The sequence below is a fragment of the Amblyomma maculatum genome, chromosome 5 (assembly GCF_055883805.1).
Source record: "Amblyomma maculatum isolate TAMU_Amacu chromosome 5, ASM5588380v1, whole genome shotgun sequence".
NCBI lineage: Eukaryota > Metazoa > Arthropoda > Arachnida > Ixodida > Ixodidae > Amblyomma > Amblyomma maculatum.
Window position 1 is genome coordinate 131,568,588 of NC_139348.1, and position 66,746 is coordinate 131,635,333.

Sequence of the window (66,746 nt, forward strand, 5' to 3'; positions counted from 1 at the left end):
ACTGACAGCGTCCACACTGCGAGTTTGGTTTCTTATCAAATAACGGCACTACAATAATCCCCACAAAAAAATCTTGCGCTTTTTATTGAGGCTTGGTGCATGAATGCTCGGCTCTGTCACACGGCAGCCCATTGCGCCATGAAGGAAATCTCGGCCAGAAAATTCTTGTTTGAATGCTATACCAAACTAGACTACGCTTTAGTTTCTTTCCCCATTTGTTTGTAAGAAATTATCACAAATAAAACGAGCGCTCGTATATTCATTTGAAATGAAAACATTTTGACGGAACTGCCAGTCTGGTTGGGTTTGGTAAATAATTGGGAATTGAAAGATATTCAGCAAAAACTTCAGCTTAATTCAAAGTCGATTTGGCTTCTTCTGGCTCTGGCTTCACAGTGTCAGCTTTCTAGGCTCAGCTAAGCTCGACATAATTATAAACTCAATTCAGCAAGTACAGCGACCTTTGAGCGTCAAGCCATGCATTTTATCAAGCTACTCTTTCAGGCTGTCTCGTCATGTTTGACGTGGTGCCCGTCTCTACAAAAGTTAAGCTTGTAGCGGGCAGAGAAGCTCTGAAATACGTCGACATGCTAAGTGCACGACTTAAACTCAGTGTAGCCGAAGTGTGGCGCTGTCATTGATTATGCCTGACAAACGCATGTTTCTCGTCCACCTGCAAAACTAGTCTATTAATCGGACTGAAAACAAAAATAAAATGAAGAACCTGGGAACTATTTATTTTATATACAGGTGAACAAAACCTAGCCCCCTTGCACAAACAGATAGGTAAAGATCATGATGCGGCATCGGGTCAAAATTGTTCAAAAGGGTAAATGTTCAAATACTTGAAAGCGCGTGATGTAATGTCAGGTACCTACACTCAAGATTAAATTCTTTTTGTTCATGCAAGTGTTGCGGGCCTGAGCTCGGCCAAATATTGAGAACCGACGCAGGACAAAGTACTGTGTATAGAGCTCAAAGGCTGGAATATGCACTGTCTAGAGTATTAAGAACTAGACATACATTCATGTAGTAGGACGGCTCCTTATCGCCGAGAACTTTAAAACGTATGCTCTGCCATTCCATTCCCTCATAAAGGAACGGTGTTGTTTCCCATAAAGAAACCCATCTGAGCTCCGAATAAGATGCCACGCTGATCTATAGGACAACACATCTTTGTGATGGCTGGCTTTGTCGATTAAGATAGAAGCAAAATCGTGAGCTTATAAAAGCAGTTTGTGTGCATTGCCGAAAAACCGGGAAGCCGTGGTACCGTCAGTTAAACATTTCAACAAAATGGCTACTAGTAAATAAGATTGGCACAGGGTTTAGGAGTATTCCATTGCAAATTAAGCGGGCCAGACCGTCGATGTAGCAAGCTATACCACCTTACGTATAGCCGATAGCATGCTCACGAACAATCGAGTACGTGACCTCGAAGAATTTAGGCGCTGCTCAGCGTCCCACAGCCTGCTAAGCTGTCTAAAGAGCATCATCGATCTCCACAGGCCTGAAATATATTGGGCAGCAAGATTTCAGGCCCAGCGGATAGCGCTGGGCGGTGCAAATATTCGTCGAGGTTACGAGGTCGGTCATTCGCGGTAAGCGTGCTTAGGGGTGCATACAGTAGACCCAAACTTTCCTGGCTCTTAAAGAAAAAAAAAAGCGAAATAAATGTTGGGCGCTGTCTAATGTCTTCGCGAGCTTATCATGAGCGCAGGCGCAAAATTCAAGAACTGTAAGTGTATGTAACATTCAATGGAGCGGCATCTCAAACCTCGCGTCTGTAGACGGCCATTGATAGCCGATAGTGTGAATTACAGGTAATTTAAGAAACTTTCAAAAGATCTTTATTAAAACACGTCGCTAACGTGATGCCCGGTATATAGACCTCTGACAATCGCTATTTTGCATCAGTACTCTTTGGTATTGATAGTCTATTTATTGTAACAACCTGATGAAGGGCTACTATAACAAACCGACCACAAAAACCTGCAGCTGTATAGTTGCGCGACTAGATTCTAATCCCTGGCGAAATTCGTGCGAAATCACTCCAGGACAAGATGTTTTGAAGAGAGCTGCTTAACTGATAGGTCTGGGCGGGTGTCCTCTCGCTTTTAGAGACTGGTAGCATAGCAGTCATTTCCTGGTAATGGCTACACCAGAGATGAAAAATGCGTGAAGATGCCGGGCTCTCTATATTAAAAGTCGCACTAGCCGACACCATGTAATAGTCCACAAATACGGTCAACACTTGATATGGGCTATCTACTGGGGTACCATATTGGACGGCACCCTGGAATCCTCTTTCCAGTCATACAACGACGCCCATCGAGCCAGGCTTTCCTTGTCGGGCCCTTAGTACATCTCGAACTTAGACACCTTTGCATCTTTTCGCATCCTGTCACTTTAATTATTTGGCTTACGCCAGCAAACTTTTGCTATGTAAATCAGTCGATTCACATTTAAAGTCATAGAGATTCTGGGAGCTTTTGCTAAGTCTGCTCTTTGAGGTCATCTAGCAATACATTGCACCGCGGAAACAACGGTGTTGATCAATGCTGTTGTCTCCTTTAATGCTGTCATAAATAGTTTACTTCTATCGAGGCGGCGCGACTGATCTCCTGCACCGAGCCCTCGACTGTTCAGAAATAATTGAGTAAAATTTGTCGGGCTAGTTGGCAGAAATACTCCCGTGAGTTAGCGTTTCTACCATTTAAACTTAAGATTTTTTTACAGTACCTACAATGGTACCAGTACATTCTAGGCAGTATAGCTTCCTTCGATAGAGTGAATAGATTTGAATAAAACGATATCACAGCATGGCTTTTTTTTTTTTTTTTTCAGCTGACACTTTCATTTTGCTATAAAAATTATGTTGCGGAAGACGGTCTATACATTATGGAGGGTATCCTTTTTTTAAACGACACCAAAATTATTCATATTTTTAATGGCGCGAGTCGAGTAATGGGTGGAACCTGATCACCGAAGCTAAGCTGATTCAGCTATTTGTGAATTACATCAGCATTGAACCTTGTTGATAATCAGGCGAGGTACTTACTATATTGCTGGTTTGATATTAAAAGGAGTTTGGAGTAGCGATCATGTTGGCTTTCTGAAACTCGGGACTAAGCAGTATATCAAATACTTCTTACCGATGAAAATGATCGTCCTGCGGAGGTAGATGTGATGAAAATTCTTGCTCCCAATGGCACAGACTAAACCACGCTAAATTATTTCTAGCAATTTTCCGTACTATCAAGCTTTTATATGCGCACGCGTTGAATGGACTTTCCCACAGGCAGCCCTGGCGAAGCAACCGCGCGATCCCGCAAGTGTTGGAATTGTTCCATGCTTCCGTAGCATGTAGCCTCACCTTTTGGGCTTGACGCGTCCAAGGTCGGTATGACCAGCGATGGTCATTCGACGCGCATCGTTTTGTGATGCGAACAGGGTGTAGCTTAAGAAACAGGTAGCGTCGCTCGAAGAAACATCCTTTGCAGTTGTTTGCAGCGAAGCAAGAGTTTTCGGGAAGTCATAAAACATTCACCAGGAGACTTAGTTGCTCATTAATGGCATAACCGTGAAGGCTCACCCTTGATGTGAAGTCGGCGTCGTTCTCTATAGCCTTGGGTAAATAAAGTAGCAGTCTGGGTGTGTTGGTTATTCGTGATGGAATATGTAAATGTCACGACACAATTCCTTCAACAGCGCTGCGTCCCCTACATGCTTATTTGGGTGATACGGCAGGCTGTATAGCGTCGTTGTTGAACGTCTGCTCAAAATTGGCGGCGGCGACTGCTTGCTATAATACAGATGCTGATTTGCTCATACAGACATTATCGTCATCAACCAGCCGACGTCCACTGCGGGGCAACAGTTTCTCCTATATACCTCCAACTACTCTGGTCATGTTCCAGCTGCCTTCGTTTGAACCCCGCAAGCTTGCTTATTTCAAAGTATTCATTCTTGAAACTCCTCGCATAGTACCGCTATGGGGGGAGGGGGAGCGGCACAACACGTCATCAGACAAGCTCCACACTGCTATGGCAAACCATATTTTCCGGTAACAAGTTCCTTAATAAGATGCTTAAAACGTGGATGAAGTAACAACAAAACTCGCGGCAAGTTGATTACGATTCACAATGCAGATGCGCTGAAAACGAAAAGCAGTAAGAAACTCGTTTTTCTTTATTCGATTTTTCTTGTTACTTCATCCTCGTTTTAAGCATCTTATTAAGGAACTTGTTACCGGAAAATATGGTTTGCACATAGCAATCTGGAGCTTGCCTGATGACATGTTGTGCCGCTCCCCCTCCCCCCATAGCGGTACTATGCGAGGAGTTTCAAGAATGAATACTTTGAAATTTTGGCACAATTACCTTTTACATTAATGATAATTTTAGCGCACAGACCTTCCGTAACTGGTCTCAGGTAGCTGGATCAAGTAAATATCAGTAGATAAAGTCATTTCGTTACTTGATGCTACAACATTTCATTCGTTTAAATTTTACAATTTCTTTTTTTCTGAGGAGGAGATAGCTTTTGAACTGTGCGATGTAACAGCAATATCTCTGGCAGCTAACATTTTCACTTCGTTTGCGGGATGCTAGAGAGTATGAGATTTTCTACTTACCTAGAGCAGGAAGGAAAATCAATAACACTCTTACAGACTGCAATGAGTGTAGCATGAAGAAAAATAACTCCAAAACTAAATCTTTTTCGTTATTTGGAAACTGCAACAGCATTCCGCTTCATACTGGGATACCACTGTTTGCTGTTTTGAGAAGAAACGGCAGCTTAGAAAGGCAGTTTTCCTTCGTCTCAAAATTGAAGATACCTTGTACGTGAAGGTGTCTTACCTTTGAAATTAAGTGTCCTGTAGGAGTATACGTAACAACTCCTACGCCCTACGCATCCGATGGAATTATTCAAAGCTTCTATGTCTTTTAATTATATGCTGACGGGTGGAATGAAGGTACCCACTGTCAGCAGGTGCGAAAGAACTCACATAAACACGCCAGTTCTGGAGTTTTTCCAGCCTCGCGCAGACGGGAGCGCGACCTTTTCGTCTTGACGCGTCCAAGGCGACGCTAAAATAGAGAAGCGACGGTAATTCGTCACGGCGCCGTTGATTTCACCGGAGGGGCCGGATGTGACGTTTAGAAAGAGATAGATGTTGCTCAAGAGAGCACCTCTTACACTCGGTTGCTGCGAAGTTCGTCTCAGGCCGCGGACATCTCAGTTCTCCTCAAAGAGAATACGCGTTAAAAGGATCCATGTAGTTTCTCGATGTTGCGATGCTTTTCGAATTTTATGATGCAGCTTCCGCATGACCTTTCGTTTTTTGTTAAACTGAATCTCGAAAGACGTGGTTCTTGTGAACTGTACACGAGGTGGTTCTGTACAGTTCAGCCATGTAAACATATTCGTGTGCTTAGTTTGTAAAAAATAACGTCATGAGAAATTGCCTAAATATGTTTTCTTGATTTTTATTTCTTCTTATACCTTTTATCATTGACTCTAACCATTGCACTTTCAGAGCTAGTAACTGATAACATTTACCAACTATGCTTTCAAAGGTGGGGTCCACCAAAGGCATGAAAACTATATATGGAGGCATGCTTGAGCCATCGAAATTGCTCAATGGCTGTTTGGCTACATACTAAATAAACAATATGATACGTTATAGGGCATTCTCCAGGCTGCAGTTGATTCGGTTTATAGGGTTTAACGTCTTTAAGGGACTCAGGCTATGAGAGACACCGTGTTGCAGTGCTTCAAATGTAGTTTATTGACGCTGCACAGTACATGGGTGCCTTGATGTTCGCCTCCATCGAAAAGCAGCCGCCGCGGTCGGGATTCAATCCCGCGTCCTTGGCTTCTTTAGTCGAGGGCGTCTAACCCCTGAGTCACCGTAGCCGGACCCATATTGAAGTACTTGTCGAACAAGGGAGTAGTAGTTGCACCAAAGAATAATCATGCGGCTGTACATAAAATCACTTGGCTGCATTCAGTTGGATATTAACGAATAATTATTCTTTTTTCTTACTCGAGAAGAAAGGTGGAAGGCAGATTCATTCCTCTGACCATTGCTATCTGCGAACTGTAGGGCTCAGGAAGAGTGGCTGTGTCGCCATTAACATCCGGATGGATACAATCACACTCGAGTATAAGATGTTCAATTGTTACTGCGGATTTTTCGCACACTGCATATGTGTCATCTTATTGGTTATATTTCATTTTGTAGCGGCGTGTTAAACGCCACCCGGAGCCAGCTTCAGAGAATAGGTCCCTGCCTCTTGATTTATCAACGAAGAATTCCTTCCTGATCTACTGTTTCCAATTTCGACATAATTCTGCACTCTGCATCTTTTCTATTTAATTAATGCAGTTTTTACTTTCTGTGTTTTTTGCCTGTTTAAATCTTCTTAATTCCCCCTCCTTGGCTACTGCACAGTCACTGGTTGGTTTCGTAGTCCAATTATGGCTTCCGAAGTGATCGCTTTTGCGAAGTGTGTGTGTGTGTGTGTGTGTGTGTGTGTGTGTGTGTGTGTGTGTGTGTGTGTGTGTGTGTGTGTGTGTGTGTGTGTGTGTGTGTGTGTGTGTGTGTGTGTGTGTGTGTGTGTGTGTGTGTGTGTGTGTGTGTGTGTGCGCGTGCACGTGCGCGTGCGCGTGCGTGTGCGTGTGCGTGTGTGTGTGTGTGTGTGTGTGTGTGTGTGTGTGTGTGTGTGTGTGTGTGTGTGTGTGTGTGTGTGTGTGTGTGTGTGTGTGTGTGTGTGTGTGTGTGTGTGTGTGTGTGTGTGTGTGTGTGTGTGTGTGTGTGTGTGTGTGTGTGTGTGTGTGTGTGTGTGTGTGTGTGTGTGTGTGTGTGTGTGTGTGTGTGTGTGTGTGTGTGTGTGTGTGTGTGTGTGTGTGTGTGTGTGTGTGTGTGTGTGTGTGTGTGTGTTATTCAAAACATCATCGTAGGAAACAGTGCAATTTCTGTGCTGAATAGAGTGAGATTCCAATTGTTTTACAAATGAATCGAGAGGGATCGAATATGTTTCGAATATTTGCTCCTTGTTCGATTATTAATACAAGACAATGCAAGATAGCCGGCGCACTATGGGATGCTAGCGGGGGCTTCGCGATGTGGCGATGTATTTTGCAGAGCCATAAGCTAGCTCTCAGAATACGCATTAATCGATAGGCAACGCGAAGTCGGTATTTTGAATCTCTGACTGATACTAGAGTTTGCTTTGTTGATAACGGTGACTACTGACTAGCACCACATCTTAACAAAAAAGAGGGGAGGACAGCTACATATGGGTCCCTAAAGTGTACCAAGGTGTCAGCTCTTGCTAAGCCTTCCTGAGGCCTGGTACGTCGCTCGCGTTTTAAAGTCATGTAACAGCCTCACTAGTTTTGGCACGAACACCTCCCGGCGCTGTACCCTTTACGTGGCGCAGATCAATCATAGCAGTATGCACTGATGCGTCGAAGCGAGCGTTATTCTTAGAACTGTCATCCAACAAAATTAATGCGTGACATATCCGAAGTTCTTGATAGCTAATCGATATCTACTCAAAAACATGAGAACATGTTCAAATCGTTTGGAACAACGTTGAGCACGCAATACAGGTTCCATTCAGTGAACCCAGAATAGGAGGATATTACATTATTTATCAAAATTTCTCTGTTATATAAGTTTGTTCCTCCTGAAGTTTGTTACCTTTCCTTCTCCTTCTTCTCCCCCTCTCCTAGACGAGTTTGAATGTGAGGCTCCAGGCTTGTATTGAGAAGGAATCGCTGCTGTAAAGTGCCATTTTTAAACGTTTGACGCAGAGCGCTATCGGGCGGAGCGTGTGCGACCCCGGAGCAATAGCGTTTTGAACTCTTAACATCTAAAAAGGCAGTCTTTACTTGATGAGCGTCGCCACGTGGCTTCCATGTGAGTCTCTGGCCTCTACTGTAATGGAACCCTCGTCACAAGGGGAGATACCTTAGTTGCCGAGTTTGTGAACCACGGCACTTAGCTCTCTTTTTGCTGCTGTTGCGCGCTTTGTGTTTATGGTTAAGCCCTTTTTCGAAGATTAGTGGGATAATGTGATAAGTGGTCTGCTAACCTTAGGTGAACTGGACTATACAATTGATCAACTCCCGCATTTGAAAACTAGGAGCCTGACAGCGTCTAAAGGAAATTTTACAAGAAATTTACAGCTATTTTATCCCAGGTTCCAATCCAAAACTTTTGTGACCTGTTTTACTCTTCTAGACAGTGCCTATCCCTATACTCCTCCGGCGGAGGCTCCTACCCTCTGTATAGTTCCACTTCCTGCCAACTAGGTGCCGGTCCTGCTTGCTGGTAGCTGAGATGCTTCTGCCTTTCATCATAGCTCCCCTTCGAAACTTATAGAGTCGAGTGCAAGGATGCCTCTTACTCAAGTGGCTCCTCACGCCAGATCCTCTTCTCTCTGCTCCTGTCTGTCACAATCACGGACCATTCCCTTACTGCCCGCATTATCCTTCGCTCGAAGTCTTCCAGATCATTCACACCATTCAATACTTTCATTCTCCCGTGCCTCACTATATCATCTACACCGGCTACCAGAGCTATTCCAAAGATAAATATTCCAAAGATAAATCACTGGGCACTAGGGGATAGAAAACCAGTTGGCTAAATTGCTCGAACGTGAAGCTCTTAACCGGGTGCCGTTCATCGCTTGGCCCAGACCCTTGGAGGGCGGATCGAGACTTTATCTTTGCGCCACCATCAAATAATATTGCAATGTTTCCCTTCTGGGCCGTAAACCCTATACCGGCCTTCATCTTAGTATTTTTTACTGGAGGCGCACGTCCTCAGACAGATACAGCTGAATGCGCTCATCACACCTGCAACGACATTATCATTTCAAATTTCGCCACGACCATTTACGTTCCAACTGCGCTGCCCCTTAGGCCAACATTTACCACTAGCAATTCTTTTGCTCGGTCGAACTGCTATTGGGTTTCTTCCCTTCCCACCCATAATGTTAGGACCTGGCTGATGTGGCCTGGTGCTGAGGGTGAAGAAAACAGGGCTTGCTCGTCCAGCAGACGTCCGATCTATTAGGTGCATAAGTATTGTGCATGAATAAAGTTTACTAATATTACTACTAAAAGTTGCGGACGATAAACTCTTCTAGATCAGTTCCACCAAGTATAAGATGGAGCAGCAAATTCTTTCAGCGCAAGGTGTCTGGGCTTCCAAAATCACTTACGTTGGCATGTTGAACAAACTAAATGCAATAAGCTAAGTCCATCAGTCACTGTAAGTATTTAAAAACGTCATGCCATCCGTTAAAAACGGTTGCATAGAAATACCACTTTCCAACTGTAATTGGCAGGTTCTGTAAATAACATTCCGTTCCTGCAAAACCAGGTTTTGTGAGGTGACAACTACGTCAATGAGGGGCAGAATTTCTAGACTAAATTTATATTTTCCAGGTGCGGGCGAGCAAGACAAACATTTGTGACTGTTGCGGGGAAGTTGATTCCACATAAAATTTTCTCCTTCCTTGCTGGAAGTTCCCACTTCAGAGAAATACTTACCTGAAGCTCAATCTATCAAGCTTACGGCTCCCCCGCCACTAAAAAGTTTACTATCGTTCGATGAGAGCGCCTTTGTTGCGATGTGTCGAATTCTTGCCGACTACGTAATTGCAATTGGTAGGTTTCCTTGATGACTGATTTAAATATTTCGCCAGATGTGTATAATCTCTTTACGGTTTTCCTTTCTCTTTCAAACCTGTCGTGCTTTTTATTTTACTTCAAGTATTATTTTCTCATCTGGTATTATTAAACTATTGTGCCTTCCCGCGAATCATTACCTGTCACTCGTGTATGGAAATTTTCTTGATTACGACACCACACCTTTGCCAATTCCCCCATATGGATACGGGCCATATGTTTCCGAATGACAATATCAATAACAACAGCAAGTCGTCATGTTAAGTAATGATTCATGAAAGAGAAGAAAGTCGTTGGTTGATACTTAAGTACGTGCATAGTAGAATACCAACTGTCATACAGGTCGTCCTTTTTTATAAGCATGTATGATCCGCCCAGTTAGCTCGACGACTTTGCTCTTGATCGAGTAAAAAAAAAAAAGAAAGCAACTGGCACTAGCGGGAGGTTCTAGCCGCAGCCCTATAAAACCTAATATTTTAATGGCGTGTTGGGCGCTTGCTCTGGCTTTGGTCTGTTCACATCATGTGACAAGAATTGAACTCGCAGATAGGGAAGTCTTTTGTTTTTATTCTGCATTTTTTGTACGTGCGGCTTTCTTCTCTTCACAGCTACGCTAGTGTTAATTATTCATATCAAGTGTGATTTCTTTTCCTGGGCCTGGAGATTATAATTTGGATTGTTGCCTTGCTATTTGACGTGTGCCTCCACCATGGTGATGAAAAGAACATCACCATGAAATTGGGTTGTTTTTACGAGTATCTGAAAATACATTTCCGATCGCGCGCATGAAAGTGGGACTACAAACAAGGCAGAAGAAAAACACTTGCGAATACAGAAGAAAAAAAAAACTCATCGAAGTGGAACCGGCAAGGGTTGTTACGATACTTCTCTTATTGGTGGTCATCGATAAGTCAGACATTTGTTTGTAAACATAGGTACTTTATTTCATGACTAGCTACACAGTAAATCGGCACTGCAGTGTACAACCGTTCGCTGAGAGGATTACGTTTCGATCCTTGGTGACTGTGTGCATGTTACATAATTCGTCCACTTGTCTCAAGAGCTGTCCGCTTCTCTGATATATATTCGTATCAGCTTTTTTCTTTGCATCGTGTGCTCTGAAACCATCATTGGCACCATAAAAAAGTGCTGCTTTCGGACTTTTTATGCGCACTTTGGCAAAGTGTCAAAATAAATGTTTTAAGCAAGACACATTTAGAGAGTTCCAAACTCTCCAACCATTCCTTGTGACCAATATAAATCATTTCTTTGAGGAACTTTGTAGAGGACTACAATCGCTAAATTAGCACTGCATTGTCGAGTCCTGGCATATCTCACATCGTGGCCACGAGCTCAGAACGCTAAGGCAGAAAATCTAGTAACGATTATTAGTTATGGTTAGTAAGGCACATCGGGATAATGTGCCCTCACAAAAACTATTGTTGACAGAGGATACAATCTCGGCGTAGTGTTACTGACTACCAAAGCAAACTCAGCACAAATTTAGTGAAATAACTGTGTGTGAAGGCACGTAGGTGTTGAAAAGGCATGGGTGTTCAGTTTCACAGTCACATTGACTATGATTTTACAGGGCTAAATGTACTCCTTCGATTGTTGTGAAAAAATATCCTAATGTCTATATACCGAAAGTGCTCAGCTAAGCAGTGCCGTTTCGTCTTAAGGGGTGTTTAGGCATAACGACAAGGACAGTGTAGGTCCCTGCGAAGTCACTTGTGGTGGGCCTAGTCACTACCGCTGTGGCTGTGGTCTCCACCTTCCTCGTGCACTGGGGTTTCCGAGTCAGGCACTGCCGCGGGGGCATGCGTGTCGTTGTGCCCGTGGGCGCCCTCGTGACCGTGTTCTCCATCGTGTCCGTGTGCTCCATCGTGTCCGTGTTCTCCATCGTGGCCACCGGAAGAGTGTTCGGCCTCGCAGTGTCCTGTGGTGTGTCCATGGTCCTCGCCGGTCGCCTTTACTACGCAGTGGTATCCTTCTGCGCACCTGTCGTTGTGCTCGGGATGGCACTCCTCGTTGGCGCACTGAGTGAGCAAAGCACATTTAATTGTTCTTCTCAATAATTAAGCTGCTCAGTCCAAAAGCGCTGCAATGGGCAAATACAATTTTGAACAAAAAAAAAGAACGTTGTGGCGGACACCGCACGTTTGCTTTTCCGAAATGCGATCTTATTGCTTCATGGTACGAAGAATGAAAAACAGGCATAGTATATGGCGCGGTATTCTAAATCTCAAAGCAGAGAATCTTAAGGTGATGAGAGAGAATACGAGGACTATACAAGTATGCTTCATGCCAATTTTGCTGTATGTCAAGATATGTTGGACATAAAATTTTTCGACGTTATATTCATCGCCACGTGGAGATAAGCTCGTAACCTGGCTTAGTTTCGACATCGGTAAAAACTATCCCGAACGCAAAAACCTACAGAAAAGAGTCTATTGTAAAAAGAAAAAGAAATTTTGTATGGATTTTGACCATCAACCAGTTTTCATAACATAACGTTTTGTTGTAACATCAGCATTTTGCGCTGTTGCAGAAATTAATTGACACAGAACTACAGTCTACGAAATGTAGTACAGAAAAGCCTACAGAAGTATAAAGAATTACTACATAGCGACATTACGAAACACGCACTCGCCAAAGGTTGAAAAAAAAATGGATGAAAAACTTTGGCATGCGCAAAGAAGCTGGCGCCTATACCGTACGCCCATGATGCGAATGAAAACCTTGCTCGCATTATTTAATAGCCACTACGTCCGTGCGGCCCATGTCCATTGAAGGTAACTAAGACAATGTCTATTATGGATCAAATACCGCACTTACACAGCAATATACCCAAGGGTTGCCTACAAGATACGCTTTCGTGATTGTGACTCTGTCCACACCATTGAAACAGAGAAATTGAAGACGAGGCTGAAGCAAAACCTAAATGACTTCGTCCAATGCAGAACACGCTCAAACGCTTTAGCGGAGCACCAGTAAGACATTAGAGATATTTAGCTTACCGTGATCCGCGATCCGCCACCGCGCGTTTCTCTGCGCATGACCAGATCCCCTTGACGCCGATAGATGGCGCCACATACTTGATGTCGGCACATAAACCTGCCGCGTCGAGACCAATAAGCTTGTACGCCCCACCCACGCGCGGTAGAGGGTCACGGTGGCGGATCGCGGATCACGGTAAGCTAAATCCTTTTACTGACCATGCCATTGACTGGGACGCGGCACTTGTGATCATCGCTGAAGCGCTCGTTTGTGGAATCACATCATGATAAACCGGACACAAGGTAACACTGACCATGCCGTTGACTGGGACGCGACAGCTGCGATCATCACCGAAATGCTAGATTGTCTCCCAGAGGTATGCATCCATTCATTTCGAAACATCGACCCTAAATATCAAACCTTCCCGTGCCTCGCTAGTAACGCCAGTCTCTCCCGCTTCATTCACTTCCTTTTTTTCTTTCAACCTTTGGCGAGTGTATGTTTTGTCCAAATGGGATCCGTTGATCCTTGTACTTCAAATAATTACCACAGAACCACCGAAGAGGCTGGTATTACGACATAACTACAGAATATTTTTGTCACAGTTTTGACACAGCTCTGCAGTTTCTTTGTTTTTTCGACTAGGTACTATCTGAGATAATGACACAGTGACAACTTCGCTGCTCTGTTGTCATGGCATATAGAAGAAGAACACGCGGGAAGGGGCGCGACACACAGCGCTCGCACTAAGCCCACCGTCGATAACTTATGCAAAAACCATCCATCATACAGTCCTGCCTTTTTCGCCTTATGATCACGTAAAATTTCAAGGCTTTTCGAGCGTTCATCATCGTTTTTGTGCTAGAGCTTGAGCTCCTTCCTTCTTCCTTGGTCGTCAGCTGCGTGTTCATGGTGTGCACCATTTTGATGCGCCCCAGCACGCCGTGTCTCTTTGCCTAACTCCTTTCTTTATGGGAATATTACTACTTTCTTTATGGAGAGCTACGGTTGCTTGCATCCACAATATATATATATATATATATATATATATATATATATATATATATATATATATATATATATATATATATATATATATATATATATCTTCCAGTGCTTTCAAGTAGGAATCATCTACACCCTGAGTTTGCACTGAATCGACTTCGAAGGATTTACCTCGCAGGGACACTGCATTATAACCTCCACACACTTCGAGTGCATGACAATACTTTCCAGTTAGTAATCGATTATTATTTCCAAGGGTTCCACAAGCATATTTAATCATATGTCTAAGCTATAGTTTAGGTAGCCACTGCTAGGAAAACCGTGGAATGACATATAACATGGCGATTTCATCCTCTTCATATTTAAGAAATGTAAAAATGGCCGCGAGTGAAATATGGTTTGGTTTGGTTATAGGGTTTAACGTCCCAAAGTGGCTCAGGCTATGGGACGCCATAGTAACATACCCCGGAAATGTTGACCATCTGAAGTTCTTTAACAGCATATGAACACCCATTATGACAAAATATGTAGGAGCGCTCCGTGACTGCCTCATCTCTGTCATGTCAGCTGTCTGACTAGTCCAGCGTACAGTGAAAAAATTACGACCAGTTGCACATCTCACGTACAAGCGCCTTTCCAGTTTTCTGAGTCCAGCTCTGGCTTATACTTCACTGCCAATAAATTTTGATGAGAACTGTGGTCTGATAGTAAGCCTACAGTGTAAATCTGTGCACCTTGGCCTAGCAAATTTGCAAATGGATAGATTTTGTCGTCGGTCTTTTTGAGTCACGGTAGCCATTAGGCGGCAAAACACGTAGTGAATTAAAATGGTGATCTATTTCATTTCTATTTTTATGCATTCATTATTGGATCGGAGCCATTCTAAACTCTTTTGCTGCTCTGTTAAAGTTCTAAAACTTTTAGTTCTGGCGCGGCTTACGAAGCTGTCCATCTTCGTCTCAATTTCTTGCAGACAACTGTTTTGGAAAATTTCAGGCTATTTTTGTTCTTCCCAGAATATAGGGAACGAAAACGAAGCAAGTTTGGTTAATATATTTGCTCATTTCTAAAGTCACCCTTCCTCCTTTCCCTCCTCACAACTAATCCTGTCATGGCCATGTCGGGGACGTTACTTCGAGCCTTCATGTCGCCAAATGTTTTATGTAAAGGTCTCTGTAAGGGGCATCTGAAAGAACAGACTGGTCAACTGCAATATTTTCTCCTCCTATCTTCCATTACCTGGAGAAAACGTGTCCCCAATCGAAGGCACATCAATTCCGTCATACCACTTCGGGACGCCTATGTGTTCGCAAGGACTTGTCGTCTCTTACCTTGTTGCAGAAGTCACAACATCCGCAGGCGTCCTTGTGAGTTCCGCAGTGGCACTCGTGCTTCGCACATGTCTCGGGGTCACAGGTAACGCCTTCGCAGTGTGGTTCCGACGTCGCGTACACACTGCTCGTGGAGATTATATACCACAATCAAGCGTGAGTTGCGTATTTGTGACCCATCTGATAATTTTTGGGGGCTCACAGTGGAGCTTAAACGCCCGTGTCTACTGGCATGTCTACGCCGTGTCTACGCCCGTGGCACAAATGGCTCCCAGATATTAGAAATCACCGGTCGGAATGAAGCATTCGTTGCAATCGGCGACGAGAAACCAGATGTAATGCTACAGTTGTTTCTCAGTCATTCGAGTTTGAAGGGAATCAGAAATTTTTCGAAATAAGCGGAGTTCGAAGTAAAGAAATCCTTTCTAATACACCTTAGTTGGCGACAAGAAAACATAAATTTGAATATGTGGGTGGTTGGAATTATTCACTCTACACTATAAAAAAAAAAACAGCCCCAAAGGGGGAGGGCAGTAAAAGAAGACCCCTGGATTTAAGACATTTCTCTTTGCCGGACGATGCAGTGAGAACGAAAATCTATTTTTTAGCAGTAATCAATCATATTTCTTGGGCGTGTGACTTACTAGACATATATTTTGGTTGGTTTGGTTGGTTTGTGGGGTTTAACGTCCCAAAGCAGCTCAGGCTATGAGAGACGCCGTAGTGGAGGACTCCGGAAATTTCGACCACCTGGGGTTCTTTAACGTGCACTGACATCGCACAGCACACGGGAGCCTTGCTTTTCGCCTCCATCGAAAAGTGGCCGCCGAGGCCGGGATTCGATCCCGCATCCTTGGGAACAGTAGTCGAGCACCCTAACCACTGCGCCTCCTCGGTGGATAAAGTTATACCAGGATACCAGGATACCAGGATAGCAAACATATATTTTGGTTTAGTGCTAGTGCGGAGAAGTCCACAGCGTCACGTAGATGTCGAATGACAATGCACGACCTTCCTGACTTGAACTGTGACCGTCAGCTCATCAAATTCGCTTAGAGATTTTTTGCAGCTGTGAGCGGCTACGAGGATGTTTTACACAATTGGAGTAATTTATTGCTTAAAATATCGCGACTCATCTGATCTGTCCTTAAGGGTTTTGAGTGTGGCTTAGACATTTTCTGCGTTAGTAAGTATAGTATCGTTCTCTAATACCTATCGGGCCACAAATACCTATTTGTCACAAATCGGGGACACAAATACCTATTTGTCTCTGCCTATCAGCAGACTTCCTGTGCAAATCTCTCAACAAAACAGGCTGAATAGTTACGGTAAGGAATAATTGTAGAACTTACCAGGCTACGGCAGCTGCCAGAAGAAAAAGTGCGATAGCGATCTTCATGATGATCCTGAAATTAAGGCAAATGAGCGCGCATATCAGTCACGATCACATTTATAATCTATAAGCCGTTCCCAGCCGCAGTTGAATGATTATAGCAGCATCATGATCACTTCCTAATGTCCATGTGTAGTGCTTTTAAACACCTAAATATTTTAGAATCAGGTCATTTGTTTGAAGTTATCCAGGATAAAAGTAATGTTTTTGAAAGAATACCACCAATTCATAACTGAAATTGAACATAAAATTTGAAACCCTCTGCAGGCAGCACACTGCACTGGCCCAATATTGGTACTGTCCGGTACAGCATAGAGTCAGCCCATTGCCAATGTAGTGTGAACATCGGGCCGATGATTTTTGTTCCCTGGAATATATATCTCCTGTACCGTAAAGCTCTTGGGCGGTACACATATCTATGACTAGTTTTAACCGAAACGTAGCACCTTTTACTTATTTTTTATTATGACAAATACACATCTCGTGTACATTTCTAGACGAAGAGCAAGCGCCGAAGTCGGCAGTTGAAAAATTGTAATGCCTCTAAGCGGAATGACCATTGCAAAACACATTTTTCACAGTTCAGAGAAAAATGTATTTGTCATGTAATCCTGATCAGCGTGTTAATTTCTATCGACATTAGGCATGGAGACTAGCATGTCCTCGGTAGGAATACGAGGAAATATATGGGCGACCTTAGTTCTCAGGAAGAGAGCAATAGGACATGACACGCATTACTAGCGGTGGCGAGAAATCGCCCACAGTCCCCGTCACAATGGCGGAGTGTCTAGGGCGCTTAAATGTTGAGCCCGAATTTACTTCCGCGGTGACTGCCATGATGCCGGTTATAGCCCTTAAACTGGGGTCTGTGATATTAACGCGCGTCGTAGCTGTATAGCTTGAAACAGTTAAACTGCGCAATAGATTGCCAATAGACTTACGTTTATGTAGTTTACCCAGCCAGAGAAGTCCACTTCGAAATCCTCAGCGAGTGCTAAAGATTAAAACCTGAATGTGCCCTTCACTTATATACCTCCCTCAGACGCTTCTAGAAAACACTAAAAAAAAAAAAAAAAAACTGAGTGATGGCGTGTTTTTCGCATCAAGCCGGATAGGAAGCTTCAAGACAGCTGGCGCCACAAACCTCCCGCCGTTTAAAATACAACACGCAGACCACGTGGTGCCCAAGTACAATGCAGCAGCCTCATTGGCTAATTCCGACTGCCACGTCTTCTGTTGTCTGTCCGAGAGAAGGAAAGCCAAGAAACGCGATGCTAGCCAGCGACAGCTCCTCAAGGACGGCCACCCGTCCAGGGTCTGCACGGCCAAGGACAAACGGCAAACTTCACGTGTTAATCAATGGTCCATTCCTTTTGTGGAAGCAATACTAACACATAATGAAGTCAGCTTACAGCCTATGATGATAATACGCACAAGGAAAAACATCCTACGCCAATTTCCTCGTCGTACGTTATATACAAGCATCGAATTATTTACCGCTGTTGGATTCACGATCGATAATGCGGCATTCGTTGTTTCCAAATACTGCCTTAATGCTGAGAATACAAAGCACTGCGACTTTTTCGCCTGAAATTGGTTCATATGTTTACTCTGCTCAACATGGCTGCATCAACACCATGATGCGTGGTGTAGAGTCTATTGCAAATAGATTTCCTTTCTCATTGGCGTTAACCAGTATATCTTTAGTGTTGAGCTTCTCGAATGTCAAAATGTGGCTTTTGAAGAGCTTCCTAATTTGCATTAAATTCCGAACGCCCTCTAGATTATCGTCGTGTCGCTTCGATAACGACCAAAACGCAGAGAGGTAACTTAATATTATTCTACATAAAGTTCGGATGAGTTCGCCTTTCAGTCCGTCTGGAAACAGGTGTTTTCTAGTCCGACATGAAAAAGGTTTACATGCCGCGAACAATCAATATCTGTGCTGTTAACTTCCTTGCATCCTTTTTCTCACCAACACAAAAATGCAATATTCGTTATTTATTTAATATACTATTCGAAGCCGATAGTTTTTAGGGCACTCTTGTCCGACTGTATTGGATATTTCTTTATTTTAAGACCACTTGAAAACAATTCACGTATGCGGCTTACCTTTCCAGAGCCGAACCGTTCTAATGCGAATTCGAGAAGAATGCATGCGTTCATATCCGGCAAGCTAATCAGCCAACATTGTAGCTCACAAGCTATACCGCTACACCCTTTGATGTAACTAACTCCTGACCCCGCTCCGAGGTTTCAAGAAAAAACACAAAGCACTGCCGTGTATTTCGATCCGTTCAGTCAATGCTGCAGGTCCTCAACTTCCGATATGATGTCACGACTTACCTGAAAGCTTTTTCATATGAGATTCTTGTAGCAAGGCACAATTCAGAGTGGTTCAGAGTCACCTATGCTAACCTCCTCTATTTTCCGTTCACTAAAGTTATTAATCAGTGGAAGACAATTAGCAATTTTTGTAATTATTGGCTTGAGAGAAAAAAAATGTCATAGGAAAAGTTGTCGATCTCAAAAAACAGGTGGCTACATTGTTTCCGTCAAACTAGCGTTTAGGCAAAGTGATATTTTTACCAACAAAAACGACGCCTGGTGCAAAAAAAGAAAAAAGAACTCCCTCGTGATTGCGCCGTCACTTTAAAGCCTGGAGTCGCGCCCGAGATAACAAAATTTGCTTTTCTTGGACGTGTCCTCTACGATGAAGCTGTTGTACGCACTTGGCGAATGATATAAAATAGCATCTGGTCACGTGACAGCATTTTTTGAAGGCCTATACACAGGGCGGTGTAAGTCCTAGCGTGATGGAAACAACGTTGCTACCTGTTATTTGAAAAGGTCTACAACTTTTGCATTGACACTTTTTCTCTCAAGCCAATAACTACAACAGCTAATTAGCCTTCACTAATTAAACAACTTTAGTGAAAGAAAAAATATTGGAGGTTAGCATAGGCGACTCTGAACCGCTCTCAATTGATTTCACTGTGCTATGGCCAACCGTATTTTTTTTAAATATTGATCCAAGCTAGATGGGACATCTATATTGTGAATGATTTAGTACTGGGAATTGTTATTAGAAAAATCAAAAGAGCGGAAAAATATCTAGTAAAATATTTAAATATTGATCCTGCTTAATAATCATGGCATAATGCAAGCTGGAAGGCAACACACTTTCGTTGTAAATTGTCAAGATTTTTGTGCTGATATTGCCTGCCTTAAAAAAAAAAACTGAATAAAGGTCTTTTAGTAAAATAGTAAGGATTCGAAGCACTGTCGTACTTTAAAAAAGAGCGTTAGTATCTAGCGCAGTAGATACAACTGGTAGAAAAGGGTTTTAATTACGCTCTTACCCTCTCTCGCGGGTACTATCCTGTACTTCCGTATGTGCTGTTGAGGATTTTGATCATAATACATATCACCATTATAGGCAATTTCCTGTACAACTGGCTTTGGCGGCTCTGAAACATAAAGTAGTACCAAGGTTTCAAGGAATTGCATAATAACCAGTTATCTTAATTTTGCCTGAAGCCGTATAAAATGCCCTTAACGAGTGGACATTTTTGCAGCTGATGTTAAAGGATCGTTTAAATTTGCGTCGCCCAACCGGCCATAGTTATGCTGTTTGCCAAACCAGCTATTACTAGTGAGACTTAGCACAGTACCATAGATCATTGCTTTGGATGTGGCGTGTGAACGTGCATTTGCGAGTCTCTTAACCATATCCTGCTTCATCTCTGTTCCTGACACGCTTCAGTGCAAGAGCTTTGCATATCTACCTTCTAACTGCTAGCACAGCTGGATGTCGCTTTCCATTTTAAAAGCAAAGTTTGAGAAAGTACACAAGTCCACTAGTGCCACCACGCGTCCTTTTTATGCTTATGTTTCACCAGACAGCTTACAAATTTCTCAGTTTAATTAAAACCTCTCAGTCGCAGATATAAAAAAGTGATAGCCATTGTACCCAATATGCTATAAGGGCTTGGTAAGCGCGCAGGCAAGTGGTCTGAAAATCGAGGTTTCTAACATTTGATTATTGCTCACTGAACTTGTTATTCGTTGGTTTTATAGTCCATTGTCATTTGTGTAGAAAGTGACATTAAGACATGCAGCGCTTAAGATGACGATAGGTAACGAAGTCACTCGGCCTATCGCATTCTGCGAAAACACGTGGTCTTTCTCTGTTATGTCCATGGCTTTATTGGAAGGCGATAACACGAGAAAACTCTCGACTGCTCTGCAATGCCGGCGCCATGTAGTCTCCTTCAAGGAATGACGCGTTGTGTTTTTCCCTTGACTGGAACGAAATCTGGGAAACACGAAGCTGCAGTGGCAATCGCACAAGGGCAGTAAGCCATGCATGCAGCGTGCGGCGTTGTGGCCAAGGGCATAGGGGGGTGGGGGCGGGCGGGGGGGTGCTGAGCATATGTCCGATATCTTGCTCCTGTGACGTTGCTCTGAGTAAGCGAAGTGGCGTAACGCTTATCTGTGACAGCTGAGGCACGGACGATGCCAATGTGGCACGGCTGAAGACATTGCGCAGCATCCGCAAGCACGCCAAGTTTCAGGAGTTCCTGCTTGACTGGGACCACTTGGAGGACTTCATGGCTGGGTCACAATTTTGTTTCGTTTTTCAAAGTAACTATCAGGCGTTTTGAACCGCCTTCAAAATGGAGAGTGATAGTTCCGTACGGTGCCCACTTCACTACACCGCTTCCACGTCCAGGCCCTGATCCCTAGACCGCTGACACAACGCAAAACTGGAAGCCCATCCTCCATTTCTCATGCCAGTCGAGATCGCTTAGATGATTTCTTGGCTCAACTAGAAAACGTGGTATTTTTTCGCAACGATTTACTATAAATTGACATCACTGATTGAACAGAAGTCCTGTAATGTAGTTGTTGCTATAAAATACCATACTTTATGTGAGACTTAAGATCTTCAAACATCGTCAGACAGCGCGCCTACCGCGGTCAGCTTATTTCTGAGGGGCTCAACGAATGAATGTGTGTATTGAGTGAGTGAGTGAGTGAGTGAGTGAGTGAGTGAGTGAGTGAGTGAGTGAGTGAGTGAGTGAGTGAGTGAGTGAGTGAGTGAGTGAGTGAGTGAGTGAGTGAGTGAGTGAGTGAGTGAGTGAGTGAGTGAGTGCCGTCTAATCAATGGAGCTGCCACGAAGTCCTATTCAAGGGAGAGGTGTAGTAGGTATAGTCATGTCACATTTAGGTGTCAATGCCCCACGCGCAAATTCTGAGAGGGATAGCAGCGTGGGTCAGGCACAAGTGTCGTCGTTGCTCAGTGTTACCCAATCACTGAATGGGGTGACATTGCCTAGAAGGTGCGTTTTTTTTGATGTGGTGCCCAGGCCAGTCCCACATGTGTTTCAACATTGGCCTGGCGTCCATGTTGCATTTTATACATATAACTGCGACCACGTTTTCGTCGTTGTAAACTTGCCGATCTTCTGGCTTAACTGCGAGGTCATGATACCTGGGCTTTGAATTCGGCAGCCATTTGGCAATCACATCTGCGGTGATTGCGTAGCCAGTGAAAGCGCAGCCCATTTGCGAGATCTTTTTCATTAGTCATTTTCTGCAAGCATAACCTGCACGATTTATGAGAGAATTGCTGATAGGATAGAACCAATTGCCTTTGAAACTTACCAGGAGTTATTTTTTGAGGAACAATGGGGGTGTTGAGAGGGGGCTGGATGTCTAGGTGACACGCACAGGTAAAAGAAGGAACCGCTTTAAAGCTATAGGAGATTATTACTGATTATTTACACACGGTCACTAGAGGTGACCTTCAGAGACGGGTACACTCAAATTCGGTAAGAGTTTGAAAAACAATGAAGGTTGTGGCTTTCAGGCGCAAAGAAAGGAGGGGGATAGAAAATGGTGGCCGGAAGCGAGCCTAACGCCGCCCTTAAAGATTTAGCCAATCTATCTGTTGTCTACGATCAGCCGTAGTTCTCCAGCTACGCTATGAACCTACAGTGTACTTACTACCTCCCGGATGATTGAGCCAACGCGGCTGTGGTTCACTTTTACACACTCATAAAAAGAATGTTCATCTTACAACATTGCTGTGTGCTCGTGTGCGTATGTAGAGTGACGTTATCATTTGCGTCGCTTTTAGCAAGCCCATATCGCGCTCGCTCCTCACTAAATAACAGCCATTTTATATTTCTTGTTTTCCTTCTAGCTTTTAACAATATGCAGAGCTTCAAAATTTTACTATTGCATTAATGGCAATATAATTGCCCAGTTTTCTAAAAGCACGGAGGTTGCACCTTTTATACCAGAAATTTAAGCAGGGGCCACCGGGTCAGTAATGTGTAGTATAAAATCAAAAGCAAGAAGATAAAAACAAAAACATCAGATATATTTGTATGCTTAGCCATGCGCTCACAGGGCGGTTCGCATGAGAAAGCATTAGTTTAAAGAAATATTTCACTAGGCTGATTGTGGAAGCAATCGCTTCATTGCAGCAATGGCTTCAATTCAAAGTGAATTTCTGACAAGGACAGCCGCCGAAACAGAGGATCGTCAATACCTCCATGCTGGCGTATACTTTTAAACGCTTTCAGAAAAACTACGCTATAGGAATGCTCTAAAGAGTTTATAAAGCACGGTAAAATTTGCTAATGTCGCTGAGCATATTACCACCTTTATTATGATATAAGTTTAGTGATGTATCGAGGTATCGACGATGCAGTACCGAGTATCTGTATCGAAACTTGATTTCGATTCTGTATCTTGTATCGACATCGGAAATACAATTTTTCAGGATATCGAGTATCAGTATCGAAGATAATTTTTTTAAATTATCTTGCCCAGCCCTACCGTCAGCCCTAAACGCACGAACCCACTGCCTACTCTCCGCGATTTCTCGAAGCCTCTCAGGCGCGCACATTCCTTGAAGTTCGAGCCTACTTCACGATTTAGTCCAATCTATGGAATTTTTGTCTGTAACGCGCCTCAGAATATTACAAACATGCAACCATAAAAGTAACAACCAACAATCGCAGCACATCCATGCCTCAACTCAGCATCGCCCTGACTCATATCTTGAGCAAACGTCTGTCCAACCTGGTCAAATGCTTATTCTGAGTAGACTTAGACTAGGATACGAAAGCAAGCATTTAGAACGGGAACGGTTCACAAAGTTATTATCAAGGGTCATCATCATCATCATCATCATCATCAGCCTGATTATACCCACTGCAGGGCGAAGGCCTCTCCCATATTTCTCCACTTAACCCGGTTCTGTGCTAGCTGCATCCACTTGACCCCTGCGAACTTCTTAATCTCATCCGCCCACCTAACTTTCTGCCTCCCCCTGCTACGCTTTCCTTCCCTTGGAATCCAGTTTGTTACCCTCAGCGACCATCGGTTATCCTCTCTTCGCACTACATGTCCTGCCCATGTCCATTTCTTCTTCTTAATTTCCACTAGAATGTCATTAACTTTAGTTATTTCTCTGACCCACTCTGCACGCTTTCTATCTCTTAATGTTACCCCTACCATTTTTCGTTCCATAGCCCTCTGGGTTGTCCTCAACTTAAGTAGAACTCTCTTGGTTAGCCTCCACGTTTCAGCCCCATAGGTGAGTACAGGCAAGATGCAACTGTTGTACACTTTCCTCTTGAGCGATACCGGTAAGCTGCTAGTCATAATCTGCGAGTGCTTGCCAAATGCGCTCCATCCTAATCTTATTCTTCTTGATATTTCCTTTTCATGGTCTGGATCTGCGGTTACTACCTGTCCTAAGTAGACATATTCGCCTACTATTTCCAGTATTTCGCTACCTAATGTAAACTGCTGTTCCTTCCCGAGGCTGTTGAACATTACCTTAGTCTTCTGCATATTGATTTTCAAGCCTACCATTCTACTTTTTCTGTCTAGGTCATCAATCATTATTTGCAGTTCATCCCCCGAGTTGCTTAGCAAGGCAATGTCATCAGCAAATCGCAGATTACTGAGGTATTCTCCATCTACCCTTATCCCTAACTGCTCCCATTCCAAGTCTCTAAATACTTCCTCTAAACAAGCTGTGAATAGTACTGGGGAGATTGTGTCTCCTTGCCTAACACCTTTCTTTATGGGAATTTTATTGCTTTCTTTATGTAGAACTATGGTTGCTGTGCAGCCACTATATATATCTTCCAGCACTTTCACGTACGGCTCGTCTACCCCCTGATTTCGCAATGCCTGCATCACCGCCGAGGTTTCAACTGAGTCAAATGCTTTTTCGTAATCAATGAATGCTATGTATAAGGGCTGGTTATATTCCGAGCATTTTTCTATCACCTGATTGATGGTATGGATATGATCGATAGTAGAGTACCGTTTCCGAAACCCTGCTTGATCCTTTGCTTGATTGCAGTCTAAGGTTGTCCTGATTCTATAGGCGATTACCTTAGTAAATACTTTATACGTAACAGACAGTAAGCTGATTGGTCTGTAATTTTTAAGGTCCTTAGAGTCCCCTTTCTTGTGAATGAGGATAATGTTTGCATTCTTCCATGCTTCCGGTACCGTCGATGACACCAGGCACTGCGTATACAGGGTGGCCAGTTTTTCTAGCACGATATCCCCCCCGTCCTTCAGCAAATCTGTAGTTATCTGATCCTCTCCAGCTGATTTCCCCCTTTTCATAGTTTCTAGTGCTTTCTTGACCTCGTCCTTCGTCACTGGTGGAACGTCTGACTGTTTTTCCCTACCGCCAATCTCACTACGGTCCTGACTACTTTGGCTACTGTAGAGATCTGTATAGAACTCCTCGGCTACTTTGACTATCTTGTCCATATTAGTGATGACGTTGCCCGCCTTGTCCCTTATCGCATACATCTGGTTTTTGCCTATGCCCAATTTCTTCTTTACCGCTTTAAGGCTTCCCCCGTTCTTTACAGCATGCTCAATTTTCTCCATGTTATACTTCCTTATATCGGCCACCTTGCGCTTATTGATTAGCTTTGATATCTCGGCCAATTCGATCTGGTCTGTTGGATTGGAAGCTTTCATACTCTGCCGTTTCTTAATCAAATCTTTCGTCTCCTTAGACAGCTTACCGGTATCCTCTTTAACTATCCTACCGCCTACTTCTACTGCGCACTCAGTAATGATATCTCTGAAATTATTGTTCATTGCCTCTAGGGTAATGTCGCCATCCTCAGTTAGAGCTGAAAACCTATTCTGTAGCGAGATTCTGAACTCTTCTGCCCTCCCCCTCACCGCTAATTCGTTGATGGGTTTCTTTCTTACTAATCTATTGCGTTCCTTCTTCAGATTTAGGCTAATTCGGGACCTCACCATCCTATGGTCACTACATCGAACTTTCCCGATTACCTCTACATCCTGCACAATGGCGGGGGTTGAACACATTATGAAGTCGATTTCATTTTTAGTCTCTCCGTTAGGACTTTTCCATGTCCATTTCCGGTTCTTCCGTTTGCTGAAGAAGGTATTCATGATTCGTAAGTTATTGCGCTCTGCAAACTCAACTAGTAACTCCCCCCTGCTATTCCTAGAACCAATGCCATAGTCACCTACTGCCTTGTCTCCTGCCTGTTTTTTCCCTACCTTGGCATTGAAGTCGCCCATTAGTACAGTATACTGCGTCTTTACTTTTCGCATTGCCGATTCTACATCTTCATAGAAGCTTTCAACTGCCTGGTCATCATAACTACATGTAGGTGCATAGGCCTGTACAACCTTCAGTTTATACCGCTTATTAAGCCTAATTGCGATGCCTGCAACCCTCTCATTAATGCTATAGAATTCATCTATATTACCCGCTATATACTTATTGACAAGAAAACCTACCCCTAGTTGTCGCCTCTCTGGTAAACCTCGATAACACAGTACATGCCCATCCTTCAATACAGTATATGCCTCATTCGGCCTCCTAACCTCACTAAGCCCTATGACATCCCATTTCATGCCCTCTAGTTCCTCTAACAGCACTGCTAAACTAGCTTCACTAGCAAGGGTTCTAGCATTAAACGTTGCCAAGGTCAGTTTCCAATGGCGGCCTGTCCAGCGGAGCCAGGCTTTCTTAGCACCCCCTGCTGCGTCACAGGTCTGACCGCCGCCGTGGTCAGTTGTTCCGCAGCCGCTGGTGACTGAGGGCCGGGGTTTTATGGAGCTTATCATAGGAGGTTGTGGCCAATTACTGCACCAGGGTGGCCAACTCCTGTTCTGGTGAGGGAGTGCGTTGCCGGAGGTGTTCACCGGCATCAGGTCGCACCCCAAACCTGTATATGCAATTCCATCGACACGCGGATTTTTTTTTTTTTTTTGTCATCCGGTGGAGAATTGCGCGGCACCGGGATTTGAACCCCGGTCCTCTTGCATGCGAGGCGGATGTTCTACCGCTACGCCACCGCTGCACTATCAAGGGTAAACTCAAACAAAACAAAAGTGTTTCACGTTGGTTTGCTAATGGTCGAGCAAACCAAATTACAAGGTTTCAACGCTGCTGAACCAAATATTGAGCGAAATCACTAGCTGCGGGTGACCGAGCGTTCTTTTTTTCTTTTTCTTCTTCCTCAGCCCACATATAAAACCCCGCTTTACCATGCCGTATGAACGAGCCTTAGTGGCCTATAGTGGCCTATAACGTGAATGCCGGGGACCTAGCAGGCTTATTCTGAGATAACCGTCCCATGAGAAACGCGAGACCCAAGTTGGCAGCTCCTGCCAGGTCATCTCTCGCTTTTGTATCACGTGGGGTGGGACGTTACGCGCTGCGCCGTGGCAGCGACTGCGCTACGCCGACCGCTTGAGTTGGTAGCCCAGCTCTCACCCTAGTGTCACGTAGGGTGTGACGTCACAGCGTCACGCGGGTGCGGTCGCGCCACGCTGAAGGCTCGAAACCTAGGGTAGTATTGCTTTCGCAATAAAGCATATTAAAGCCGTCCGCAAAGATACTTTTAATCTTCAGATTTTTCGGAATTCCCTCCTTGACATAGTTCCCAATAATTTTAATTAGTATACTAGTGTAAGCGGCATGGCATAGTTGTGGCTTGATATTGGCGATATGCTCTAAATTCTCCCACCGCAAAAGGTCGTCTTCCTATGCTAACTAGGAGTATTGATTCTACCTTTGAGTGCCCTCCGCTCAGTAGCACTCAAAACGTCTTCCCTTTTCCCCATCTTTATTGCATGCCTGACGACGGACCACTTGTGCAATCAACCCGGTCTGCTGGTGCTCCATGCCTAAGTTCTTTTTAAACGCGTGATATGTAGCTTTCTAATAAAGTGTGTCTTCTCTTTCGCTCTATTTCTCGCTCTTTCTGCATAATTTATTTCTCGAAGTGCAGGGGTCACAACACAAGTGCGCCGTGCAAGTTCTGCGAGTTCTAAGCAAAGCAAACAACTTGTTAACCACCTTGAACTTGCTCCCAGCAGGTGGTCCCGCAGCAGCCGGTGTAATTCACTCCCAAAATTCCCTCAAAACCCGAAAAGCACGCTTCGCAAATCGACTCTTCGTGAAGCCCCACCTATCAAGGGTAGTAAGGCGATTGTAACCGCCATACAGGCACCCCTGATGGCTATTACTCTCCTTTACTGCTCCAAATTTCTACAGGGTGGCGCCAGGTTTTCAACCTACTTTGTCTTTACAAAAGGTCAAATCATTGTAGTCAATATAAAAGGTGACAACAGCAGGGCACTTTGCATCCTCATAAAATCAGCTCACTTCTGAAGATCCACCTACTTTTTTGCGACCCGTTTGATAGTTGAGCCTTGCACTGCGTCATCTCTTCTGCAATGATAGCCCCCCTCTGAAAAATAAAGAGCAGAGGAAATGGTTCTGGGTAGCCATAGAATCAAAAAATGCTGATGCGACGTCCGTTTTTCTCGCAGACATGCCCCGAGGCGAAGCCTGGTGTCCTGAACCTGCACATGGTGCCTTACTGGCGCCTGGACGCTTCAGACACTTTTGAGTACGTCTACGAGAATTGGGCCAAGCCCACCTTGTCCGCCGTCGTCGAAGAACTCTCCCCCAACTCTCCACGGCGCTTCTCCTTTGACCAGGTGGGTGTGAAAGGAACCATAGCTCTTGGTTGCCTTTAGTATAAAACATGCAGGCGGATGAGCTAGTGATTCAAATTTCTAACCATGCATCACAATAAAGGGCTGGGACATTGGTGAGCCTGCAAAATTGTCAAAAAAATCACACTAATCTTTCTCAAGTGGCTTTATTAAATTTTCATATTGGCGTATTCATAACACCGCCATACGAGAGTGCTGTTGGGCCCAATACAACCGAGAGACGCCTCTTAAGCAACGGCACACCAACACTGTTTTGTACAGTTTGCCGCGTGCGTCGTAAACATTGACATAGACACAACACGCGCGCGGATTGTACCCTTGTACTTGGACCTTTATGCCTCTGCACTTGGGGCTATTGTAGAGGCGTATTGCGGAGTGCTATTGCGGTGTGCTCAGTGACCTAAGACATTTGCGGGCGGGCCGCAAGTAAACTACTATATATATAGTGAAAAATGAAGACCAACGTGTGAAACAATTTATTGACGTTTCGGCTGTTCCACAGCCGAAACGTCAATAAATTGTTTCACACGTTGGTCTTCATTTTTCACTACTATTGACCGTGGCCATGATTTCATTTTGGTGCATATATATATATATATATATATATATATATATATATATATATATATATATGGAGCAGAAACAGAGAGGCGTCAGGGTGCTGTGCGATGTGAGTTGTTGTTGCTGAGACAGTATGAAGAAGTAAAATTAAAAATGGTACAGGTTTAAGCTTGGCTTGAACGTAGTTAAACGACAGAAACTTATGAAAGATGGAAAAACTTCATTAGGCTCTATGCTTATTTTCGGCGGTTTAGGGACATCTTCAGAGGTGTTTCCTTGTTGCATCCCCAGGAGTCTTCTCCGTCGACCTCGTCCATCAAGCAAGTAACCGTGAGAGTGTGTTCACGTTAACGTTCTAACATAGAGCCGAAATTTACTTTTTTTAGGGATAGAAAGGAGCTGCATCTTTCTCAACTCTCGGTGGACATCTCACTGGCTTAGGGTGCCTCGATGCGCACGCCCCCCTCCGCCGCTTCATGGAGAGGGCGCGCGCATCGAGGCACCCTAGACTTGCTACGCGGCGAGCACGTTTCAATGTCATTTTCTCAACGCAAAGGCGCAGTATTTCGCCCTTCTTGATGGACACCTGAGAAAACGCGTTCCGCTCGGAAAGGCTCGTCTCAATTTAACTTTGCCGAGCCCTTCAAGGTCATCCGCAATGTAAATGTAAATACGTTTATAGGAAATGAAAGCAGCAGTATCTGTGAGCCTGCTGCGCGGACACCTGAACCGGGCCTTAAGGGAAGTGTGTTTTGGTTTTGGGGTTTTATTGTCCCAAAGCAACCCAGGCTATGAGAGACGCCGTAATGAAGATTTCCGGTAATTTCGATCACCTGAGTTCTTTAACGTGCACTGACATCGCATAGCACACGAGCGCCTTAGTTTCGCCTCCATCGAAGTGGGGAAGGTGAGAGTGAAAGAATAAAGAGATAAAGATGTTTCGTAGTAGACGGCTACCGAGTAATTTCAAACACATGGGGGATCTTTAACGTGCATTGACATCGCACAGATGGACGAATTTGCGTTTCGCCTCCATTCGGTACAGAGGGTGCAGGTTAAAGCATGGCTGGAAGCTAGTTATACGAGCGAAAGCAAATCAGTGTTCGCGTGTGTTCACGTTAACGTTTCAGCATGCAGAATATGGCACAGCGAGGAATGAATGAATGCAAAAGTTAAGATGTTGATTGTTCGTACTTGTGATGTTTTCCGAAGTTTCTCGGTTCCCAACGAAGCGCAGAATAAGATGCAGCCTGTTCACCGAGGTTAGACAGGATAGATAAAATTTATTTACATAATTACTAGCCAGGATCAAGATCGAGGATCAAGATGAGGATCAAGTTGCTTGAAGACTTTTTAGAGCTTTCATTTTAAGGCTTTCGAATTGCGATGGGAAATTTTGCTGTGTTTCAAGTCAACCAATCACATCCGTTGACGAAACCCCGCCCACGAAAAGGCGGTGTCTTCACACTCTCGTCGGTCTTCCTACCATGCGGCTGGTCGATGGATGCAACATCACTCCTTGGACTGGGAATTCTTCGGAGCCGACGAAGGTGATCTATGCCTATGCCCTTCCACTGTCAACCCGCTGTCAGCCCGTACACTTGCGAGTCCAAACGGCCGCTTCTCCTCCGACTGTCGATATATAGGTCTCCTGCTCCTTGATTCTGTCGCCCCACTTTTGACCAGCCGCCGTTTTCCAAGGCAGAGATCCGCTAGCAGTGCCTCCAGATCGCAGCGGGTGGCGCCGGTTGCGCTGTCGCCAAAGGGGCGACTGCAGCTTCTTCCGCCTGGTCCCAGTAGCGGACTTTGACTGAAGCAGCTAATACGCATTTACTGACGTTACTGGACTGCTTTTTTACACAGTTTACTAAGGCACCTTTAGCCATATTGTAGTCCGAGGTGTCTGTTTACACCACACCATCGTGATTCAGGTATTTTCTGTTTAGGCCGGTTTTTGCTGGAGGCAAAAAGCGATGCACTCGTGTAGATGCACGATGTCAGTGTACGTTAAAAAACCCCGGATGGTGATGACTGGTATTTCCCCATTCCTCCATTATCGCGGTCATATTCACTTGCTTGTCTTTTGGTTGAATTCGCCTCTGTCAACCAAATCGAACTAGATATGAAATCTCTAGTAAACTTCAAACCACCGCACACAAAAACGTATTAGCGAAATGTTAAAAACAAAGATCATGTAGCGCCACCTGCAGCAACAAAGTCGGAATTTTAAGGTTGCCAAAAGAACCGACAAGGATGCAATTTTTATTTGGTTTGTGGGTTTTAACATCCCAAAGCAAATCAGTCTATTGGAGACGCCGTAGTGGAAGACTCTGACCAAATGGTTTTATTTAACGTGCACTGACACATCGCACAGCACAATGGGTGCCTTGCTTTTAGCCACCATGGAAGAGCAGCCGCCGATGCCGCGATTCGATCCCGCATCGGTGGACACAGTAGGCGAGCGCCCTAACCACTGCGCCGCACCGGCGGGGGGATGCAATTTTGCAGATTGAACGTGACGTTACATATTAAGGGCAGCACCAGCCTCATTGAATCTATGCAGTTCGTCCTCTGCTGAACCTACATATCGCCAATCCTGTATTTAAACCGCACTTCGTCAACAGCTGAAGCGGTATCAGTTTGCGGCACTGTAGCCCGAGCACTCCTACCCCAGGCACCTCAACAAACGGGCGAGCACAACCACTCAAACATGCTGACCACTTACTGGGAAATCATATAGGCTAGGCAGAATGAAATACGGACCACCTCATAAACACTTAGACAAAGATCAAGAAATAACACCGAGAACAATCCAAACAAACACGTACTCAAGCCCAAAAAGACTTCACGCAGTCTACCCAAACGGCTATGAGCCACAATGCTCACTGTGACATAGAGGCGGACCTACACCACATGGTATGGGCTTGTTAGCACAACACCGCAGTAGAAATGATAAAAGATCCGGCGATTGAACGGTGGGAGCAAATTCTGTCTAGCTTGGATTCGAACTTCGGCCCCAGCTGATTTTAAGGACAAGAGCGGCTGCAAAATATGACGGACGCCCAGGATAGGGTGGCCGGCCACTTCTATTTAAAAAAAAAACATTGGCAATGGCTTAACTTGGTTAAGCCTGGTAATTGCGAAATCAATAGCTATGGCTACGCCTAGGTTCAGCTGGTGGTGTAGCTAGTTGTGGTGCTTGTGGTTCAACTATTGTTTATTGCGGGGTGCTACCTGGTTATTCTATGTATAACTAGTAGCGAGGCAAGGAGTGCCGTGGCTGCAACGATATACTTGGTTGTGGGTGAGGTTAAGGCAGAATGTACAACTGCCGCTCTGCAACCGGCTGCAACGGCATTCTTTACGCCAGCAGAAATGAAAGCATCCCTGAGGCTGCCTTGGTTCCGCCTGCCGCTAGGCCAACTCCTATAGTATCCAACGTTGCACCCCCGGCGGTAGCTGCGGTAGGAGCGGGAGTTAGGCCGCGGTTGGTAGCTACCGCCTCGCGAGTTGACGGCGCAAGTTGGGGGCCCTGTTTTTGCGGCAGATGGGATGACGTCACTCCGGCTGTAGCGCTCCCTCAAGGAGGGAGCGGGAGTTAGGCCGCGTTTGGTAGCTACCGCCTCGCGAGTTGACGGCGCGAGTTCAGGCCCCTGCTTTTGCGCAGCTGTGCTTGGCGGCGCGCCAAAGATCACGCTAAAGGTCAATGGTAGCTACCGCCTCGCTACGCGAAGGACTGAAAAGTGAAAGTAGTATTGCATTCGCAATAAAAGAATGTATTCATCACCATCATCATCATCAAATGCATGAGCGCATCGCGTTAGCACGATCGCCATCACCTCGCGCTGCCCCGTGCTGCCACGACGTCATCTCAGAACAGCGAGTGGCACTCGGAACGCGAGGCGGTCCCAGTCAGCTTCCATGGCACGCGCCACGCAGCCAGCTCATTCGGCGTCTCTTGCTGCTGACCAGGACTTCTCGGCACACGGAGACGGCGCGACATCCGATCTCTCTGCCGGTGACGCCTGTGTGGAGTTCCCCGCTTTGATCCCGCAGCGACCCATGGCTCCCAGAGAACGCACCTTCATCATGGTGAAGCCAGATGGCGTCCAACGAGGCCTGGTGGGCGAGATCATCAAGCGCTTCGAGAACCGCGGCTACAAGCTGATCGCGCTGAAGTTCATGATGGCCGACGAGAAACTACTCAAGGAGCACTACGCTGACCTCGCGGGTAGGCCTTTCTTCAACGGCCTGGTCAAGTTCATGCAGACCGGGCCTGTGGTACCGATGGTGTGGGAGGGCGCGAACGCCATTCTGACCGGCCGGGACATGATCGGGGCGACAAACCCTTTGGAGGCCAAACTGGGAACGGTCCGAGGCGACTTCTGCGTCCAAGTGAGCCGCAATCTGATCCACGGCAGCGACAGCGTGGACAGTGCCAAGAAGGAGATTGCCCTGTGGTTCAAGGAGAGCGAGCTGGTCAACTGGATGCCGCATGTGGAGCCGCTCTTGTACGAGTGATGGAGGGCATCAACGGGAAAGTCACTGCTTGTTGCTCCGCGGCAAGTTGTTTCGCCGCACCACTAGCATGTTTCAATAAAGTGACTTCTGTGCTTCTGTAATGGCTGTGTAAGTGTTCTTTCATGTGCTTAGAAGCCATCCTTCCTTGCATGTTCATGGATGCGCTAACGCATTATTTCAATGATTCTCATTGAAGAAGCGAAGGGCAGGGGTCCTTTAGATGCTTACGGCTTATTGTGTTCACATCGTTTACGTAAGCAGAGCATCTTATTGTGACGATCTTCATGAAATCAATCCGTATTTGAATCCAAGGCAAAACATGGCGGCAGAGAATATAAAGCTATTGACGGCGGACACACTGGAATTATTGTGAGACGCCGCAGCTCTTTAATCCCATTTCGTGTTCTCTTCGCAGTACTTGCCGAGTGTCCGAGATAACTGATTTGATCTGGCGAGTGAACTGCAATTGTGTGGAAGAAAGTTTCGAGCATGTTCGTCTGCATTACATCTCGCATCTGTACTCACATATTAAGGCGAAAGCGTTTCCAGGCTCATGGAACGAAATCCCGTGCGTGGTAGTTGTGCGCGAGGTCTGCACATTCCGCGAGATTATTTCCTGTCCAGCGTTTCTGCCATTTGTATGTCCACACAAGGAACGCCGCGCGACAGGAGCGATTGTGTACCGTCCAAGCTCATACTTGCCGGCGAAAGTGTGACAAATACGGCGCCTTTCTTTTCCTGTAACCCAATTGTATGTAGCGCTGCAACGAACGCGACAGGAGGCAAACGATGACAGGCAAATTATAGTAGAGGAAGGGTATGCTTTCAATACTCTCCTGTTAATAATAATAACTGATTCACAGGAAGGGAAAGGCTCAGTATCGGTCACAGACGTTCTGTAGACCCCTTAACTATAGTGCTCCAACTAGACTAATTGATTTATAGAAAGGAAAAGGCGCGGTAACTGTCTCACTTGTTTTCTGTGGAAACCTCAACCGCGCCAAAAGGGAAGGGAGGAAGGTGGGAGTGAAGTGGAAAGAGAGCAAGAAGAGCCGTAGTGGAGGGCTACAGAATAATTTCGACCACCTGGGGATCTTTAACGTGCGCTGACTTCGCACAGCACCCGGACGCCTCTTCGTTTCGCCTCCATCGAAACGCAGCCGCCGAGGTTGGGTTCGAACCCGGGTACTCTGGCATAGTTGTCCGGCGTCTTACCACTGCACTGCACCACCCCGGCGGGACATAGTATACTGATTTAAACTGGTTTATTTATAGGAAGGGAAAGGCGCGGTAACTGTCTCACTTGTTTTTCTGTGGACACCGCAACCACGCCGTAAGGGAAGGGAGGAAGATGGGATTGAAAGTGGAAAGAGAGAAAGAGGAGCCGTAGTGGAGGGCTACAGAGTAAGTTCGACCACCTGGGGATCTTTAACGTGCACTGACATCGCACAGCACACGACGCCTCTTCGTTTTGCCTCCATGGGACATAGTATAATATACCTTAACCGAGCGCGGTAAGGGAAGAGAGGGAGGAGAGAGTGAAAGCGGAAAGAGAGGAAGGTGTGCCGTAGTGGACGGCTGTGGAGTAATGTCGACAACGTGGGGATCTTTAACATGCACCGACATCGCACAGCACACGGGCGCCTCTGAGACTAGACCTCAGCGAAGCGCTTGACAACGTCAAACACCAAGCGATCCTGTCACACCTAAATCATCTAAACGTAGGAAGCAAGCTATACAACTATACAACCCAGGATGGCCTCATCTCGGGCGGCTATGAAAGACAGCGGTAGAGTCGAACACCAGTATTTTTAAATTGTTCGTGACGCCCAACGACAGAAGCACATTAGCGAAGATGATTTTTCGAGGCGGAAGAGTATGCAGTAAATTGATGTCGCATGCTTGGAACACTTCGCAGGAGCGTATTGCCGTTCCCAGAAAACTACAGCAACGGAAGTGCCGGCTGGCGTTACTAAAAATATATCACAGCAAAAAGGAAGTCAATAAAGCTATATGTGATTTTGAGTATACATTGAAGTGCATAAACTAAAATGCATACGCAAAAAAATAGTTTGCTGGATTAAAATTGCTTGCAGTAATCCTCTGATCATACCAGTTGCGTCCGTCGCGCCATCTTTAGTACAATTTGTTTTTATTTCACATCACTGGTATAAATTACGACCATGCTTCCTGGGGTATGTTCCCCTTAAGGTTGAATAATGCCATGTTTTTTGTTCCTAACAACACCAAAGCTAGCCGCGAACGCAATCAAGATGTGACGGTATGGCAACGGTTACACTACACAATTACCTTCACCAAGACAGCGAGTGTATGTTACCTTTAGGTTGCCTTCAGAGACAGCTCTCAGCTACAATAGTCTTTTACCATGCTTTAAACTCTTTTTTGTGGATTTACGCCGCTGCGATTTTTCAAGTTAACTTATTCAACGTCGCAAAGATGGCGCGATGGACGCTACCAATGTATTACGCTCTTACTGTAATTTTAATATATAAAACTATTTTATGAATACTTAATTCCAGTTCGGGTAACGGGAATACGCTTCGCCGGAAGATTCGCGCACCGTTTCTCTTTTTATTTTAGGCTACAGCACGCTCGCAGAGAGGTCCATGAGACATGAGAAGTCTAAATGTTTATAAAGGGGCGGAAAAATGCGCGAGCCGGCGTAACAAGCCTTTGATGTATGGAGCCTCCTCTACAGGCCGAGGAGCACCTTCTCTCCTTCCGTGATATTCTCTTGTATTACTGGGACAAATGAAGGGAATATACACACCCCGCCCCTTCTCTCACCATAGCGCAGGCGGTACACTGGCGAAGCTTGCAGACTCGGACTGCTCCATACCCTACACTTCTACATGCCCGATACTCACACCAGGCTTTCTCATCATGTAGACTCTGCGGAAACCCAGGACACTTCCTACACATCCTTCTTACATGCGCCACCTTTCATCATCCCCCATCACCGAACGTCGCAGAGTCCAACTGGGAGTCTCTCATGAAGAGCACCTCAAGTCAAGAACAACGCAAGATCATTTCCAGTGCTATGAGGAGGATTGCTCTTCAATGACTTTCTTTTCCCTTATAAGGGTGTCTCCCATGTAGTAAGAGAGCATCCAAGTGCCATGCAGGGAGCTTCTTCCCCACTGTTTGTTCCAATGGCAATAAAATGTTTCTACCACCACCACCTGTGAAGTACGCTCTGCAGCATAGTTGGAGCCGGCGTTGTACTACTCAGCTTTATTTGACCGCCTCGAGGCGGCTCTGCTATGCCTTCAAAGCTGCAGCGCAAGGCTCCTATAGCCAAGCGAAGATGAAGCGAAAGCCCTGTATTCAATTTATGACTTCTTGACGTACCGCAAAAATGAGAAACAACGATGAGTTCACTTCGGAACGAGAGGCTCCACTTTGGAGAGCACCGCCATGCTGGGTCCTTGAGTGCCTGCCATGGAAGCTTACCCTGTTCCGCTATGTGAATGACAAAATCGCTTTAGCCGTCTCGTTTGTTCGACACCGTTTACTGCATCCGAGCCGCTATATCTACTCCCGTCATCTCCACCGATAAGATGAGGGTAGTAAAAACATTTTCAAAATGACGCAAACTTGAAATGCCTGTGGCAACCATATATAGATAAAGTATAAATTGGTTTATAAGTAAGGAAAGACACAATATCTGTCACACTTATCGGCGGACACCTGAACAGTGTCATGAAAGAAGGGGGAAAGTGGGACAGAAAAAAGAAAGAGAAAAAGAGGTGCCATAGTAGGGTTTTAGTATAATTTCGACCGCATGAGAATCGTTAACGTCCACTCACAGCACACGAACGCATTTGCGTTTAGCGTTTTACCGCCAGCGAAACTCGGCCGCCACGGTCGCATTCGAGCCCGGGTACTCCAATTCACTGAGCCACCTTGGCGGGTGCAACCATGTGCAGCACGATGTCAGTACGCATTAGGTTAAAGATCCCCAGAAGGCCTAATTACTCGGAGACATTCGCTATGGTGGCCCTAGTCATTCAGAAGGACAACCCCCACATAGTCTGATCACCTTCTCTGATGCTTTTTCGACGTATCTACTAAGAAAAGAGGCAGTTACTGTGATGTTGCTTTTCTCAAGGCCATTTTTGCTCCCGCGCAGGTAGCGTTCGTGGCCCGCTGGTGGGAGGACCAGAACGTGAGCTCGCGCACTCGCATGCGTCGCCTGGTGGACTCAGGTCGGCTGGAGCCCCTGGGTGGCGGCTGGGTGCAGCCAGACGAGGCGAGCTGCCACTACTCGGCGCTGGTGGACCAGCTGACACTAGGAATGCGCTGGCTGCACGAGCACCTGGGCGAGTGCGGTCGGCCCCGTGCTGCCTGGCAGCTGGACACGTGGGGACACTCCGTGGAGCTGGCGTCGATCCTCTCGCAGGCGGGCCTACACGGCCTCTTCCTGAGCCGACTGCCCGGAAATCTGGCGTCGGCGCAGTTTCTGTGGAAGGCTGACGCCAGTCTCGGTGTGTGTTTATAGCAGTATGGATATGTGGATGATTATTGATGCATTGGTGTTAGAATCCTCATATAGTAAAATATTTGTTCGCCAGTATGTCTCCAGTTTCGGTGGAAATGTTGGAAAGCGGAGAGAAATAAATCTGCTTCATTTAAGGAAGAGAGAGGAGCGACAAGTAGGACGAAGAAAACGCGGGAGTGTCGGAAGGTGGTGTAGGGGAAAATGAGGATTGCGTCGGGAAACTAGAACGTGTGCATAGAGTCCGCGCCTATTGGCACGACCTGATTCCTTCGACGGCGGCGACGACCCCGTCCGTTGAAAGAACTAACACTAACGCGTACACTGCAGCATAAGTCGCGTTGTTTGTCAGCACTTTTTTATTTAACGCAGGGGCGCACTCTTGTTAAGACTGGATACCACTTAGCGTGCTACGAGAGTATTCTCTGCACTTTTGGTAAAGCTCCGGTGGTGCTCCTGGTGGCCTGGCTATTCCGAGAGTAGAGAAGACAGTTGGGGTGGTGTGCGCATTTCAAAACATCGCAGGTGTCTGTTTGCGTTCCAAGACTCCATCAGTCGCATGTAGGCGTCTTGCGTGTACGTTTTACGATAACGCTTTGGGAGCTGCACCTCCCTTGTGCAACTTTTTGAGAAAAGGACTGGTTCAGATGGGTTCAGCGACAGCAGTGATTGCACTCAGAATAGATAATTTGAAGAGGCAAGCATTTTAGCGCGATAGCGTTAAACGCTCCGTTCTTCAGAAAATCCGGTGCCTAAATGGTTGTCGGTGCTATGAGCCGAAAATCATGGCATTCCTATAGCAGTAGTTGGCATACTGAATGGTCTTCGAGTTGTGACGTCACAAGACCACATCACATCACCACGGATAAAAGTCTAAACAATAGGGAGGCAGTCGCATAGCGGCTCCTGAAAGCGGGGTATTTTGTAAACCCGGACTGGGCATATTATGTCCAGATGGCCGATAGAAAAAAACGATAAATGCAAGCACTGTGGGGAGAGAGGGACCCTCGACCCTATAATCTGGGAATGTGCTAGCTCCCCAGAGGGTAAAACAAATATAAATTGTAGAGACGCCTGGGAAGCCCTGCTGCGGAGAGAGGTCCCTGCTCCACAGCAACAAGCCGTCCGCCTGGCGGAAGAAGCCGCGAAGAGCCAAGACCTCTCTGACTGCTTTTGATCTCGGAGGTCTCGGCTCCCGTCCCTTAGGCCTGCGTGCCGGGGGCGGGGATTGGGGGCCTCCTTATCTGGGGAAAAATAAAGTTGTTATCACATCACATCACATCGCCACGTTGGTAGCAGCTAATCTCTAGTACTTCCTGGTTGGAGATGTGAGGGCGAAGGGAATTGAATCCCCTTAAAGGGCCCTTGAAAAGTTATTTACGAAAACTAGAAAATGCGCTCGAGCAATAGATAGCCGTCAGTCCTATTCGCAATGCCAAAATGCCCTTCTTGGCTCATGGGCTGGGGAAATGTTCGAAGGAAATGCTCGCAGAAAATGTTCGCACGAACAGACACGAAATAAAAAAGAAATGTCTCCTCAGGAAATCGAACCACTTACTATCCCTTCGATCCACAATCGAGTGCGCTAATCACAACTCCACACCCAATTTCTTTTCTTTATTTCTGGACAGGGGACATGGCTTGGGTCCACGGCTTCCTGGACACAGCTTTCATTGTTTGACTCTTTGTGACTTAGTTAACGTTTGACTTAAAGAAACTTTGTTATCCTGAGAGAAAAGAAGTAGGAAAAGGTTGGCTTAAAGGGTCTAACACACCAATGCGACTCAGGCTATGAGACACTAGACGGGCCCCTTGCTTTTCGCCCCCATTGAAAAGTGGCTGCCGTGGGCGGGAAAAGGAAAACTTATAGCACTCCTTCGTTCCAATTCTGACATTGCTGATGCCACCCAGAGCACTAGGTAGGCCCTGATAACCTAATAGCAGTGAGTTACGCTGCAGTCTAATTTCAGAGCTCCTTCCAGAATATTGACGTTATCCCAGTTTGCTAGCGAGAATAGCTTGTTGAGTGTACCCTTCTTATAAATATCAACAGTGCTGCAGCTTGGGAATGTTGCAATCAAGCTCAGTGCTGTTCTAGACGGACATAAGCTCCTAAGTTTGGACCTAAATAGAGACCTCCTCTTATGATTAAAAATAAAAGTAACCAACTGGTTATAATTACCAATTTTATATGCTTCTATTGGGGAAGAGGAGTGGATATAGGTATATTGGCGTCACCATTACTACCACCTTTTCGGGCTCCATTCACATAAACGTTTGAGTGGCAGTGTCCAGAAGGCTTGGCCTTTTATAAGACAAATAAAAACAAACTGCGCCAGAACATGAACTACTTGTCTTAAGCTTCCTAATTTGCAAAAAAACGAACTATACGTATGTTGCACAGTATCCGTTCATAAAACATGATATAATGAAACTCAAACCAATCCGCTTCATCTTCAACTCTTGTCCAAGTTTCATACCTAATTGCTTTCACGTGACAACCCTTACTATACCTACTCTAGAAAACTGGACAGAACTGGGAAGATTTACGTTTTATGTTCATTTAACTTTAGCCGACATAACATTGGCCGCGCTCCCAGCCTACGTCGCCGATCTACATGACAGAATCGCTATAGCCACAACCATAGCGTTTCCTACCAATAAGCAAAAATACACAAAATCCACAAAAATACACAAATACAAATGTGTCTATTTGGATCTGTGTCATTGCAAGTACACAAATGTCCTGCGGTGTTGCGCAGTGGTTAAAACGCTCGACTGCTGTGCACAAGGATGCGGGGTTCGAATCCCGGCCGCTTTTCGATGGAGGGAAAAGCAAGGCACCCGAGCGCTGTGCAATGCCACTGCACGTTAAAGAACCCCAGGTAGTCGAAATTTTCGGAGCCCTCCACTACGGCGTCTCTCATAGCCCGAGTTGCTTTGGAACGATAAACACCAAAAACCAATACAAATCCGAAAATACCCATATTTTACACGAACAGCCAACGTGAAATGCTTCTTTTGCGTACAGGCTTCTTTTCAGAGTCTGATTTGGCTGCTTGTATAGAAAGCTCGTAGAGAAGCTCCGACCTTCAGGATCTTACGAGATGACGTTAACGGCCTCTGTCAGCTCCACCTTGCGTATCATCATTCGCTATAGTCCCCGATGCTACTCGCCTATCACTAGTTCCTTAATTTGCGATTCTCTTATCTCACACAGATTCGTTAGCGTCAAGCCGTAGATATAAAACCCGCTTTAATAAATCCATACAAACGTGCCAGTCTTGCTATAGGAATAGTGATTCTGACTCAAGATGTGAAGGTCCTGGAGGATTAGATTTCCATTTCACCCGCCATATCGTCCATCTCGCATGGTCTCGTGACATGACATGCCTCAACAGCCAACCAGCTCTCAGCTATGTCCCCGAAAAACTATCACCTACAGAGGTACGCTGGCGATTTTTCGCTCGCAACGTCGACATCAGCGTCGAATGTTCTGAACAACAGTATCGCGTTAATAAATTTTAATTAGCTTTATTTGCAGGCTGATGCGTTTTCGCGCTTGTCGCAGGCGATGCTGGCGAAATCTTCACCTCGTCTGCTCGTCGAGGGTGGCCAGAGGGTTACTGCTTCGACGCTGAGTGTCCTAAAGACAGGATGACGGTACGTTGTCACATGCCTAGCTTATATGCTCCTAACGTTGAACTGCTGAGAACCAGTTAGCGGGTTTTAATTTTGGTAGCTCGCGCAGTGTGAGCTTAGGTTGCCTGTTTACGAAAATCGTGTTTAGTTGACGGTAAGTCGCAATAACAATTTCAAAGCCCTATTGAAATAACCAAGTGCTCTGATGCAGCGTTCGTGCTCGCTAGCTCTTACTAAGAGGGGCGCAATATTTCGAATATCATGACAAGACAACATTCAAATGTGGAGAACAACTGCTTCTCATATTTATAAACATGTAAACGCCAATAAATCTCCTTGTATCAGAGGGGCATGCATTGTTAAGCTCGATGAAAAAGCGTTCTACGGCAATGGGATTTCCGTGAACTATTCTGACGATCTCAACATTTTTGTTTTTACCTACCAGGTGGCCAACTCCGTTGCGAGAGCAGAAAATTTCATCCGAAGCGTTGCGTCCAAGGCAAGAGGCTTTTCTAGCGATTTTTTACTCTATATGTAAGACTTTCCAGCACTCTGGCTCGCCCTTTTGAGCCGGACGTATCAGTGTCATGAAGATTTGTGTTATATTTTTTTGCAACACATGCGGTAAATCTTTAGAAAACCATGGATGTAAATTCCGCTACTGATTTATTGATGCATTTAAATCAGGGTAAGTTGGATTTCAAAACACAATGATTATTGCAAACTCGACTATAGATGTCATGTGCTCAGTTATATCACTGTCGGTTACTTTCAAACATTTGACATGAAATAAAGGCTTTGATATCCTTACTGCTAAACATCGTAGGCGTCGGACTGGAGTGCCCTTGCTCGGTATCCCATTTTGGCATACTTCCATGAAAGTAATTTGTAACTTTCTGATCTAATATGTTGTCACTTCCTCTGGAGAAACACAAAGGTGCAGAACGTTACGTAACTTTCTCTCTTTCAAAACAATTTTACGTGAAATTAACGCACGATGAGCACACTGAACCCCTTCTAAAGAAATGTCAAGTCTGCCCTCTATAATTACTATTCAGTGAAATACTGTTGCAGCAATGCCATAGAGAAGGAAGCGAAGCCGTCACTTTTACTGAGCACCTGTTTAGTGTGTCCAGAAACATAATAGAACACTAGCCATAATGCAGCCTGGTTCTTACCACGCGAACTCACAAATTATGGTAACCAACTACCTCATTCATCACTCTTTTTGTTAAATTCACTTGTATCTGATATGTCACCTTATTTCATGGGCCTTTTCGCAAAAATGACAACCTATGTATTAGATTTCTTGAGTTTCACTTAACTGTACAAAACTAGATTCTCTCTTTTTGTACGCTGCGTAACCATGTTCGACTGTTATTGCCAACTCTAGTTTCCGTGTATACAAATTTTGAAAAGAAGCAGTGGCCCCGTCAAACCGATCTGTTCTTCGGTTTTTGTCTTTTCTACCCACATTACGTATATGCATGGTAACTAAATTTTGTTTGATCTAATTTGATTTAATGTCTAGTAAAGAGTAAATTATCTAACACCTGAACAACCGAGGAAATAAGTAAAGCTCCTCTTCGCTCCGATATGCGCATGTCCACTTGTTTGTGTTGGTTGCACTATCGCCCCTGCAAACGGTTACGCAGATCCGCTATACTATTTCTTTTTGAGCGCCACCATAAGACATACTAGCACTGTCTTCCAGCTTCTTGTGCACGCAGTCCTGATAAAGAAGACGACGCGGCATCAATTTTGTAGCCTCACATGATATGAAATTAGCCGAGAATGAATGAGAATGAATTAGAATGAGAACCTAACCTAACCTAACCTAACCTAACCAACTACCTTTTTCTTAGTCAAGCGCGGTCGAGAAACTCATCACAATTCTCTAGCGGCGGTTGTGGTCGCAATCAGCAACTCATACCTGCATTCATGGGGCTTGCTATAGCAGATTTGCTTCAAACTTCGTAGCCAGCACGCCAGTGTTATGTATAGTAGGGGCGCGCTAGCGGCTCTTTTGCGGAGCTCCGCAAGGTTCATAGCTGATGTTTATTCTGAGGACGGCGCAAAAGAGACGAGGACAAAGAAGGAACACGAAAACAACTGGACAGGCGCCTTCCTTAGAATCAACATCAGCTGTGAACCAACTAGCTTGAGCCAAAGTACTTCTGGAAGGTTCTTTCGTTAGCCGAGAGAAGTGTTTAGCAGGCACATAGATTTGAGCTAGTGCGTCAAATATGCCTGGGCTCGGTAACATGCACACTGTGTGGCTACGCGACTGCTGTTGCAGGTTCGCAAGACCAACCAGGCGTTCATCTCCCTGGGCGGTGATTACCAGTCCGCCGCTTATACATACGAGAACATAGACACGCTTATCCGCTACGTCAATGCCAAGGTAATGTGTGTACCCTCTTTTTTTACCCGTGTTTACATGGGGTGCTGGTTGTTTTTTCTTCTACTGTCATGGCGTAAGCAATACATCTAACGTACAGCTAGCAACCGTTGTATCTTTATATTTCAATGCACCGCGTAGCACTGCTCATATTTAAGTTCCTTTCAAGACAATGTTCATGTAGGAAGGAGACCTCTCGTTTTCTCCTGAAATTATCCTGATACTCTGATCTGGACTGGAAATGGCGGCAGCTACAGCTGCATATTATGGGTGATTGCATACTTGGTGATGCACGCCTGGCAGCTAGTCAGTGATCTGTGGCTTAACTAAGGAAGTTAATTATTACTTATGTGACGTCACAGGGAAGAAATGCTGGCATATTCCTCTATGCTAATCATACTAGCTGCTAACACGAGCCTTAACCCGCCAGGGCAGCATGCGCGCAAGCTTTGTGATAGTATAGCGTTCCACTAAAATAGCTATACGAGCATGAACCTGCTGCCTTTTTATTTTTTGCCCCAATCGTCTCATGCTGTGAGCTTAATAGCACACAGTAACTTCCCGACACGATAAAAAAAAGACTTCATTGTGATACGTATCGCTTTGGTCTTTTTGTATGCTTTGCAAGGTGACGAAGCCTAATGTGGGCTCGTGTCATTCTTCTGCCTAAATCTCAGAATCTGCTGTAACTGAGTGAATCCTTTGTAAATGGAGAGGTGCCTTCTTGATACATATATTAATTTCACTGTTTATCCAATAATTCTTGATTGATTGATTGATTGATTGATTGATTGATTGATTGATTGATTGATTGATTGATTGATTGATTGATTGATTGATTGATTGATTGATTGATTGATTGATTGATTGATTGATTGATCGATCGATCGATCGATCGATTGGTTGATTTATTGATTACATTTACGTCTGTCAATCTCACAACACATAAAACCTTTCTATGGCCTGGAAATATCGCTGAAATCAACGAAATAAACTGTTTTTTTTTTATCCTGTGCAAAAGAGCACGCACTTTGAAATCATGCAAAATATACCCTTCAGCTCCCGTTTCTTCCACCATGCCTTTCGCCATGCAGCACCAGCACCTGCCCAAAGTGCATGCCTTCTACTCGACCCCCTCGTGCTACCTGCGCTCCCTACTGGAGACCAACGAGGCCTGGTCCGAGCTGGAGGAGGACCTGTTCCCCTACACGGACGGCGTTCCGGGCAGCGGGCCAGAACACGCTCCACAACAGCCTGCATACTGGACAGGATACTTCAGCACCGAACCCGGCTTCAAACGCACTGTGCGGAGAGCCAACGGAGTGCTGCAGGCGTGCAAGCAGCTCGCCGTCCTGGGATTCGTCCACAGCAAGGACATCCGAACCTTCCGTGAGAATCTAGCTTGAATTACTAAACCGAGAGCCTTTCTTGGTTCACGGATGGTGTAAACACAAAAGTTTGCGGAAAATCTCCGCAGGAACTGACACTAAAGAAAAAAAAATGCCCACGATTACGTTACTTCCTAATGCGAAATTTGAGCGCAGCTCATCAGTTGTTTTACCTTTTCGATAGATTGAGGCAAAGATTTCGAGCAAGACACGTATGTACAAAATACAGACAACCTTTTTTAATGTTTCACACGTATTCCTTCAAGAAATACTCACTGACAGTTCTTGGCTGTCATGAAAGAAGCTTTGTGGTCGGAGAAATGAAGATTGCAATTGAGTAATCGAGAGGTTGAGGGAGGCAGTGCGTGGGCCCATAGGAACGTTGCGCGACCAACAGATAGCAGTGTGTACCGCTGACGCCGCTAGCGAGTGAAGCGAGTGAGAACGGAATGCACGCACCGTGATCCGCTGATAGCGAGCCGGCATTTCGGCAACCGGAGAGCACCCTCGCCGCCACGCAGGAAAAGGGGAGGGGGCCCTCCTCCTCTTTATACATGGCGGCGGCGGTGCTCTACGCAGTCACGTTTTCTTGACAAGCTAGCGGCGTCAGCAGCATCAGTCAGTCGCTGCTAGCGCTGCCTCCGGCACGCCCCCCCCCCCCCTTCCTTTCCTCGTACTCTCCGGTTGCTGCGCGCACTCCTGCCCCCATCCTCCGCCGCTGAGTGTACCCCCCTTTTTCCTGTGAGGATCCGGTTGCCGAAGCGCCGGCTCGAACTGAGGGATGAAAGAGGGGCGGATCTTGTTACGAGGCCGACGCGGCCGACGCCAACGCGAAACCCAGGAACTGGCGCCAGAGAGCTGCGCTCTAAAAGTATCACCGGAATCGAATTACAATCCCTCCAATCCCCAGCCGAGCGTGCAAACCATTACTCCGCGCCGAGCTCGTGGGAAACGGAGCGTAATTATCATTGTCTAGCGTAAGGATGATAGTAGCGATAAGAATGGTCAGGCAGTTAGGGATAATAATAATAGGGGTAGCAGCGATAATGAGGCTGCTGTGGGCTTTTTCTACAGTTCACAGGTGCGCACAAGTGCGGGGGATGGGTGGAAAGCACGCACGTGTCCACAAAAAAAAACACGGTTTGACACGATTCTTCAGCGTCGGAAGTAAAAAAAAAAAAAAGAACCGACGTGTAAAGCTTCCTCTTACCGGCGACACAGACAGCCGTCAGTAGTTCTTAAGTGATGACATTAAGGTTATTACGGAATCAGAGAAAATGCATTATGTGCGTTTTTGGACTGTTTCACACACAAAAAAAGAACATCCAAGCGCCTACACATGCAACCAGTCGCAATTCTGCCTAAGTTCATTTGCGCTATAGCTGCTGATACCGAGACAATTTATTTTCTAGTTATATGCATTTTTTTCTTTGTCTTGTTTCTTGCAGAGGAAAGCGTGGCCCTCGCCCAGCACAGCGAAGTGATAGCGTATGTGGGTGGCATCCTTCATTCCTATGCCTCGCACTCCTTCCGTCTACCTTGTTTGTGAATAACATTTGGTGACACTGCAGGGGCGGCGAGAGGCCCGAGGTGCTCCTGCAACACGAGGCTCTCCTCAACAACGGAATTGCGCGCTGCCAGGTGAGAACTGTACTCAGTTAAGGAAGCCTTCACTATTCCGGTTGCCTAGTGGGTCAGTTTTGGTTAAAAGTATAGAACGGGGATGTTAGCCGGGCTCCACTCTATTCCTTTAATTACATTGACACTGTTCCTTGCTGTTACATAAAAGTTACTTGTTACAAGAATATTCACAACTACGGAGTACAAGTACGTTTTGCATGGGCTTTGAAATGGAGCTTTTGGATCATACCAGTTGGGAAACACCGCTTTAAAAAGTGACTACATTTTGTGTGCATTTTTCTGGTGCTAATGAATTGTCACGCCATCAGGAAGCGTTGAAGAGAAGCTTTCTGTTATGCTGTCATTGACTTTTGGAAATCACTTTTTAATTTCTTCTCTTCCATCTTAATTAACTCTACGGCTGTTATATTTAAAATATTTCCCTGATGCAAGTCTTCAGACAATTTTATTCAGGTGAGTGCGCATTTATCAACAATCTGAAAGTTTGCAACTTAGAAGCAGTTTCTTTCAATTTCGCGACTGGTAGCATCAAAGAGCTGTGCTTTGAAAATGCTGATATGGATATGGCAGCAGCGACGTTATGTGGCAAGTCATGAGCGGCGTCATATCTACATTGTCCACTACCCGCCCGCAATGGAGACCTCCAATAGAGGCATTAAAAACGAGGGCAATGCACACATATGCATTCCTCTTTTTTTCCTTTAGAACGTTTCTAGGCTCGAACACTATTATTAGTTAAAGTGCGTCCCCTCCCTAAAGAAATGGTGTTGGTTAATGCGCAAGATGAACTCCAAAACATCATTGTGCTTTGTTAATCTATTAGGTGAACAGGCGCATTTTTTCGTGCATTACATTTGATTTTACAATCGACACGTTTTACACATGTTTAAAATAGAAACATGGAGTCAGACATGGGGCATGTATTGTTGAACAAGTATACGGTGGGCATAAGTAACCAGGTCGTAATGTACCGCTATAATAAACCGAGATTGATCATTCAAGAGTATTATTGGGAGTTCTAAATGTATTTAGACTATGGTTCATCGTTCTCGTGTTATTTATTGTCCTTTACCTTCGCTTTCTTCGTTGTATCAGCGTGTTATGGATGAGGCCCTGCGAGCCCTCGTGTGGGAGGGCAACTCAGTGAGCCAGCTGCGCTTCTCTCATTGCTTGGACACCGAAGACGACTGCAAGCCCGTGGACGCTGACGAGGCCTGGTTGCTAGTCTACAACCCACTCGCCTACGCCTACACCACCTACATCCGACTGCCGGCGAAGCACGGCTATTCGTATCTCGTCGACGGAGTCAGCGCTCAGGTTTGTAACCCTTGAGAGGTGGCCAGTATCTGAGAGGGGATGTCCCAGGTTGCTCTGAGCCACCACACCATGGAGGAAGGAAACAACTTAGGAGAGGCCCTTGCCATTCCCAATGCATTGGAGAAAGTGTGGCGGAAGTGACGTCAAAATTTAGGGTTAGCCAAGTCGGGCCATTAGCAACGGCATCGCTGTTGCTATGAAAACTCGGGCCACTAGCAACAGCGTTGCTAGGGGACCGATGTATACGTGAGCGTCGCGGAGAAAGAAAATGCGGAGGGTACAGGAGGAGGAGAGACGTTGCAGCCTCCGGTCGCAGCGCGGTCGCGCCGGCTTCAAAAAAGTGACGTCAGGGCCTCTCCTAAGTTCTTTCCTTCCTCCATGCACCACACAATACAGTGTTGTCAGACGTTTGCCTAGTATCAAAAACTGCCCCCTGAGAGCATTTATCTGGCCTGTAAAATAAAGCGCCAGATATGACTTCTTAGTTGAGATATTACAGTTACTTTGGTAATGACACTGAACCTACAGTTCTATTGGGGAGGTATTACAGCGTTAAGAGTTCCCGTCTCTTCATAGTGCAAAATAAAGCATGATGTGAAATTTGAGCAAAATATCAGTTTCCGGTTTTCTTGCCCTAATTGACCACGGTTTGCAGTTACCGTCCCAGACGAACAAATCTTCGCGTTGCGCTCGACTAGGATATCATAAAAACAAAAACCAAGATGATCCAGTACCAGTGTATACAAATTGGAGAGCTGTGACCTTTAACTAATCATCCCTTTTTGCATTTTGCCTAATTGCCACCATCGTTCAATTCATGTGGCATTCTCATCGCACCGTCCTCCTGTTCCAGGCTCCATTCTTAGTCCTCTTTCCTCAGCTCTTCAGGCTTTAAGACACGACTTAGCTTCTTTGATAGGCCATTTAGTGTACCACATGCAGAGCTAAAATGCTAAGCTTTACGCAATATGTCATCATATCTGTTGCCTCTGTTCGGCAAATGTACTAAAAATGCTTACATAGAGGTGCCAATTAAAGACCTTTTGTGTCCCTGGATGTGCGTCCTTCCGCAGATTCTGTCTTCCGGGGACAAAGGGAACGAGGTGGTGTTCCCGTCGCAGCTGGTTCCGCTCGGAGTAAGGGCGCACTACGTGCAGAGGACGAGAAATGAGCCGGCACTACCCAGGCAGCCACGCACATCCAGGGTGGAGAAGGAGACAAAGATGGTCGTCATCCGAAACAAGGTTTGCAAGGAGGAACAATCTCCAAATTGGGCGCAGGTCATCCCTAACTGCGGCAGCAACCTTGACCCGGGCAAGCTATGACAGCATGCCTAACTGTCGTTGCTTCTGGTAGATCCTTGCGGCTTAAGGAAAAACGAGCAGACAGGACAGTCTTGTCTGCTGATTCTGGTTGGGGCACAGTTAATGCGACATGCAGACGGAATGGGTTGAAATAGATGTAAGAAAGATCGAAACACAAGAAGTGCTTGTCACAGTAGCCACGTCTGCCGAAGGAACGAAAAAGGCTGCTTCAGCGCGATACCTTTCACTCCTGCTAGTCCCGCAAGCACAGAACAACAGATCGTGGGGCTAGTTGGCGCATGATACCAAGTTGAGTTCTCTCTGTGTGCGGTCTTCTTTGTTGCACTGCTGTTCCTGGGTTCTACAAATCCATCTGCCCACTCTAGGGCCATCCTTTGGGAAACAGCTCCTTCGTCTAACTAATCAAGATAATAATTTCCCTAATTATGTTAGATTTCGAGCAAATAACACTTTAGAAAACTGCTGTTCCAAACGGTTGCTCCCCTGCCGGGGTGGCGCAGTGGTTACGGCGCTCGCTTATTGTTCCCAAGGATGCGGGATCGAGTCCCAGCCTCGGCGGCCGCTTTTCGATGGAGGCGAAAAGCAAGGCGCCCGTGTGCTGTGCGATGTCAGTGTACTTAAAGAACCCCAAGTGGTCGAAATGTCCGAAGTCTTCCACTACGGCCTCTCTATAGTTTGAGTCGCTTTGGAACGTTAAACCCCACAAACCAAAAACCAACCAAAAGGTTCCTATTGTTGGTAGTAGCGCAAGTCCTGTGTACACATGTTTCTCCTCGTCTTTTATTTTTATGTTTTCAGAGGGTGGGAGAGAGGGGGGGGGGGGGGCGTTTCCCTTTTCGCGTTGTACGCCGTAACACATTAGATGGGAAAGTCGGTGCTTTCTCGATAACTGAATTTCATGGCAGTTTTTTAGAGACGCAGACACGCGTGGCATAAACAACACGTGACACTATTGGATGATCTCTGCGTCTGTACGAAACCACCATAAAATGGACTTAGCGTGTTGAATATGTTGTTTTGTGTTCCAAGTCCTACGCTCGGCGGCCACTCTCAAAAATAGGTCACCTGTGTTTGGGAACTTTATCAAGAGCACAGGGGAGACATCCTGTCCTCCTCGTCGCAAAAGCGCCGCTGATGCCAATCTTGAATGAAATCAAGGAACACAAACTGCTCGCTTCGAATGGTCATCATCTCTTACAACGATAGCCATTCGAATCTCCATGACAATACATGCTTCTTCTCAGCGCTCACATTACGCGGATAAATCCTCATCGGCAAATTGCTAGCGAATCACGAACTGGTGAACTCGCAGCGCTACCGTCTTGTCCTGGATTCTACGACGGGCTTCATCCGTGGCGTGATGGTCAAGGGAGGACTCCAGGTGATGTTGGAGCACCAATTCCTGTCTTACCACGCGTACCAGGGAAGCAGTCGCAAGGCATCGGACAGCCACGTGTTGAACCCGGTCAACGATGAACCCTTTGACCTGGGCAACAATATCACCTACGAGATCATTCGTGGACCCGAGGTGAGATTTTCGTGGCATAGCGTTTATTCGCTGAAGGCTTGTTATTATGCTGAGGGAAGTGAAGTGGGCGATGACAGAAATGTAGGGTGGGTGAAGTTGCCAGGTGCTCTGTATTTATAAGCAGAGTTTATCGCAACCTTCATCGTAAAAGTAGAACACTTCCCTTTACCCTCACCCACTAGGCTCAGCAGGGCTCTCTGGTGAGGCCCGAAACTGGGAGATAAAAATATAGCTGAAAATAAATTGAGCACGACACAAAATGTCCCTGTCCCAAAGGCTTATGACCTTTCACTAGCGTCACAACATTAAAACAACGTGCTGAACTGAAATACTTATCATGTCGTCGTAAAGACGCTCGGTTAACACGTTTCCATCAGCTTTATCACCATCCACTACTGCGCAGTGATTGTTTCAGTCACATGATGTCATTTTTCCACGACTTGATCTGCCTTCAAATTTAAACGCGCAAAGTGTCATTTATCATCTTATGCCAATTCATTCATACCTCGCAATATCATTGAATGGAATAACTCGCCATCGCACATCGCTACAGAAACTAACATAAAAAAATTCCAAGAGCTACTTCGCTCTGACTGAAATGTGTAGAATATTTTGCTGTTGTTTTTCTTTCCTTTTTTTTTTGATGTTATATTTAATGTTTCTTATTGTAATTGTTGCTAATTGCATCATGTTTTTACAATTGTATCCCCCCCCCTACGTAATACCCTCCTTTGGAGGGCCTTTAGGGGTAACCTGAATAAAAAAAAATAAAAAAATTGATAGATATGATAAAAAAGAAACACAAAGAAAAGCAAAAATGCAGAAGTGTGTATCTGAAAACAGACTTGGGTATGCCATGTAACGCGGAAAACAAGTAATAAATAACTCATCCTGAATACAGGTAGAATAGATTCCAAAGGTAGGAAAACGCATACACAGCAGATACGCGGCAGTATCATAGAAAAAATGATTTCGACATGCTCAGGGATAAGGCGACTATGACTGGTGGGGTCTTATTGCTGATACACGGGATAGGCTTTTCCTCTGCAATAAATTGACCTGGCTGATGGTGATGCTGCTTAGTGATTGTCTTGTATATATTTGCTCTGGCACTGGCGGTCTTGCTCCGGGTTACAGGTGCAAGAGCTGCACCAGCGTTACACTCCTTGGCTGAGCCTGGCGGTGCGCCTCTTCGAGAGCGAAGATGTGATCGAGTTCGAGTGGACTCTCGGGCAGGTACCGCTCAGCGACCAGAAGGGCAAGGAGATTGTCTGCCGCTTCGCCAGCAGCGTCCAGAACGGCCAGATCTTCTACACGGACACTAACGGACGGCGCAGCATCGAGAGGAAGTACGGGACCGGATATCCGGTTCTGGAATATATTTAGCAAGAGAGCAAGTAAACACTGTAGGCCAAAACTCTGTTGCAGAACTAACAGGCGTTGTAAATGTCTGCTTCCAAATCTATACCTATGCATTCAACGACTAGTTTTCTTGCAAGTTTCCGCAAGCGTATGTGACTGGCCAAAAATACAGAAATATTACATTGATTCCTCAAGTTGATTAAAAAGCAGCCTGGATCTTTCCAACGAGAGTTTCTATAGTTTTGGAGAAAATTGACATCCGCAACCATACTCCCCAAATATTGATGGAGCGTTCGTGAGTGAACCTGTAACAGCTGTCTTGTTTTCTGTAGGAGACATGACGGAAGTCCCGTTGCTTCCAACTTCTTCCCAGTGACGTCATGGGCATTCTTAGCGGTAAGCATGCACTGGTTCCGGTTATGTTTTGACCAATACTATGCGCATGACAAACTGCCGTGATGATTCGTTTTTACAGCAGGTATTAATACGCTGATATTCTTTGATGCAACGAATTCAGCATTTTGTTTGTACTTTAAAGAGATTGTCTACATTCCAGTATGGACGAGGAAGATACCAGAACGGGCGCTAACATTTCCATACCTTCATGGCGAACAGTGCACAGCTATATGCATGCTATCCAAAGCAATGTAATCATTCACAAATGAGCAAAAAGAAAACTCTCACGGAGCCCAATCGAAGCCATGCTGACACAATCCTCTACAACCTAGACATCCCTTTTATTCTACTGTTTTCCACGTGACAGTTTCTTTGCACTTCTCCGTGATAACTGTGTTCTCAAGATAAGGGTAGGTTTTCTGTGCAAACGGGGATGCCAAACAGTCTCTCGCAAGTGACCACTTCAGAGTCCTCCCCATCACGTGTTTTCTGCACATTTTTAGAATGTCTCTTAGACTGTAGGTCACGCATTTCCCAGTTTGTAGAACATACGTTTCCTGCAAGCATAGAGAATTCGGCAAACAACACCTGCTGCGCACATTTTATCTCCTGGGATGAATATTCTCCGCTTATATACTAGACGGTATGTAGTATAGGTGATATTTTCTGTAGAGAATCTACTACTCGAAGTAGAATGGTTATTTCAAAGTCAATTCTTAAACAGGCTCTTTTAGAAGTGATATCTAAGACAGACAACGGAAGCCTTCAAAGTGCTACCGTGTACCCCATGAAATAAAGTCTAATCGGGTTCGGGAAAATGATAAATAGAAGATGAAATCCCTTCAAAGGACACATTTGCTTAATGATATTACCCGCTACCCATAATTCGCTACTCCTGCAAGCTTTCACATTTACATTAGCTTATCGGTTCACCATGCAATATTTTCCCACTACATTTGTAGAGAATCGTGATCGGAAAGAACACCTATTTCAGTGTCCTGACCGCAACCGGAACCTCTAACGAATTATTGTTTCCTTCGGACTCAGAGCGACCAGCAGGGAACTCAGATGACAGTGTTCCCGGACCGGCCACAGGGCGCCGCCAGCCTAGCATCCGGCCACCTCGAGTTCCTCATCCAGCGCCGGCTGCTGGGTGACCGCGGAGTTTCCCTGAGAGGACGCCACTGGCTGCACATTGGCGCAATTCCCGAGTCCCAGGTACAGCCCTATATTGTGCTAACATGCTAGTGTTCAGTCGACCCTCTCCAGCAAATCCGGCAGAGCTGGCATCGGCGTTTTCAACATTGTCAGCGTCGTGAGCGAAAATTCACGAGGATGCCGCTTACAGGCGGGGGTTGGCCGTTGATATGACTGAGCGCTGATTGGCTGGCAGGCTTCGTGACGTCCCGAGACATGACATTGAGTTGATACGGGCTGACTAAAGTAGCTTCTGTGAGGTAGAAGGGTAAGGTGGTAATCGAACCTCTGAGGACCGAATTAGACACGCTACCCTAAGCTCACGCAGGCACATATGTTATGGTCGGAGTGGGGATTTATATGTATGCAGGGTAGTCTTGGACATATTTGGGTACCTTACAACTGTATTGTTACGAGCATGTGTAATTTTACAAAAGCAAAAATGAAAGCATTCCCGGGTAAGTGAGTAGCAGGTACGCTCGTTCGCTCGCAAAGGAAGCCGCAGATGTAAGCAATTCGTAATGCTGCGTCATACTATAAGAAATGGAGCCTATGCCTCGCCAATAATTTTATTCGTAAGCCCTATGCGCCCGGTCCTTATGCGTTCTCCACTCTGGCATGACCGCCTTGCCCATTAATAATCGTAAAAGCCACGAGCAAATAACTTCCCTCGTATCAATGTGCAATGTCTAAGGATAACAAGCATACATGTGCAGATGTGATAAACAGATGTGGCTATGGGAATAATGGTCCTAAAGTTGTATTACTGAATCGCACGAAAAATTTGCAAGAAGGCCGATACATTGTGGCCCCAAGAATCAGACGTTTGGAGGCACGGGAAGCGTCAAACCTACATGGTGCAGGAAGATCGAGGAAGACTTGGCCAGTACATTGGTTTTTCATTTGGCGTGGTACGAATCCTCGCGATGATACTTGCGACTGTGCGACTGTAGGGCCTCACTTTCTCTGTAATGACGCTAGCATCTCTGCTATATTACTAACAATACTCACAGAGAGCGCAGTAAGCAAGTAGCCTGACGAGATGCCTTACCATTCGACGGGTTCATTAGACTGTGCGCCTCGTGACACTTACGCTTCTAACTTTTGCTCGAATGTGTTTCAGGAGTACCTACGCAAGTTTGCTAACCGCCTAGTGTGGACACCTCAGCTTTCGCTGGTGGACGCCCGGCAACCGTACTTCACGAACCTCACCCAGAGAGAGGTGCGTGGCTATTATGATGATAAATGTGCTCGGCCCTTATTGCCAATACATTAAGCAGTGCCAATAAAAAGACTGGGACCAACTGAAGGTTCCAAAACCAGTAAGAGAAGTGCTAGCATTTCGCTACAAGCTCGGTACCTTACTCAGGTCAGCACGCACCAGCGAGCCCCCATCGTTTTAAGTTTGATAAAGAAACGAAGCCCTTTGGTGTGGTCACTGTAAGTTTCTAGGAACTCTCTTTTCCTTGTGTGCTTTGAATATGCCTAAATGTTGGGGTGATGTCTTTCAATTAGGTCATGTTCCACGCGCGAAATACTCGCCTGCTCCAACGCAGTTTCATGATCAAGACGTACGTAGTACTCAGAGAGGACATTTTTTCCGGGCACAGTATTTGTATTGCTTCGCAGCGCTCTTTAGGAGAAGGAAAAAAGAAAACGAGTTGGTGAAGGTTTAGCATAAGGAACAGCGCAAAGAGACCAGGACGAGCAAAGAAACAGACACGCAATGAACGCTCTTAGTCATGAAAGTTTTTTTTTTCGGAAAGAATCTTGCTTACAAGTGCTCTAAAACAAGCGAACTCATGCGAAGAAAGCAAAAACAAAAGTGCGATTGAATAAAATAAAGGCAGACAAAACCAACACCTGCGACAACCTTATGAGCCCAAAAGAGTTCCATCAAATACTTCATTTCTATCATGCGTAACGTAACCGAGGATTGACGACAAGCTTTATGCGCAATCTGAATCTGGTGATGAGTTAGGCTTTATGCATGGAAGCTAGTTTTCGTGCTCACGGAACACGCTGGCGGATCCTACCATGGGAGGCACTCGGCATCGATATCGACCTTTTCGGAGTCGTAGCAGTGGATGACAAGAAAGTATGAGCGGCCTTTTCCTTCAGAAATCTTTCGGATTGTCTAGGGCGGATGTTGAGGCATTTTTCGACTGCATATACAAAACTTTTCCACACGAAAGCGGCGCTTCCTACATGACTCCCGTCTGGCCAGTTATATGCCATTAATATGCTTAACTAAACACTTTCCTGTACTGGGCCTGGACCTGTCCAGCCTCTTTCTGACGGTGGCACAAACATTTCCAACCTTATGCTCAGCACTGAATGCCAAATCCAGTCGCTATATCCCGGGGGGGGGGGGGGGGGGGGGATGAGCGAGACAATGCTACGTAGGTACGGGGTGGGGACAACCGTTTTTCCTTGAGGTTAGCAGAACTTTTTTTGTTCTTCTGCTTCTTCGAGTTCACCAAATGCCTCTCTGCCAGACGCGTGCTATTCTGTTTTCGAAACCGAGCCTCTTGAAGCCTTCCAGCTTGTACTAGGAAGCTGTCGCCTGTCACATGTGGGCAGGACTTTTTTAGTGGTGCCCCGAAATGTTACATACATATGCCGCACTTAAAGAGTCTCAAAGGACCAGAATCTTTGCTCAGCACTGGTCAACAGGACCTTTGCGCATACTTCAAGAGCATTTTCTTTGTTGAGGGACAAGTTAGGGACAAGAAACCGGAAGCACTGTTTCTCGGTCAACTCTAATTCTCATGCACTCATGTCACTCCCTCTTGTAGTCACCAGGTAAGCGTCTACGCATAGGAACACTCGTTACTAGCAGCTTGGTCTCGACTTCGAAGGCCTTGTCCACCGTGCAAGAAAGATGTCGCTGATGACTAAAGCAACGTTTCAACCTGCGCACAATCTGAACAGCTGAACGGGAGTCCGATCACCCCACTTAACAAATGCCGGGCCTAAGTAAAAAAGAAAGTTAGTGGTGACCACAAACAGAAATATAGTTACCAGTTAGAACGAGTTAGAACTCGCTTGAAGTCTACGAGAGTGCTGCATACCCAGTTTGGTGTCTGGGGAATGAAGAAAAAACTACTTTTTCGGCTCTTGTATCAGAGCTCTACGTCTTATTTTGTAGCTGTTGTTGTTGATTATTATTTATTTCTATTTATTTATACAGGCTCCTACAGCGCCCTTTTGTGAGTTGGTTCAGTTGCAAAGCATAAAACATGAACTACAATAGCCATTTCTTAAAGTAACGAAAATACAGCCATAACACAGGTGAGAAAAAAAGCACTTCAATGGTATTTCAGAGCTGTGTAATGCACATAAGAAAAAAATACATGCGTAATGAAACTGAAAAACTGCAACCACTATGTTGTGTTATGATTTTAAAATATGATGATGCAACAATGTTATTCTGAAATTATAGCCTCGCACTACATTCTGTTGTGAATTGGCAGGATACGCAAGCGGGCTTCTTTAGGCCGATTTTATTTTTTTGTAATGTTAAAAAACAATGATAGACGTAAGCACTCACTCCTTTTAAAGAGCAAGGGCCACCTGAGTCAGTCACTGCACAGTATTAAGCGACCGGTTTGCGGAATCATAATCGCCTGTATGAAATAGTGCTTCATGCTTCTGTACGCGCTGTAGCGTATCAACATTCTTTTTCCTCCTGAAGTCTCATACGTCACACGGACATTCTAAGGTCAAAAGTACAGCAGTGCATTTCTGATATTGCATAGCAAGAAGGGCAGCACCCGGCTTTATATTTACAATGCTTTACATTCCCATCCAAGGACACAATGTAGGAACATATTAGCCCAAGATACTTAAACTCTGTCACACCAGACAGCGCAGTACCATCGATAAGATAACCTTTAAGGAAAGGTCATTTTGTTACTTTTACACCTAATAAGAGTGTACTTGGAAATACAAAGTTTCATGATTCGGATACTGAGCCACGATAGAACATAGCTTACGTTATCGTGCAGTAATCATAATCAGTTTCACAGCCAACATCGCGGTATAGGCCGCAATCCTATCAAGCAGTCTTAGACGACTAGAATCATCCTGGGCAAGCTCACTGGAAACAACAAGAAGAGTAGCGGGCTCAAAACATGTCTTTGCAGGACGCCTGATAAGACATGCATGAAAGGTGACTATACGCCATCGATAACAACTCGCTGTTTTCGGCGTCTACATTTACACGCTTTAGAATTATTGTGCCAAACCAGGGAACATTTCGTCCATCTCTCGACTCCAAAATAACGCTACGTTTTCTTATCTGCGATAATTGAAGGAAGCTGTTTACTTTTTAGCTCACAGCCTCTTGGAAAGTACTCCAGTTTGACTAGTTTGCTAGTCCTGAACTTCTTTTCTTCATTTCTTACGAATATCTGTAATTCAGTGATTGTTCAAACCTTCGAAGCTCTTTGCCCTTCTTGACATGAAGTGCCATGTATAAGCTGATTGCGAGGTGTCTCTCCGAAAAATTTTCAGGATTAGTGCGAAGCGCATGCCGAAAGATAATTTTTATGTGCCGGAGCCGCGGGCTGTGAGACGCCTCATCGAGGAAAAAAACTGAGATGTTACCTTGGCATTCCTTTGTAATCTGCCGATGTTTTAGACTTTATAACTTCTACGAGACTTCGAAGGTACTGCGTCTGACACCTGATATTTCGCAGTGGAGTGGCCTGCGCACGGAACTTCCGAATCACATGCACGTGCTCACCTTGGAGCGAGTCTCCGGGGAGAAGGTTCTGGTGCGGCTCGAGTATCAAGCGCCTGAGATGCCCAGCTACGTCAATGCAACGCAAGTTCAGATATCGGTATGTACGGACGCGGATATTTACTTCCCTGCTTGTGTGCGTGGTGCTGATAACATACGTGTTCGAGGCTTGTCAGGACTGTGCTTGAAACGCATCGCTGTTTGAAGTCTCATTAGGAAAACGCGAGGAAGGTGTCCTCAATTTGCTTCCCGCCAGCTATAAATACTATAAAGGATTATCAAAGCATCTATTACCCGAGAGACTGTCATACCGAATGCCGAATGGGTAAAGACATATCTATTTGTATCTAAGGGAGAGGCACGTTGAAAAGCGTCATTGGCTGCTTCCAAGCTATATCTCGAGGGCAGCCCATATGGGTCCGAATTGCAACATGATTGCGGAACAGTATGGACCTCGCATGCACTGCCCACATCTTGCCCACATAGGCACCAGCCGACGCAGTTTTTGGTAAATAGGCATAAACTTAACCAAACTGATCAGTAGACATCCTAGGTGCACGAGTAAAAACGACTCTCGAAACGGCTGTCTGCACCTCATGGTTTCACGCAGCGGCTCCTGAAAAATCAAGCGCTGTACCACATCCTGGAGACGTCGTTGGGATCGACGCAGGACAAGACGGAAGTGGTACACTTCGTGTGGCGACGCCGCGGCTCAGAGCTACCCGCTGTCAGCCAGGAGCAGCGGATGCGTGTCTGGCTCAAGAGGGGATTCCGGCCGCGCTTCGAGGACACCGTGGACCTGCACCCAGGAGAAATTAGAACCTTCGTCGGGAAGGTCGACAAAGTCCGCCCACTCCCGGACAGCTAAAGGCCATCACCGTGAATTCGGGGGCCCACACTCCCAGAAGCCCTTTGTTTCTCGCTACATATTTTGACTCAAAGGATCATCACTCTATTCGAGGACGGCAGTAAGGCCAAGTCACCATCCCTAGCCCACTTTAACCTTCATTGCTCACACAATAGGTCCACCTGAGCTTTGGGATGAATTAGAATAACTTCGAAATAAACGGTGAAAGCAGAAAATACTGAAGTCATACTGGCATGGAATATATGCTACGATCCTAACATTTCGGTTTGTATTAGGCGTACTAAAATAAATCTAGCTTGCAACAAGACTGAGTGCATCTGCGGAAATTCACTCACCTTAGTAATACCTCGTAATAGCCGTAATGGCTTGCGAGGCTAACAAGAACGGCTGCCATAAATTTAATTGTAGTTTGGTCAACTAAAATAGATTGCATGTAGTGTTGCGTAAAGAAATATGCGTGGCGATCATCCCTTCGTAACGCTTTGATGGGCTCCACATAGCGATCCAGGCCATTATAAAAAGCTTAAACCAAAAAAGAGTTAATACCGAAGGAACGAATAAAGTTGGTCGTCGATACAAGGGCCAAAGGCAAGTGAAAACTTAGCAGTTTTAAACCTGGCCACTGGTGATAGACACTGATCACAAAAAAGCGTACATTTACGTTTCTCACCACTAAGGGTAACGTTTTTTTTTATCGCTAGATGTGGGTCACCCTGCTCAGCGATGCTACTTCATGCTTATTAAAGTGGCATATAGATTTTCTATTAACCTCTTTTGAACTCAGTTTAAAAACACTTGTGAGTACTGTTTTTTTCCTTGAAATGGACATATATTTTCATCTGCGTTTCTTTATCGGCTGTATTACTACAAATATTTTACGTCTCGATCATCAGAGCTCGCCACCACATTGGCCAACATTTTATCTCACTCAATCGCCTAAACTCGTCAAACGAACTAGGAAATGTTCAACTAGCAACATTGCATTATGCCGCAGCACCGTCCATGCACGACACCGCACTGCACGTGCTGCGATCGGTGATGTTCATGCTCAGGATGGTCCTAGGTTTGCCAACGTTATTATTGCGAAAGCAATACTACTCTAGGTTTCGAGCCTTCAGCGTAGCGAGGCGGTAGCCACGTATGTCTTACCCACGTGACGCTGTGACGTCACACCCCACGTGACACTAGGGTGAGAGCTGGGCTATCAACTCAAGCGGTCGGCGTAGCACGGCGGTAGCCACGTCGTACCCACGTGACGCTGTGACGTCACACCACACGTGACACAAAAGCGAGAGATGGGCTCCCAACTAAAGCGGTCGGCGTAGCGTGGTCGGAGCCGCGGCTCAGTTGGCAGGAGCTGCCAACTTGGGTCTCTCGTTTCACATGGGACGGTTATGTCAGAATCTGCCTGCTAGGACCCTGGCATTCACGTTACCCCTATAGGCCACTAAGGAACGTTCATACGGTTTGGTTAAAGCGGGGCTTTATACGTGGGCTGAGGAAGAAGAAAAAGAGAAGAAGAACGCTCGGTCACCCGCAGCTAATGCTTTCGCTCAATATTTGGTTCAGCAGCGTTAAACTCTTGTAAGTTTTTTTGCAAGATTGGTACGCTATAACTTGCGCTATATCTGGTCAAAACGTTGCGTGGAAACTGTTGGCTACCATGCGCGAAGTACCAGCATGGCTGCGAACACGATGAGCAAAGGAGTGGAGAGGGTCTACACGGGAGTGCCGCCGCCGCTTTCACGCTATTGTTGGTTGTATCAACTCTATATGTAGATTCAATTTCTAACTACGAACTAAAGAAAAGAAGTCTCCTTGCTGAGGTGGCTGCTCATTGCTTGAATGAAAATCTTACCTACAGCGTAAATACAATCCTTGCATCTAGAAAATTGACTTCTTAGGGTCCCGAGGAAGTTCCGAACGCTCATGTATAGCCTGGTTGTGTGAAATTTATCACATAATTACTGCAGCTGAACTGCGCGCCGAGGCTAGGCCTAATGCCTTCGTCGGCGCGCTGGCGAAGGTAGCTTCGTCGGCGCCGCCTGTCACAACGGCAATACCGGCCGCACAATTGATATCTGCGCCTGGGTCCCAACTCCTGGTTTCTGCTCCTGGTCCACCGACTGCGGCACACATTCTGCCTTCTCAAAATGCACGTCAGGCTGTGAGTGATCTGTCCTCTGGGCGGAGGCCGGGAATGACTAACCAGCTTCCATTCATTTCATTTATTTCATCCTTAAGGGCCCGAGGGCATTACATAAGGAGGGGCTACAGTTGGGGTAAATACAATCTTGATGAAGGCAGGCACAGTTAACACAAACACTACAAATTGTAAAAGGCAGGAAAAATAAAATAAATAAAGTGCATCAAGGTATCCGTGGGATCATGCAGAAAAGCGACAAATGCACGTGCGGTGGCAAGTAAAGTTGAAAGCCAATGAATGATTGATGGTAACACAGATGAAATCCTTACAAATCTTGGAAATGACTAGCGAGTTTTGTGCGAAATGATTTGCGATCGTCGCATGTAACTATGTCGTTAGGTAGAGCATTCCAGAGAGTAATCGCGTTGGGGAAAAAAGAACTGTTCATAGCTGAAGTGCCGCTCCTGATACCTGCTATAGGGAGGCTGTGGCTTAGGCGATTGGATGTTCTGAGCGGTGGTTGCAGCAAAGGGTGTCTGGAAGCAGGGTGGTAAAAGAAGCTGTGCAGTAGGCAAAGACGGGAGATGATGTGGCGCGACTTTAGAGTGGGCAGGGAGATAGAGCGTTTAAGTGCAGTAATGCTGATTTCTTTGGAGTATTCAGAAGTGGTGAAGCGGGTTGCACGATTTTGGATGGCTTCGTGTTCGGCGGTGAGGTAGGCTTGAGATGGGTGCCAGATTGATGATGCAAATTCTAGTTTGGGATGGACGAAAGTTTGATAAGCCATTTGTTTCACTTCCGGGGATGCTGATTTTAGGTTTCGCCGTAAATAACCTAGAACACGTGAGGCATCAGAGCATATTGGTTGGACGTGATTGACCCAAGATAGATGAAAGATGTAATCCAAGGTACTTGTAGGATGATGTTTCGCCAACCAGGGTAGCATTGATGGTGTATGAATGCTGAATTACTGTTCGTTTGCGAGAGAACGACAAGAGTTGGCATTTGTCCAGGTTCAAAGGCATGAGCCAAGTGTCCCACCATGTGGCTATAGCATCAATGTCTTTTTGTAGTAGGTGGCTATCGGTGAGGTGACGAATGGGACTGTAGATGACACAGTCGTCCGCAAATAGTCTTAGTTTATTATCTATATTAGCTGGGAGATCATTGATGTAAATGAGGAAGAATAGCGGGGATAAGCCGGCGCCCTGGGGGCACCTGATGTAACGTCAGAAAGGGATGAGCGGTAGCCATTACTTGATGTGAATTGTCTGCGTCCAAAAAGAAACTGATTGATCCAGGTTATTATGTTATCAGGGATACCTAGAGAGGAAAGTTTTGCGAGCAAGTATGAGTGCGGAACACGGTCGAAGGCCTTGGAGAAATCTGAAAATATGACGTCAATTTTAAAGTTTTCGTCCATAAAGTAAAGGATGTCATGAGTGAATTCAGCCAGTTGAGTTTCGCAGGAGTAGTGTTTTCGAAATCCGTGTTGATGGGGATAAAAGAAGTTTATGGAATCAAGGTGGCTCATTAGGCTGGATTATATAACATGTTCAAGTAATTTGGAAGGGGTGCTGGTTAAAGAAATAGGGCGGTAGTTGGAAGGATTTGTGCGGTCACTTTTTTTGAAGATCGGGACAATTTCTGCTATTTTCCAGTCGTCAGGGACGTCTCCGGATTCTAATGATTGGGCAAATATTAGATGCAGTATCTGGCATGATACTGCACAGGTGTTTTTTAGTAGTTTACTGTTGTTCTGGTCGCAACCAGCCGATGAAGTCTTGAGTGAACTGATTAGATTAGCTATGCCTGCCGGAGTGACTGTAATTTGGGGCATGGCTACTGTTGAGATGGCTGGAAAAGGATTTGGACTGCCAGCTGCTGGGGAGAACACTGAACAGAAATAGTCATTTAAGATTGTCGCGCTCTTATCACTGTCTATTGGTTCACGGTTAACGTCTAGAAGCTCAATTCTATTTGATTGTGTTTTAGGGGAGAGAGTGTGCCAAAATTTATTGGGGTTTGTTAAGAGGATTGAATGTAAATCGGAAGAAAAAAACTTTTCCTTGGCGGAGGTCAATTTTTCGTTATATATTTTTGCGCACTGATGGTTCTGGAGCTCCCGCCAGTGTGCGTGAGGAGCCGAGCACGCCAATGGCCATGTCTTCAGCGCTACCATCTGGACGGACAGCTCAGCGCTGTGCTCAAAAGCGTCCTCCGAAGGCAGTGCACCCGGGTCCTCTTCCGCCAATAACAGTTCACAAGGCAACCGTTCCTGTACAACGACTGATCATCCAGTATTCTCGATACCTGTATCGGCCTGCTATAAAGGGACCATTAAAGCTCTGACAACCATGTGCCTTACGGAGATACCAAATAGAGGTATTCAAGCGAACCTGAACGCATGTCTTGAAACCAAGGGGTTACATGGCTTCACGGGCAGGGAGAAGTCGAATACGATTGCTGTGTGGCTCCCTAGTTTGGCGGCTGTTGTGTGTCTGCAAAACCTAAAGTTTATTTCAGTAATAAGCGAAGTATCAGTTCCGGTCCAGGTTTATCTAGTTGGTGGTTCCGACCTACATATTCCCTACAACGTATAGACGTTGACGAGGACCAAACTGCTCTTCAGCGTGAGCTCTACTGCCCTACTCACCCTGTGATCTAAGCCCGTCCATGGGAAAGGGGCGCTCTTGCATCGTGACCTTGCAAGGTCATCTGACTCCCCCACATCGCCTATCCTATTATGGGTGAACTCTACGCCCTTGACCATATAACCCAAGTGTTGTCTATTATGACTGTTTAAGACCTGGCTATATGCATAGGTCCGGCCCTTTTACAACACCAGATGACACTATGCCAGAAGAAACAATATCTTACCGGGGCGGACTTTACAAGGTTAACGACCATGGGATCACCTCTCCAATGTATCCAACAAAACAAAAAGCAACTCAAAAGGTCTGTCGTGGGATGCAGATGCAATGGTCTCAACAAGTTACTTATACACCAGTTCCGACGTTCAACAGATTTGAGGCTCTCCAGTTGGACGACAATGAATGGCCAAAGCTATCTAAGATCAGACCACCGGCAATATCTATGCAACATGTTTGCAGTGCTAAAGTGAGTGCACAACAACATCATAACAAACACGCTACAAACCATTTTACTATTTTATTCGTTCTCTCCAGCTGAGAAAAAAAAAAAGTAGCGGGAGCCCGGACCAGCAAAAGGTTTGCCAGGCTTAAAACCAATTAAATATAAATAAAAGGAAGCAGAAGCTCTAGATAAAAAAAAAACTTTTTTTTGTAAGCGAAAGAAGGTATTCAAAAAAACAAACAAGCCAGAAGAACATGCCGTAACCTCCACATGATAACGTGACGGCAGTTGACGATAAATTGAATGTTTTTTAGCGGAGGTCTATAGCTCCGCCAACATCGTGAAATGCTTGCTCGTCGTAGGGAAGCTGCTGAATCCCAGACCGCCAATAGAGACTTTTAGTATAGCGTACACAAATATACGCAGAGAAATAGCGCACGCCAAAAATATCGTGATGCGCACTGCTCATGCTCTATACGATACCCCAGACCGAGCTCTTGGGAACGATCCGCCAGCATACGCGAAATTCTGAGTTTATTGTGCCAGGCTCTCGCGTACGATGGGGAAATAGCGTTGGCAAGATGGCAGCATCCAGGTCACCCGCTTCAGTGTGAATTTGTCTTCTTTAGCGTATTTTGGGCGTGCTGGTGTCTATAAAGGGTACACGGAGCTTTCACTTTGACTCATGTAACCTTCAGCACAAACTGTTAGTGATTTATACGTTCTTTTTTTTTTTTTCATTTTACTCGGTGGCTGAGCAGTCTCTAAGCCTAACAATTGGCATTGCTTTGTTGGCATGGCAACGCCTTGAAGTAGATTGCCTTGGCTTGCACTGCTTACACGCGTCTTTCCGTGAACAGAGGTTGTGAACACGGTACGCACCATAATGACAACACAAAACTTGACGCAGAACGAAATTAGTAGTTTGTAATGTGTTATTCTGGCTCAGTGTTCAACATAGAAGCAAAATAATTGGCTAAAGTGCCGGCGCGACTTGACTAGTTTTGGCTCCCGAGTAAAAAAAAAAACTTGCGTTCGTGTTTTCGTACAGTCAACTAAAAGCGCCAAGGCGACATACGGAGTAACGTCCCGTAATTTGCCGGTGTTTATCGTACGAAAGAGTCCATACGCTATACTAAAGGTCTCTAATATCAATGGTGCCTCACCATCGATTATGTACAATACTCCTCTCTCGTTCACTGATTCCCACAAGTCTTCTGATACCCTGGCTGATAACTCTTCGACATCCATACTGTGTTTTATGGTCACTCAGTTATCTAATCTGACATCTGTGCTTTTGCGACACTTGGACTCATAATCAAAAGGCGGCTACACCTTATTGCGGTATGCGTCAGTGAAACTGTAGAGGGCTTTCCACGGAGGTTGGAGAGCTCAAATTTCGTCTTCGCCTAAACAAGCTCCAGGTATAGGCCCTGTTACTGCAAGAGACCAACGCGTTTCCAGCCATGCCAGGTTTCAGTGGATATGTGTCTCCTTTAATGAGTGACCGACGTGTTCGCAGGAATATCCCTCCGAGAAAGGTGGCTGTGTATGTTGACACACGGTTTCCTATGGCGTGCCTTGC

The 66,746-nt window shown here is 45.6% G+C and overlaps 2 protein-coding genes and 1 pseudogene across 2 annotated transcripts; 2 read left to right on the plus strand and 1 right to left on the minus strand.

Annotated features, from left to right (window-relative positions):
- Positions 1–10,629: 10,629 nt before the first annotated feature.
- On the minus strand, positions 10,630–17,511 carry LOC146189575 (uncharacterized). The gene is made up of 4 exons (XM_084604342.1): positions 17,382–17,511; positions 16,400–16,453; positions 15,048–15,171; positions 10,630–11,750 (listed from the first exon to the last, which is right to left on the minus strand). The coding sequence occupies exons 2-4, from the start codon at positions 16,444–16,446 to the stop codon at positions 11,454–11,456; spliced, it is 468 nt and encodes a 155-aa protein (XP_084460468.1). The 5' UTR covers positions 16,447–16,453; positions 17,382–17,511; the 3' UTR covers positions 10,630–11,453.
- Positions 17,512–28,287: 10,776 nt separating this feature from the next.
- Positions 28,288–60,214, plus strand: LOC146189576 (lysosomal alpha-mannosidase-like). The gene is made up of 17 exons (XM_084605300.1): positions 28,288–28,488; positions 37,742–38,096; positions 41,679–41,770; positions 42,195–42,248; positions 44,049–44,153; positions 45,245–45,539; positions 46,987–47,026; positions 47,110–47,179; positions 48,275–48,496; positions 49,570–49,740; positions 51,134–51,349; positions 52,487–52,698; positions 53,044–53,107; positions 54,155–54,325; positions 55,428–55,526; positions 59,008–59,151; positions 59,662–60,214. Exons 1-17 carry the CDS (start codon positions 28,288–28,290, stop codon positions 59,917–59,919), a joined length of 2,769 nt encoding a protein of 922 aa, XP_084461426.1. The 3' UTR covers positions 59,920–60,214.
- On the plus strand, positions 33,130–33,588 carry LOC146189577 (nucleoside diphosphate kinase pseudogene; annotated as a pseudogene).
- Positions 60,215–66,746: the final 6,532 nt, after the last annotated feature.

Coding starts and splice junctions, on each gene's coding strand:
- LOC146189575 (XM_084604342.1), bottom strand. CDS start 16,446: ATGAAGATCGCTATCGCACTTTTTCTTCTGGCAGCTGCCGTAGCCTG. Junction 15,172..16,399: donor CTGGCAGCTGCCGTAGCCTG/GTAAGTTCTACA, acceptor CTCCACGAGCAG/TGTGTACGCGACGTCGGAAC. Junction 11,751..15,047: donor GTTGTGACTTCTGCAACAAG/GTAAGAGACGAC, acceptor TTGCTCACTCAG/TGCGCCAACGAGGAGTGCCA.
- LOC146189576 (XM_084605300.1), top strand. CDS start 28,288: ATGCTGATGCGACGTCCGTTTTTCTCGCAGACATGCCCCGAGGCGAAG. Junction 54,326..55,427: donor GCGCAATTCCCGAGTCCCAG/GTACAGCCCTAT, acceptor AATGTGTTTCAG/GAGTACCTACGCAAGTTTGC. Junction 59,152..59,661: donor CAACGCAAGTTCAGATATCG/GTATGTACGGAC, acceptor GGTTTCACGCAG/CGGCTCCTGAAAAATCAAGC.